The 72,089-nt window shown below is 41.8% G+C and overlaps 2 protein-coding genes across 3 annotated transcripts in view; both read left to right on the top strand.

The window, feature by feature from the left end:
- Positions 1 to 3,430, top strand: part of UPF3A (UPF3A, regulator of nonsense mediated mRNA decay) — a 28,991-nt gene extending 25,561 nt beyond the window's left edge. The window contains exon 10 of the mRNA XM_026055477.1: positions 2,062 to 3,430. Coding sequence (XP_025911262.1) covers positions 2,062 to 2,235 — 174 coding nt within the window. The 3' untranslated portion in view covers positions 2,236 to 3,430. The remainder of the gene's footprint in view (positions 1 to 2,061) is intronic.
- Positions 3,431 to 20,436: 17,006 nt separating this feature from the next.
- CHAMP1 (chromosome alignment maintaining phosphoprotein 1) lies at positions 20,437 to 32,474 on the top strand. Of its 2 annotated transcripts, XM_026055296.1 has the most exons (3): positions 20,438 to 20,579; positions 28,827 to 29,037; positions 29,572 to 32,474. In XM_026055296.1, exons 2-3 carry the CDS (start codon positions 28,890 to 28,892, stop codon positions 31,689 to 31,691), a joined length of 2,268 nt encoding a protein of 755 aa, XP_025911081.1. In that variant the 5' UTR covers positions 20,438 to 20,579; positions 28,827 to 28,889; the 3' UTR covers positions 31,692 to 32,474. The 2 variants fall into 2 exon arrangements, with proteins under 2 accessions (XP_025911071.1, XP_025911081.1); XM_026055286.1 differs by having other exon boundaries at positions 20,437 to 20,579; positions 28,827 to 32,474.
- Positions 32,475 to 72,089: the final 39,615 nt, after the last annotated feature.

Genomic DNA, 72,089 nt, shown 5'->3' with positions numbered 1-72,089 from the left:
AACACAGAAAGCCTGGCATGCCCAGCTTGCTGTTTATGCATAGATCAGCAGGGCTGTATGGGTGAGATTTATCTGCATATACACAATAGCTGCTCTCCACATACGCCAGCAGCTCAAGCTGTCAAACAATCAGAAAAATAGCTAGTTCAAAAACAGGAATATGGGAAAAGGAGTTTTTCTCATGCTTGTCATGCTGCACATGAGATCTGATAAAACATCTGCAACGTTGGAACTGGATGGTGTCTCTTAGGGCCTTTTTAAACTTAAGGTCATGCCTTAAGAAGCCTCCTCCTTTTATTTCCTCCCACCTCACTTCCAGTAGCTGGCTGAGCCTCTGCATTAGTCCACACTTTAAGTTCTAGATCTGTTCCCTAAACAAAATAAGCAATAGCAGTAAAGATTTTTGCAGTTTTGTGACTGTTTTTCTTAAAATATTTATCACATAGCTATGAGTTAGGGACTTAGTTTTCCAACTTGCCTATAGAATTAACAGTGTCAGCAGAAGTTTCTGGATGAAACAAGCTTCTTTCTGAACTATGCATGAATTAATTAGAAAATGGGAAATTTCCAGTGGAAGTAACAGTTATGCTGCCTTTCATGTGAGGTACAGTCTGTGATATAAAAAAAAATGATGGACTCTTTATCGTAGTGTTTCCAGTGGGCACTATTCATTAGAGGATCTAGGTTTATGTGGCTAGCATTCACTGGCTGTTTGTGATGAAGAAAGATGTATGTTATGCTGATGCATCTCCTACAACACTACAAAGCACTAACTAGAATGATTTAGTTGTATGGCCTATTAGTGAATCTTGATATCTGGTCTAAAGAAATGGAGAATCAAGTGGGGCAAAAAAGACAAACTAAGATGAAGCAAGAAAGAAAGAGAGAAAAGGCCTGTTGGGGATAAAAAAAAGAATGGAAGAATAAAAGATCAGATTAACTTCAAATTATGAAGACAGCCAGAAATTTTGTAGTTTGATATAGAACAATTTCAGTGCTGTGCCATTGACTTAAAATAGGCCATTAATTTTGTTTTCTAAACTTAACCTTTGATCAAAAAGCTTTGATTTTGGTGAATGAGTTGCTTCATGCTTTAAAAACTGATATTCATGAGAGTAAAAATAAATAGTCTGACTAGGAAAAGACTTCTTAGGCAGAATTTCTAAATAATATTTTTCATTCTCAAAATTTCAAGAATAAAAAGTTCACTCTAGAGATCATCTAGAGATCTAGAGATCATGAAACATCTCCATTTGCAAGTTCTAGGTGTCTTTTCCTTGTAAACTGGCTCTTTCTTCCATTATCTAATGATGAGATCAGCAAGTGTATGACTGGATCGCTCACAAGGCCTGTGTATGTTAAAATCGTACCTTGTTTATTATCAGTGTGTGAATCTCCTGCATTCATACACGATAGGAATATGGAAGACATGATGAAGCTGAGCTATAACTGCAATTTTATTTTGATATGTATAATTAAAATGTGTCTTCCATGTTTAAATTGTGTGAATCATTCATCACTTGAAGTAGCACATACTTGAAGTAGCACACATATCAATAAATCCTCAGTTGAGGATAATTTCCTTGCTATTATCTGCTAAACTGTTCTCTGGCTTGTGTTTTCTTTTTATGCTTGTATTTATTGTTTGTCATTCATCTGCAGAGTTGCAAGTGCACAGGATGTTGTTCTTCCCAGTTGATGTTAGTGAAGGTAGCAACACTGTTCAGGGTTTTACCTGGGCGTGCACATAATATTGTGTTTGATAATTGTCTCTAATATTTCTCCTTCTTCGGATTAAATGTATCATGAAATCTTTAATGTTTACAGCTTTCTTAATTTATTTAAAATGCCTGGCTCCCAAGAATAGAGTTACAAACAAGACAAATATTAAGTACTCGGTCAATTTTCATTACACTTCATTTTTTCCCAGGTCTTATGAAAAGTAAAGCAATGTAACACAAAATCTACTTTCTTCAGAAACTCACATTAATGGCTTTAAAATCCCATGTATGTATCCCACACAGGTTTCTTAGAGGGTTAACCATATCTGCTTCCTTGTAGGATCGTCCAGCCATGCAGTTATACCAGCCAGGAGCTCGCATTCGAACGCATACGGGATCTACAAGTAAAACTTATGACTGCAGTGGGAAGTCCTTTGAAGATGCTCTTGATAAGAAGTATGAGGCAGATAATTCAGCTGGAGGTGGTTCTGAGAAGAGTGAAGATGCAGAATAAAACAAACTGGAGGAAAGACTTATGAATAGGGATGAACTTAAGATTTAACTTTGCCACAAAAATCCATAAACTGTTTCAGAACTCCACAGATTGCACCAATGAAATTATAATAACTGTCTCTTACTTTCTGTAAAATAAAGGAAACAGAGACTGGAGACATAAAGTATCTTACAGCAAAGGAACACAGTTGCTTTTTTACAAAAAGCAGAACAAACACTATTTACCTAATTTAAAAGCAGTCCAATATTTTGTTAGACTTACCTTGAAATAGAAAACTTAACAGTTTTAAAGGAGTACTTATAGAAGACTTTTCAGAAGCTATTTCACCTTTTCAAGTCTATTAAACTGAGAAGAGAAACGAAATGTAGATTTGTGTCAGTTTGAAATCTGAGGCACTTTACCTGTGTTCTGTGCATGACACGAACAACGCAGGACCCCTCCTGCAAACAGCAGCAGGCAGAGCCACCACAGGGAGTCGCAGCTGGACTTGGGGCGACTGGCCCTGGAGGAAGCTGCGGAGCCAGCGGTGTTTGCAGGATCAGGCCCACAGTTTGCACATTTGTGAGAAATGTCTGTTGGTATCTGTACTTCATTGTGTTTACGTTGTTTTTCAATTAACTATAGCATCAGATAAATGTGATTAAAGCTACAAGTATGTTTTTACAGTTTGTCATTTTCGGAGCCACTTTTGCCTTTTATGTTATAATAGATTCTTGTGCGTAAAACAGAAGAAAGCTAACGCAAACGTCAGCATTTAAACACTATATCCGGTTTTATTAAATTAGCTGATTTTTATGTTTTTGACACTGACTTTTAAAAAAAGCGGTTGTACAGTAATGACTTTTTGTATGTTAATGTTTCATATAAGTTGCAGTTGCAGGATTTGGAAAATGTATGATATGTGAAAGTTCTGGAATATAATTTGTTAAAAAAAATAAACATGCACCAATGGCAACTCCAACCTACCATTTTGTAGATCTAGGCCAAATTCTGCCCTCTGATGCAGAGATATATGTATATAGTTACCACTGGTTTCAAGGATAGCTGCGTATTTACTGAAGGGCAAAACATATTCATTTGTCTTTGATGGCTGAGAATTTCTCAGTTGCCTGAAACAGATCTGCTTTGTCAATGAAACTAAATAGTAAGATATTAATTTATTTTTTACATCCTCTTTGAACATTTTATTATTAAACATAACATCTACTTGTTCTAGACTGAAAAAATATTTATTGTATTTTCCCAGATATTAAACATTAAATGGAATAAAAGTAAAAAGATTTTGACTATGATTTTGAGATGTGATCTTCAGCAATTTTTTTATCTAGTACTCTAGAAAAATTAAGTAAGATGCTATGCTACTTGGTATTTTGCAGAGGCAGATAAAAATACAATTGACCGAAGATTTTAATGTCAARCTATTTAAGAGAGAAGCCAACTAAAATTACTTCAAAGCAGAAAGATCCTTAGCTTAAATAAAACAGAATCATTTGGGTTTAGCTCCATCTATGTCAAGTTTATCCTGACTGCAAATAATGGATTTTGGGTTGGCTTATCTTTTGAGTCAGGGGACAGAGGTTGTGTAGTGGTAGTATGGGGTGGGTTTCTTGTAAATGAAAGGGACCTGCTTGGTTTGAGAGGAAGAAGACTTACCAGGAAAGTTCTCCTGCAGTACAGTCAGGCTGGGCAGAAATCTTTGCCAGATCAGGGTCTGCATAAGAGCAAATATTTCCAACCTATTCTATTGCCCAGGGAAAATTGGCAAAGCCTGGCAGACTGGAGGAGGCTTCTTGCTCATGAGAAAGACATGGAAAGCAAGTGATTCTGCACATGTTCACAGACTTTGTACCCTTGAGAGACAGTGAGGCAGGGCTTTGATTTACATATTCCCATTCAATGAGTACGCAGGACATATTCGTATTCAAACATGGGCCTCTACGTGAAGTGCTCTAATCAATGTCTGCACCATGGCCTCTGGCACTGAACCAAAACCCAAGGAGCAGGACGCAGTTACTCCTGCACTAAAGTCCTCCTGTGAGCTGTGAGGACAACGCTGCCATTCTAAGGAGCTAAAGACAAGGCCAGAGCTGTGGTAGCTGTTAAAGAGAGGCGGCCCGGATCTCCTCGTACATCCTTTCACACAGGAAGTGCAAAGCTTGGCCTCGGTCCATTTGATCCGTAACAATTCTGTGTTGCACATTCCCTGCACTTAGGGGGTTACAGGACATGCAAGGTGTCTCCCAGGATAGCAGGGGTTTTGAAGATTCCAACTGAACCTACGCAGAAACCTTCTTCTATCCTACTGGACATTTTGACCATGTCTCTGCCTAATGGCTTGGCTATGCCACTGAATGAGGAACTCTTAGAACAATCATCTTTGTTATTCAGCAGGTGTTGGCATCTATTCCGCCCTCATCCGAAAGAGCTGTCTGAAGGTCTCTAGACACCACCAGCAGGACTGGGGCATTTTTGTAGGCATGAAACAACTGTAACTACAGCAAGGCAGCAGCTGGAGCACTAGCATCCAGCCTTTTCTGGAAAACAGCTGCTACCACATCTGCATCTGCATTTGAGAAAGTTAAGCACCCCCTGAAAAAACACATCTCCGCAGCTTGCCATACAAATTACACCCACAGGCATATTGCCATGAAAATCAGTGAGGAGCCAAGATCTCAGGGTCTGTTCAGCAAGCAGACCAGAGGCAACAGCAGTGACCCAAGAGGAGAGTGCCATGCCTAGAAAAAAAGCAGGTTCAACAATTCCCTCCAAGGCAATGGCTTTCTACAAGCTGAAGAACTGATTACTGCAAGTTAACATCTAACAAAACTTGTAACAAAAGCGTTTCCATGGCCAGGGGAGTGCAGGATAAATGTTTAATAGCATGTACAGGCTGAAGACGCTGTGCTGAGAGCAGCAGGCTCCCTGCTGCGCCAGCCAGGAGCCTGGAAAGTGGTGACTGCTGCCCACAGCCTCGTTGCTAAACGCATCAACCCAAGAAGACATGAAATGCCTCCTGCTTTCAGAGAAAACACCCCTTGCACAGTTCAACATCAAAATCAGCACCCCTCCCTGAGTAACTGAGGAAGGTGTTGCCAGCTCTGTTACCAGCCGGGAGCAAGTAATGTAATGCAAGGGGAAGGAGCAGCTGCCTTCCTGGTGCCCCCGGTCTCAAACGAGAATGAAACTGCCTCAGAAAGTTCAGAAGAGGTTTCTTCAGCTCACTGTCCACCTCTTTCAAATAATGCAGATTCAGTATGATCTGACACCAAGAATATACTCCATTTTATGTGTGTGTGTGTGTGTTGTTTGCATGTTGCTGATAAATGTAACTTTTTGATTAAAGATCCAAGAAACAACTTTTTACAGCAAAAGAGGCAGAATACATTTCCAAGGCCATGTCCATATTTTTTCTGTGCATGGGCTCCCTTGAGGGCCTCCTTTCCTACAAGCGCTTCATGTGCTAGCCCCTTACTAGAACCATGAGAGCGCTGCCTTGCACACTGCTGTGGGGATGCAGAAGGGCCTGAGCCTGCCCCCTTCGCCGGGGGGGGCCAGGTGCAGGAGCCCCCATGCACTTCCACCAGATGACTTGAAGAGCGCAAGTATTTTTCCACACTTCTCTTTCTGATGACACAAACTCAATCAGACATGCAGCCCGTCCTTGTGCAAATTCGGCATGGCGTGAGAGCTTCATTTCCACAATAGTAACTTTGTTTTGCAAATTCAGCTTGGCTGTAAGTTGACACAGCTTCCCTGAGAAATGGGAATTGTGTCTAGTCACATCACAGCTGACTTTGTTGCCATCTGTTTTCTTGCTTTTAAAATATAATGCTCTAAATTTAATAAAAATCTTCACCAGCTTGAAAGCTTCATGCCACTTCTGCTGGCATGTTTCTTGACTTACTGAGACCTGAGGTCATCACCATTTTGGGGTATGGATGTCATCTTGTCTGTCAAACTGGGAGCAGGATCTAGTCTGCCATGAACTGTTGTTTTAGGGGAAACTGAAGTGGAACTTAAATATTCAGTAAATAATCTGCATTCGTGTGTGCAGCAGTTTTAATGAGAAGCTTACTCAGTTCCAAAACATCATTTCGATAAATTCAAATTCAGTTTTTAAATACATCCTGCTGCTTATTTCCATTTAAAAACAAATGTCTGTAAGTGTTTTCAGAGCCTCTTTGTGGGTCTATGAATTATGTCACTAAATCACAGAATGGTAGGTATAAATATGGTAGGGCAACATTCCTCTTCATTCTACATGTAATTTCTCTGTGAGCCTTTTCATCTGCAGTTAGACCTGATGGACCCACACAAAGATGTGACTTGTCAACAGGACAGAAAACACTGACTATGCACAAAATTATATTCATCACCAAAATCAAACATGCTTAAAAAAGGATAAAAATCTAAACCCACCTACATTTTCTTTTTCCATTAACCTGATATAACACAGACTGCTAAAAACCAGCTGGGTATATGACTTGCAAGTTGGTGGTGCTGTTTGAGTTGTAAATGATGAGAGGAAAAACTTCAGATTCTCGAGTAGTTGTTATTTATTTATAATTCTGGTTCCTTTTAAAAAAAAGAAAGTATGAAAAAAATGGGAAACCTACTGAGCTTTATCTAATAATTCCAAGCAACTTAAAAAAATGTGCTCTGTCTTCTCTGCATCTGCTAGGGTTTTTGATTGAAGTTCATTAAATTCTTGAAAACTGAGAATGTCATCATCGTCTTATCAAGAGCTTATTTATCTTTGAACAGTTTAACTCTCTCCCAAACATCTTCACTGCTGCATAACTAAAAAGTAAATATTTTCAAGACATACTTCATGATTTACAATTCATTAGGCCCTGTTCTGATCTCACTGAACACGTTCCATTTACATAACTCATTTACAACTATGTAAATACCATCAGAGATTCATTACTGTTACATAAACAAATATTGTAATATTCTGGTTAAAATTGACAAAAGCATAGGAGATATCTGACTGTAATTGTCAGGGCAGTGCTCTTTCTCTGTCGAATTCCAACATGCTTCCAGCTAGCAGACTCGATTAGGAAAATGAAATGCTCTTTGAAAGGGCAAGGACTAACTTCAGAGATAATAAATGCTGGTTCAAAGATGACCTTTTGTCTCATGCTCAAGTCAGGATCTGCAACTGCCCCCCAGCACGTGAGGGGAGCAGGGGATATAAAAAGATGCAATCCTGGGAAACTCTTTTTGCCTTTTAAAAATGTTTAGATATTTTAATTTCAAATATGAATGTTCTGAAAAACTTCTGTAGGAATTTTCTTCTTGGTTATTAGGACCTCACTTGTCAGCTCTTGTGAACAGAGAAATAAATGTAACACTAGAAAGATTCAACTGGACAAGCAGAGGGCTTGGATTACCCAAAGCATGAATGACCTGATCTGTTACTGCTGATCTGTAATCCAGGTCTCTGTTTTGTACTAGTTTCTATCTCTGGTTACTACTGAAGTATTGGTGGCTCTACTAAATAAGATGGAAAAGTTCCACCTCACATTGTTTCTTACAGTGAACTTGAAGGAAGATAGGTATTGATACCTGAGCAGTATTTATGACATTACCTGCTGGAACTTCTTGCATGTTTTTGACAGCTGTCGAAAGTCATCAGCATCTAGAAATGACAGTATGTGTATAATCACATTCTCAGGCATTCGGACTAGGAAATCATAACGCCCCTGACATAAGTTAACTGTGTACTCCAGCATGTTGTTGCCAAAGATATTCTGCACTTGCTCTGTGGAATAAGAAAAGAAAAAGGGAGAGAAAAATAAATACAAAAAAATCCACACATAATCTGATTATTTTAAAGCATGATTATGAAAGTAATAACATTGGGCTAGGAATATGCGAATACTTTGATGTCAGGAGGAAAAAGGGTGGGAGACAAAATTAAGATGAGATAATAGATTGGGCAATTTCTACATACATTGATGAGAAAGAAGCAGCATGATTTGGTGTTAGTCTAGATGCTGGCTGTAACTAGAATTGCAGAGAGTTTGGGAATGACTGTGATACAAACTGCATATGTAGCTTTGACACACAGGCTGGAAGGAGAGCAACTGTCTGGACTGGTTATGCTGGGGACCCTACAGTTCCCACACACATCCTTCAAGTAGCCCTAAGACAGCCTTGCAAAAAGGACCTGCAACCACAAAAGCCTTTGAATATAGGAGACATATAATTTCATTTCTTTTTATAACTTGCACATTGTTTGAGAAAGAACATGGGTTAATGAATAACCTGACTATTGTGGAATTCTGAAATAAATGCAATATTGGGGGGCTGGTGGGAGGAAAGAGCTCAAAGTCCCCGTTCTGCCACATTCCCAGCTGATGATGGGGCAATTTTCAGAGGGCAATGCAGGAGCAAACATAAAGCTGAAGGCTCAAAGAGAGAGTTCAAAAGAACCATGAGCAGCAGCCCAGCAGCAAGCGCCAGGGCTGGTTTCAGTGATGCTGGGAAGGCTCTCCTGAGTCCTGGGTGAAATCCTGCTGTGAATTAGGGAGAGATGGTATTAGGGATTAAATGTCTTAACAGCATCTAACTGCCTCCTGTATGAATTGAAGGAGGACAATAAAGTTTACAGCAATAAAATGCAGCCAGCATGCTCAATATTGATGATTTATAGACACAAATGACAATGTTAAAATCAGCCTTGACACTGAGCCTATTTTGATGTGGAAGATCTTATAGTTTCTCACTTGCTGTTATTTGGAATAGCTTGGCCATCTTCTGGCTACACTTTTTGTAGGTAACATATCCAAACATGTGCTACAGAGGATAGGGCAGGAACTGGCTTATCAAACTGATCTTCCAAACCAATTCAAGATGTCCAGTTTGAAACCTGAGTGAAGACAGGAACTTAGTCATCGGGAACAGATGTGGGAGCCAAAACTGCCTTAACCAAACCAGCACTTCCCAAGTGGCTTTGTCTAGACTTATTTTTCTAGAAATGACTGCATTATGGGATAAACTAGGGAACTGAATAAGTATCACCTTGAGCTGAAACTTAGGACTCTCACCGCCATAAAGCAAAATCTCTGACATCTCTTATTCACTGTTAAACGGACACAGGCACTGCTAACAGGTAATCTGTTATACTGATAGGTAATCTGATAGATGTGGTGCACCAGACTCTTTAATTCTGTAAACTTTGTTTGCTAATGTAAATACAGCTTTGTATGCTTTGTGTGCTGCTCCAGCCTCTGGTAAGTTGTTGACAATGGAGCGGCACTCACAGAGCACAAGCCCTCCATCCCATTTCGCTTTTGCAGGGACTTCCAAAGGCCCTGAGGGGTATGTGGGCAGCTATCATTTTCTGTGGTGTAAGGGGAGAGAAGTGAATTGCAATGCAAATACTTCCCCCCCCCCAACTTGTCACAGCATCCTGGGAGGGATAAGTGTACTTGAGGGATCTGTTGTCTCAAGACTGCACTTTCCTAAGGTACAACCTGTTCTCAGCTGTGCTCATGGTCACCCTCCTGGCAGTATCACATAAATTCTTGCTGTGATATTGCCCAGGAGATCCAGGCAAGATTTCGCTTTTGATTTGAAGCTCATTGTTCAAAGCAGAACAGAACAGAACAGAAAATCTAAGGTGCACTCAGTGCTGCATTGCCTTGTGTCGCAGACGTGCGGAGTACCACAGTGTGGGCTCGCTTGCTCTCATCCACGTGGGTGATCAGGGAGATCTCAACTCCCAGTTCTGGCTCTGGACCCAGTGCACAGGTTCCTTGACCCTCTGCAGTGTAAAGATATGAATGTGTTGTCCTTGGTCAATCCATTTGCACAGCCCAAATTGTATTTTTCTTGCCCTTTTACTGCATAATAACTACATGATAAACACCCCACTGTTGTTAGGAGAAGAGCGAGGTCGTAAGAAAGAGCTGGAGGACAGGGAGACGTGAGAAGCTCATCGGGGGCCTTTGCCCTTTGGTTTGGGAGCTGCTCTCAAGAGCAGGCCCGTGCCAGGGTCCTTGCCCAAGCTGTGCCTTGCGCAGTCTGTGCACCTCCCCGAGCCAGACCCGCTGGCTTGACCTCCTCGCCTGACCTGGGACCTGCTCGTCACGACAGACCTGCTGGCACCCACGGCTCCTGGCTCCCCTTCCCTCGAGAAGCAGCCAGCTCCTGCTGCTCCTGCAATTGCTAATAAAGATAGAGAACTCACTTTCCTGACAGTAATTTTAGTTTAATTAAGAGTTGGGCATTCTACCTCCCCTCCACTGAAAAGTTACAATTCAAGATGATCTATCAAAATGAAATTAAATACTAAAGAGAGATAATGTAGTCCTCAATGGAGGGCAAACTTCCAAAATAATTAAAAAAGGAATATAAAATGTGACTGGCTTAGGAATGTCAGATGAAAAATACAAATACTTCTCTAGCTAAATAAACTCAGTGTTGGTTCCTTAATTTATAACACTATCCCACAATGCAAACATTAAAGATGACAGTGTATTGAAAACTTTTAAGGTCCTTATTCAAATGTCAAACACCTAAGAAGAAAACACTTTGAAATGTATGACATAGGGTACAAACGCTTTCAATGGGTATTTAAGACATACTTTAAACGACTCATGATTTATCCATAGCTACAGTATTGTATTGGGTAACAGGTTTACTGCTCTATTCATTACCACCACTACCGTATAAAAAGAACAAAAAAGCAATTCTACAAAGTAACTTAGACGCCTAAAAGAAGGAATGAAATGAAATAAAATAGCTTCCTTGTATTATACTCCATGTCTTCTAATTGATCTCTGTTGTCGAGATTTTCACCAAAAGAGAAAATTCACAGGCGAATATGCATAATTTTAATATTTTTCTTAGACAAGAAGAATAATCTGGAACTGCAAACTATATGCAAGCATCTCTCACACTAATATTAACTGATGAGGGAGACTCACAAAAGTTTAGCATGATTTCAGAAATGAGCTATGGATTTAGGGAACAAACTTCCTTAACAAGTTAGAAAAAAAAGCTTGACTGTTCAATACAAAAGTAAGAGGGTTCATAGGACTTATTTAATAGGGCTGACACAACTTCTCTCACATTATTTATCTTCTGTTTGCTAATGCAATACTTGCTCTGTAACTGCTCATCCAGGAAAAATTCCTTATGGGATTTCTTCACCTCATTTGGGGAAACCTTTTCTTGATCACGTCGAAAGGAAATCTTTCAAGTCCTCCMGATCACCTGCAGAAATCAACAGCAAGCAGAAAGAATATGAAATAAGTTAACTTAGTTTGGCCAAGAACAAATGTGGTAAATGGGGTACACCTAATTTACTGGGAGTTTTAAAACATTTGATTCAGTGCTAAATGGAAATTATTAGATAAACTATAGATGCTGAAGATTAAAACAAGAACTGTGATGCAGTAAAAGAACTGGCAAATGGGAGAAAGACAAAAAACTTAGGATGAAAGGAGAAACACCATGGAGACAGGTTATTAGCTGATTTTGGATTGATAGAATGACTGAGGCAGGAGTCAGCTAATGACACTTGGAGTAATAAACCCAGCATAAAATGGAAGTACCATGCTTAGAGACAACTAGCAAGAGGGCTCTTAACTGAAGTCTTAGATGGAAAAGGCAGACTGGTTTTTACGTTAGCCAGGGGAAAATTACAAGACTCAACATGATGTGGTTCTGGAGAAGCTGGACACCATTCTGGAGTGTGTCAGGCATGGCAGGTCCTGGAGACCCAAGGGAAGCCTTCCCTTGTAAGAAGGGGAGAGAGAGAGGTTTTTTGTGGGGGTATTGTTCAATGATGCACTGTTGTTCAAACTAGAAAAGCAAAGGTGCAAAAAGGACCTTTAAACAACAGCAGAACAGAGGTATCATAAAACTTCATTCTCAAAAAAGAAACGTAAATTTATGCTTTCTCTGAAGAATTGTTTCACCTTCAGAATCTTGCTCAGCATGCAGTAAAAAGCAATCAATATAAATTACAGGATTTAAATTATTCTACTTTTCAAAATATCTTTTGGCATTCCTATGAAGTCAAAGCTGTTTGACAGCTTTCCAGGCTGCTGTGCAGAGTTTCAACACCAACAGAGATTTTAATTTCCAGAAGCATAGCAATGCAATATAGTATTTTAGCTTGCTGATGCCAGCATCAGTGAATGCTAGAGAATACATCCACGTCTGGGCTTATCCTGCGTCCTTACCTCTGAGCTGCTGACAGTGAAGTGGTGGAAGTCCTTGCTGGGGGCAGGAGACTGGCAGTGGAGTTCGTGAAGGGTCTCATGCAGAAGGGACACCATGATGCTTGTTCCTCCTAACCTGTGAACAGCAAAACTAGCCCCCATTTACCAAGACTGTTTGTATGGACTCCGTGCTCCAACTCAGCTTATTCCCCATGGTCTTATAACAATGACAATGTCTATGTACCTGTGCCAACCTGCTTAACGGGAAGGATTAAGTGTCAAAACCTTCTTGCAGGTGCACAATGCTTTCAGAAGAGTTGTGGCTAGGCTACAGTCACAGCTATAACCTCAGTGTAGCACAGTTATACCCAAGGTAAATTTTGTGGTTATCCTACAGTGACTTCTGGGCTAATATGGCTAGATGGCTCCCTGTGCCAGCCTGCCGGTTAACACCATAGTGACTGCTGCAAAGACCTGCTCCAAAGTGCTCTGCTGAAGATAAAGATGGAAATTGTCCACAAAGTTACTTTATTTTGTATAGCATGGTTGGCTTGTGTTTTTGTCAGATTTCTCTAGTTGTTGAGGGTCGTCAGAAATAAAATCCTCTAGACTAATATCAAGATTTTGAAAGCGGGGGAAGGGAGAAAAATGAAAACCAGGAATGCTTCTTAATATGACAGAATGATCTGATTTTTATGCAGATGAATAAGGCCTTGATCCTCCAGCCAGGTGAACTTAAGTACCAGTGTCTGCTCACCCCAGGCCTCTAGTTTACAGAGCTTAGTCAGGGCCTGCTTATTCAAGCAGAGGTTTCTGCCTACAGAATGCTTTTAGAGAAAGGGAATGTCATTCAGTTAATTCAATTTCTAATAGCTAACAAAAAAAGAAGGTACAGTGTGTCTAGTACTGGGAGCTCAAGGGTCTGAACTGAGAGGCGCAGCCAGACAAGGCCTGTGGAGTCTCCTTCATTCAAAGTTCACTGCCCAGGTGGGAAATCCTGATGCTTGAAGGTGACTGAGCTCCCTACTCTGGTGCTGCTTCCCCTTTGACCTTCCAGTCCTGGCACGACGTGCTTTCTTGTATAGCAAGTAGGTGTATACTATTTTATATTGGTTGTATGCCAAAAGATCCCTTTTTTAGAGATGGATTGCTGCTGGGAATATACAAAGGAGATTTATGAGAGGAAAAAAGCTTGCTCCAAAATGCCACGTGGGGGAAAGATACACATAAGAAGTTTTAAACAGGTATTTCCAAATTCACAGGAGTTTTTGCGTGCTAGCTTATTTTATTTTTATAGCTCATTTTCTAAATTTTCTGTAATGTAGTCTAAAGAGTGACAAAAATATCATTACTCAAATTAAGAATTATGTTTGTTTATTATGGAAACTTATTCTGATCCAGGTATTTAAGGAGATGGCTGTAAGTTGCAGTATTTTCTTGACTGAAGGCATTGTACGAAGCTCCATGTGACAAATGACTTCTCTGAATTTTACTGACAGAAAACATGATGGTTTAAATATGTTTCTAAGAGATCAATATGAAACTGAGTTCTACTGAACTCCTTTCCAAGGCTAAGGCAGCTCTGCGTAGCGCTCTGCATGGTTTATGGTATCCAGGGGTGAATCAAAACTCCCTTAGAAACCTTTCATAAAAGACAAATTTCTGAATGTTTGTATTAAATATGCTTTCCAAAGCTGATTGAGAATTCACCAGAACAATCATTCTTAGAAGAATTATTTTTACACTCAGCTATAGTGCAATGAGGTTAATTTAATGGGCAAAAAGTCTTTTACTTCTCTTATACATTAATTTTGATCTCAGAGGTTTCAGCTATTATAAAATGGCATAACTCGAATGAAATGCAATTTGTCACTGTACTAACAGAACCAGTCATTTGCAAAAATGACTTAACAGTTGGGAACATGGCCAGCAGGCAAACATATTTGCATAGCAACGTAAAATAGCCAGACAACTATATAAAGCAGGAAGCATGGTCAAAATTATTCTAAATAGTCCTAGAAAGGTTAGGTTTGTGCACGTGTCAGTGAAGGAGAAATGAATAAAGTGAGATACCTTTACTTCCTTGACTATTGGTTTGGGGTTTGGGCAAAACTAATAAGAATAAAAAAGGAATAAGCATTATTTTGAGAGTCCTTTGCTTACCGAATTAATCCAGGTCAGATACTGAATTGAATTTTTAATATGCTCTCTCTAAAATATATTGGTCTTGAAGATTTTCACCATTTCCATGCTGTGAATTTGGATGTCAGATATGATTTTGCTTTCTTTATTGTCTATTATTAATGAGACCTATTAGTCAGGTAAACACTTTGCAAAGACACAGCAGCCTAGTTTAAAGTATTCATAACTTTCTTTCAAGATAACCTGAACCACAAAAATAGCTTAACTCTGCTGTCTATAGCCTGTCTAGAGAATGTAACACCAGTAGTTTCTGTAAAAAGCAGCAAAAGAGAAATGAATGAACTAAACATGGATCTCGGCTCCACCAGGCACGCACTAACCTGCTGTTCTATTCCTATGACAGAAAAGGACTCAGCAAACCCTGCACAGCCTGAATTTAAGGAACAGGGGGCATCCAGCACCTGGCGTTGGTGGTATGAGTTCAACAGGCATCGTGCTGAGAATAATGCTGAGGATCTTTAAAACACAGAAATCAGCTTGTGCCAGGGCTGTAGAAGTACTGATGACAGCTGACATACAGCATTTCTGACAATCTTCCTTCCTCACCATGCGAAGAGTTAGCCACTGAGGTTTTGTGCCAGGCTGGTGTGAATTTCCAAAGCTGTTTTTGACAGTCAAGCACTAGAGGGCGGCGATTACTAGCATTTTAGCAACTAAGGACAGAAAATGGCAATAGGAGATCAGACCAGGGTGCATCTAATCTCCTCTCTGACAAGCGACATCAGATGGCTAAGGCTGAGCAGGACAAGCATAAGGCAAAATTTCCCATTCTTTTAGATTACAGCAATTTCCGGTTCAGAGACTTCCTGAAACAAGGTAGTATATTTGTATTTAATAGCACCTTGATTCATTATTTTGCATGAATTAACATAATCACTTTTAGTATTTGAAGAAAATTCTAGCAATTGTAACATCCTGTTGCAAAGGGTCTTCTTAAATGGTGTGTGAAAATAGCCACCCTCTTTTGTTTTGACCAGTTAGCCTCCTGCTCATTCACTTGATGTCCCCTTGTTCTTACACTGGAAGAAAGAGTAGTCACTGTGTCTTCTTCCCTGTTACCAGTTACCAGTGTGCCAGTTACTCCATGTCTCAGTCAACTGTTTTCCAAACTGAAGAGTTCAGGCCTGCCAATTTATTCCTTGTATGGAAACTGTATCTGTATCTCTGACCACCCTTGCTGCCCTTCTCTGCGCAACTTTCTCACTACTACTGCTATTAAATCCTGTCTCAGATGGGGGAGCTGGAGTCACATATGATATTACATGGCTTACCACAGATTTACAAGAAACATAATGACAGTCTCTATTTTGTTCCCTACTCCTTCCCTAAAATGTACACACATCCAATTTGCTTTTTGACTAATTCTGAGCACTCAGCTGACATTTTCATAGAAGCATCCACTAAAATTCTAAGTTATTTTTCCTGAAGAGGATCACTGTATCAAAACCCAATGTTAAAGCTAGGACTAATTTTTCCTATCTACACTGGACTTCATCTGTGATTTTATCATTCGCTCAGTATCATGATGCCATCCTACAACTCTTCAAACTGGCTTTCATTTGTACTGCCCTGAATAATTTAATGCTGTCAACAAACTTTGTCATCTCACTATCCATCCCCTGTTCCAAATCATTTAGGAACATAGTGCATTCAGAAATAGTCCATTGAATAGTCCATTGAATAGTCCATTTCAGAAAACTGGCCATTTATTCCTCATTAAACTCTTTTTTTTAGGTATCTTTGTGAGGACTTTCCCTATTATCTTATACCAACTTAGCTTCTTTAATAAGCCTTTGATGAGAGACCTTATTCAATATAATTTGTAAACCTAAGTGGACTATCTAACTGAATCTCTCTTTTTCATCTGCTTTCTGATTCCTTCACAGATATCTATCTTCCTTTTACAAAAGATATATTGACTCTTTCCTGTTATCCCACTCATGCCTGTACTTTTATTCTCCATTATAGTTTTTTATTAATCTGCTTGGTAGATGTCCACATCAGATTATTGTTCTGAAATCTCCTAGACCCCAGTGGAATTCTTTCTCAAAATTGGTGTCAGACAATCTAGCTGGCATTTTCCTGATTCCAGATTAACTTTTAACTTACAGATCACACCACCCAGTTAATATTTCAGCTATTTCAGTCTTTTTTTAAAGTTCTTGAGTGAGTATGATCTGGTTCTGGCAATTTGTTGCTTTTTGTTGATACATTCCACAGCCTTTTCTATTGACACTTGAACTGGAAACCGATCTTTCAAAGACGGTCCTTCAAAAGTGCTTCCTTAAGCTCCTCATGGGAATAAAGATGCAAAAAATATATATATATTTTTGACTATGACCTTACTTTTTCTAGTTGCTTCCAAACTATTTATTGGCCATACTCTGTGACAGGCTTCCTACTACTGATGATATTAGAAAAGGATTTTCTTTCTTTTTTTTTTTATGTTGTTTCTCAGAAACCTTTTTTGGCTTAATCTTTCTGTCCAAAATAAATTTGTGCCATATTACATTAGCATGTACACACTTAGTAGTTGATATGCTGAATATTGTTTATATTATCTGTATACATTGCCCATATGGAAGCCTATAAACAGATGTGTCATCAGAATGTTACATTTGTATTTATGAAAGCTATGACAAAATTAGTTCAACACTGCTCAAAACAAGTTATAGTAAGAACCAGAAAACAGTTGAAATTTCTTGAAAAGACAATATCTTTGATGCTGAACCACAAATCAGTGGAGGCTAGGGGAGTATTTTGGATAAGTATCACAATATTCTTACTCTGTTCATTTACTTCCCTGTAACCATTCACTATTTGCCACTGTTGCAGAGTTCTTATGATAGGTTTTTGTAAAATGAAATCTATCTAAGAAGAATGGAGAAAAGGAATCATCAAAAAATTATGAAAGAAAAAGGACATGAGTTGTGACAGTAACAACTACTGTTCTGTGGAGATTCTTTTGAAATGGTAATATTTTTGTAGCATATGAGAGTATTGAATGAATCAATGAAAGGCAGCTACAGCCTGCCCTTGATTTTATTACGTTTCAGAAGGACTTCAACAGTATTAACAGAAATACTACAAATTTACAGAACCCTTCTGAAAACACCCAGAACCTTTAGATATGCTAAACGTACTGCAATCTCCAGTCAGGAGTTAACTGACCAGCCTGATGTTCCTCTGTCATGCTGTTTACCCCACTACTGATTTTGTTATGCAATGAACCTTCATTCAGTTCCTCAAATTACAGTTTAAGCCCAGAGATCTGACCTTGCTGATGATATCTGACCCCAAGATACATTGGCCAAAATATACAGCAAAAGACTGATTATTTATTTAGAAGTGCCAAACAAAGGTCTCATAGTCAGGAGATAAAAAACAAAGGCAGTAAAAATGAATACAGCCTTAGATAATCCTACTGTTTTAGGACCACTGAGACCTGCAGATAAGTTTAATTTCTGGCAGGATCTTTCTTGCCTCATCTGGTACCTACCTGCACCTATGATATAATAACTTGAGCAGGCTGGGGAAGTGATTTTTTTAGAATATGTAAGCCTAACGATAACAGCATCAATGCCAAATTGAATCTATAGTAACAATGCACTAAATTATTCCTGATGGGAGTCATGGGAGTATAAGATTATCTAACAGGAGTTTTAGCTGTGGCTACCTGAACTAAGGATTTACGTTAAAATGTCAGCCAAAATAAATAACACTGAGGTCTTGGAAAAGGCAGATCTGAACACAGCTACACAACTAATACAAAGGAGAAAGCTGACTTGTCTTGGCCAGGTTTTGAGAGGGCCAACCATCTACCTCTGCTTTAGTAACGTCGTAACGAATGAAAGTTCGACACAAAAGGACCCTTCCTATCATTATAATGACTGCAGTAAAAACCATAGACACTGAACACGCACAGCAAACAGGTCCAGCATAGTCCACCATGGTCCAGTACTGGTGGTAAACATTTACCTGATGGTCTGAAAAGTGTATTGTATTGTATTGTACAAATTGTATTTGTATTGACAAAGGATTCATGACCTTTCTGGATAAAACACAAGTAATTTTTCAAGTGACCCTGAAAATGGTTAATAGGGATTGACAACTAGAAGCAACCATTTATAATCTAGGAAGAAATCTCTTGGGAGATGTTGGATCAGAGAAAGCCCATAAAGACATGTTAGTATATTAAAAGAAGTCATATCAAACACACATTAAGCAAGTTAATTTAGAAAAAGCCTCTTCTGTTGTAAGCTGTAAATTAGTTTACCTGATTTTACATCTTTAGCCTATATAAAGGAAAGGACTGGGGTTGCACTGGGGTTTCTGCCTGACCTCCAGTGACCAACCCAGAAGGAGCGGGTGTCCCGTGCCATATTCACGTGCCCTGTGGAGAGGTCTCAGATACCCACGGGCACTTCAAACAGCACTCAGTGTCTATGTTTAGGCAACTGAACTGAGCCCGTCATCCATATGGTCAGTAAAGCCTAGAAGCTATGCAGATCACCCTGAAGTAGGTACCTGCACTCAATCAGCTGAATAGCTTGCTAGATCTCCACTGATGATCATGGGACTTTAGACAATGTAAACACCTAGATAAGGTATCTTAATCTAAAGCTGAACCCTATCCCAGGACGCGGTTCAGAGGAACAGCCGCGTTAGTTATGCTTGGAGAAAGGGCGATTCTTGTGTTTTGTCTCTTCTCCTTTCACACAGTGTTTCCCACTCTGGGTGTCTCCCCGCCTCCCCCTCCTTGAGTGCGATAAAGACACCAAGTTTTTGACGTTGGTCTGTGGTGCCCAGCGGGGCTTTCTCGCACAGACTGCCTTGATGGCAAAGCTGGTACCTTCCCGAGCCGCTCTCTCGTGAAGCAATGAACTGTGCGGAGAGCGCACGGATCTGCATGCCCGAAGGGAAACCGCTTAAAACACGCCTAAAATAGAGCGGTGCTTTCCACAGAGCTGGGGACTCGCGGCTTCGCCTCTCGCAAGAAAGCAGCCTGTTACGTCCCAGGCGCCAGGGGCCCGGTCCCGACGCAGAAACCCCTTCGCTGAGCGTTAACGGACGACTCCGCTCTTCCGCGGGCATCCGCCGGTGCCCGTGGAGATGAAGGGGGCAAAGCCAGCCTCGGAGGCACCCCTGGACTGCCAGCCCGGCGCAACCACCGGGATTTACCCCGAAAACGGGAGCCAGGCGTGCCGCCGCGCCCCGAGGGGGTGCTTACTTCCCTCCCTCCCTCACCCCTAGGGACAGCCCGTCCCCAAATCCGCCGCCCCGCTCCCGGGCGCCGCGGGGCCTAACGATGCGCCGCCGCAGGAAGCCGCCGCCGCCTCCTCCCTCCCCAGCCGCCTCCCAACGGCCGCGGCGGCGGCGCTCCCCACCCCCGCAGCGCCCCCTGCCAGCGGGGCGGCGCCGTGGGGGGCGGGGGGGAGGGGGAGCTGCCGCCGCGCCCCTCCTCCACCTCCTCCTCCTCCCCGTCGCGCGTAGCGGCAGCCACACGTGACCAGCCCCGCGCGCCGCGCTCTCAACGGGCTTGGCGGGGGCGCGCGCCGCCGCGCGCGCACCCCCGATCCCCTCCCGCAGCGCGCGTGCTCCCGGCAGGGAGAGGGAGGGGCGGGGCGGGGCCGCGCCGAGCGGCGGCGCTTCCGGTTGGGCAGCGGGAGAGCGGGCGGGCCTGAGGGAGCGATAAAGCGGCCGCTATTTGGTGGCGCGCCTCCCCTCGGAGCCCCCCCTTTCCCTTTCCCCTCCCCCTCCCCTCCCTTCCCCCTTCTCCCTTCTCCTCGCCTCCCCCCCTCCCCCCCCTCCTCCTCCCCGCCCCGCCGCGCGGCCCGAGTCCGCCAGCGCTCCCAGCCCGGCCTGCCGCCGTCACCGCCATTGGAGGGGGAGCGCCGAGGGGGTGCGCCGAGCCCCTCCCCCGGCCCGGCGCCCGGCGGCCATCGAGGAGGTGCCTCAACGGTGAGTGCGGGCCGGGGCGGAGGGGGGGGGGTCCCCTCTCCCCACCGCCCCCGCCACAAGCGTACGCATACACCGGCCGGCCGGGGCCTGGCGAACCCTGCTCCCCTCCCCCTGGGCACCGGGCCTGGGCCTTCCCCTCGTCCGGCCCCCGCCGGGGCGGGCGCGGGGGCGTCGCGGGGGGTGGGCTGGGGGAGCGGGCGGCCGGGGCGGCCGTTGCGCGGGGGGCGCGCGAGGGGGCTGCGCTTGCGGGCGGCGGTTGGTGCCGGCGCTGGGTGTGTGGCGCGGGGGAACAAAACAGGCGAGGCGTAAGTGGCGGCTCCGTGCGTGGGGAGGGAGGGAAGGAGGGAGCGGAGGTGGCTGGGGAAAATACCTGGAGCTCGGCGGTACAGGAATGAATGGGCGAGTTGCGTGACTCCCTGCCGGTAAGAGCTGCCCGGGCGAGGGAAGCGGTAGCCTCTGAAGCCGCAAGCGGCAGCGCCGGGAGGGCCGGGGAGGAGGGAGAAGCTGACTTCTCCGGGAGATGCTCTCCCCAAGCCCCCCGAGAGGAAAGTTAAAGAAGCGGAAAGAGCGGAAAGAAAGGTGAAGCACGYTGTGAACTCTGCTTTCCTCACGGTGAAATGTTGCAAGAAGCCTTGGGGGGGAAAAAAATAGTTTTTTACGGGACATTGCTGTTACCGGACTGTCCATTTCATTCGTGACAGAAGTAACTGCGGGAGATTGTATCATCCCGTGAGATCAGTGAGAGGGATGCAAACTAAACGGTCAAAAAATGTCACTCGATTGCATCCTTACATTATTAGGGAGGGCTGAAGCAAGTCTAACGGTGGTGGCGTTTTAGAGCTGATTTCTGAAATAAAGGAGGCTCATTTGCATTATGTGCACTTTTTGTAGCCCAGGGAAGGGCTGGCAGCAGTAGCCTGTAGTAGCTGGTGCAGGTGTTATGAGGATTTGATACTTGAGACTGTGCAGAGTGGAGTTGCATTAGTTGATGAGATAAGATAACAATTCAGCACTGTTAAAGTAAGAGGGGTAGCTGGAAGCTTGACTTATAGTGAGKTTTTTTTTAAGTTGAGAATATCTAAACTTTGGATTCCATTTTTCTTTTCAATAAGCTATCTTTGAACCTAATTTGCTTGAAGCTGGTTTGCTTTCAGAATAATTTAAATAGAGTTCTTAGCCTGATGTCACCAATAAAATTAATTGATATAGTATTAACTCATAGTTCATGACTAGATTGTGTACTATGGTTGGTCCAGTAGCTTTTTATTAGCTCAAGTTCAACACTGCAGAAATATGGTTTCCAGAGCCATTTTGGGAAGCTGTCTATGTACTATTGTGAAGTTAGAAAGCCCCATCAGAAGTACATAGACATAATTTTTCTACCCTGAACCTGACATAGATATGTTGACATTACTTCGTAGTATAAACCATTGTTATATCTTGTATTAAAAACTGATCTTGCTGTGTGGATTTGTCATTCTCTTAGCGAAGATGGAAATCTTGCAGGATAGCTGAACTGCTGTGTCCTTCATGTTTCTAAGTCATCTACATCTGGGCCAAGTATTGTCACTGTTCAACTTTCCTCTGACTTGAATCTTTCCTGGAAACATGGAAATGCATAAAACAGCTGTCTCATGCCTGAATCTAGTGCCCAACATTTCCTCATAGTACATCTTGCAGTCTCAGTTACTGGTTAGGTCAAAGGTTTTGTAGCTTTTTTAGGCATGTAATTTTAAAGACATGGTTCAACAGTCCCTGCTGATGGAAGTTTGCACATATAGGCTGGCTGGCAGTTGTCAGTTCAGCTGTGAGTACACAGTCAGATTCCTGTGGACACTGCTGGATTAGCAAGAGCAGAGTAATGTCATTCTTGTCTGCAGTGGGTTCACAATGCATTGCAACTCACCCTCTCTCTGCTGTTTGCACTGTGAAGTGCCAGCTCTACTGCATTGTGGGGATGTTTATGTGCAGCTTCTTTTGGGAGCTAAACTTCTGTTTCTTTTGTCAGCCACAACACAAGGATGTAGCTTCAAGAGAAGCATCATGTTGCCACCAGGCTGCCATTTACTTTTTGGCACTGCAAGAACAACATGTCATTTTCCCTTTTGCTTAAATACAGCAATAGTCTGGATCTATTCCTGCTAGTAGTCATAAAAGCAACGGTGCAGCTGTATCCAGCTTTCTTGTGCTAAGAACAAACTTTACTGTTTACCGTGGACCATGTTCAGTGACAAGGGGTATGGCTGAATTGTTTGCCTACAAGAAACTTTCAGGGCTAATGAAAATGAACAGCCATCTGTCCTGTGCAGTGACTGTACTTGTGAGAGAAGAGTTGTGATGCATGGCACTCTGTACAGGTGGAAGGATTATTGTTGGAAGGAGAACATTCCTAGAAGTACATGCTGACATCATCCCTCACTTGATGAAGATAATGGCCAATAGAGTGATGTCATGAACACAGTAGGAGGTTGCTGGAAACCTCTGCTTCCTATTGGTATGTTGCCTGTCATTGCAAGGTTGGACAGATGGCAGCACAGCTTAGGAGAGCCATCACTTTTAAGCCTCAGCTCACATTACCTGTGGACATAGGGAATCACAGGAAATAAAGGAGTTCCTACTTGAGGGCTTTACCAGCTGTGCTGGCATCACTGATGTGTTACATATCCTCATTCTCTGCTTATGTCTCACCAGACTTGATTCTGTATCAAGAGGAAAAGGGAGATTATAGGTCCTTCTGCCAGGGAGAACCAGGACAGTCAGATTTCGAAAGATGATATGACAGACTACTTGTTGCTGAATTCTGAAATTGTACATGTCATATTAAAAACAACCTGTATTTTCCTGTGGTCACAGGCAATCTAGATCTGTAACTTAGAGTCCTTTGCTTCCCTCTGGCACTGCCTCAGAGGTCCCAGAAATGACAACCACACCTTATCCTCTGTAGAGGGAAACTGCAAAAATTTATTAAACATTGCAAAACTGAGTATAGAATGTGTGTATTAAAAATAATCTGAAATGATTAATAGATGTGTAGCTAAGAAATTGGAATGGGATTGAAAAGTGGAGGTATCATGTTATGTGCCAGAGTCATTTTGTTGTGCCATCCGATACCTGGATTCTTGCTGATATACAATACCTCCTGCATTTTTTTTATGCCACTGGGAGGTGTTTTCGAGGGGCTGTAGAAAGTGTGGCTAGTTCTTCAAGGGGACCCTCATGGATGATGGGATGCAGAAGCTAGGAACTGTCTCTGAAAAGAGACATAATTACTGATTAGGTAGATATCAGAAGGTCTGTCTGCTGTGTGCATTAGCTCAGGCAACTTCTATTGCTCAATCTAACTTGAGCTCAACAGAGATTGCTGATACTGTTTTACTGCACTCTGTGGTTGCTCTGTGATATATGTAGCCAACTTCAGAACTGCATATGTTCCATTTGAACTCTCTCATTGCTTCTGACTTGTTGGGTACTTTTCTTTCCCCCAAGTCATGGCCTCAGCCTCACGGATGCTGAACCCAAGCAAGAAAAGTAGTGATTATTGTTCTTTCCTCAGATAGATATGGGTCCTCATTACCAATCCTTTTCATTGCCATTTTTCTGTTCTTCCTTTGGTGGAGAAGGTTATGGTCAAAACTACAGCATAGGAGATAGGATCTGGTAAGGATCTTTGACGTGCCTGTGGAGAGAGATGAAGGTGGTAGGAATCGTTGCAAGCTCTAGAAGTGTGAAAGAAGGGGAATGGGGAGAGGTGAGTGATGGAGCACCAGCTGAGACTGGTGGTACTGCTGCTGAGATCTCTCCAAGCAGTTCTTACATTGAGGGATGGACACTGATCCATATCACTTGAAGTCAGCAAAAATCTTTAGTCAAGCTAAGAGATGAGTTTGTGCTGAGGCTGTTACTGTACTTGATACTTGTGGGTACAGTGAGCTTATAGACAAAAGCACTTAACTGTTCAGGTTCAATAGAAATCCTCATGTCTCAGGAAAAGCTTGAATGAGTCTTGGCTGCTGTACTTGAAAGTTTAATATTGCAAACTCCAGAATCTTAGTGGAGGTTTCCTATGTGATAAGTACTTAGTCTGGAAGAGGAGACAGGATGCAGACACAGGACAGACATTAATGCTGGGCTTCAAGCTGCTGCTTCAATTATGCTGTATTCTCAGAATAGGTGGTTGGTTCTGTTTGGGTGTATCTGTGTTTGTTTTCTCAGTATTGCAGCCATGAAGAGCTAGGAAAGTTGGAGGGGATGCAGAAATACTGATTAAGGAATCAAGTACACGTATGTAGTCTAAATGTGGCCTGAAACAGCTACAGTCACTGGGACAGGACAAGTCCTGTAACTAAGGGTTTTGATGGGGACAATACTAAATCGCCCTGTTACAAAACAGGTAGGCCCTGGCAGAATGTCCGAAACAAGCAAAGCGGCCTGGGGCTTATGAAACAGTTGTCTGTATCTAGACTGCTGGCAGCATGTTTGTCAATTCTAGGAGTCTTCAGCAGGTTTAAAAGATGTTCTAGTTTGTCTGCCTTCCCCTGTGTTTCACAGGGGACCTGTCTCCCATGATAACTTGATCTTCATCCTGAAAATCCTATTTTTCCTTGGAAAAGGTTAATTGCCCTCAGAAAGGGTGCCCATAAAATCAGAACTATGTTTGGGTTTAGTATTCAGTCAAGTTCTTAGTTTGCAAAGGGACACCCTTACCCATTTTATAGCACCAGTTATTGTCCTTATCCTTTATATGGGTCTGACTTGGACCAGTACAGGGATAAGTCCCTTTGGTGTCTACAAGGAAGAAGGAACATGGTTGATCCTGTTGAGCTTTTCCAAAAAGGAGCTGCTTAGCACAGATTACATCACAATTCGTGGAGGTCCGAAGTCGTGGGAACCCAGTTAGCATAATTTTCTAGCCTAGCTGGCTGTGCTGGCTTGGGCATGTCTAGAAAACAATAACATGCTGTTCTTCAAACTTCCGCTCAACTAGGCAAGGCAGGAGCTGAGAAAGGATACAGTGCAAGGCAAGTTCTGATGCAAGAGTTCAAGGTAAAGAGAAATATGAATCAAGCAGTTACCTGTGCGATAAGCCTGAGTAGAGAGGAGGAGAGTAATGAGAAGTATGTAGAGACAATGGCATTTGAATACAAAGTGAGAAGGTAACATGAGGGATTGACAAGAAAATCTTACAGACTAGCTGTTCAGATACCTGTCAAGTGAATAAGCAAAATTTAAAGTTTATTCCTTCAAAAGTGTTTCAAAAAAATTTAAATCAGCAGCATGAATTAAGAGTGGTTCAGCACTGTGTGGCTTCATTATTGTTCTTGCAATGAATACGCTAGAATAGATTTACTGTTCCAGAGAGTCATGGCCTAAAGTGCTACAGTACTTAAAAGATGTCATGATTTGTGGTATGCTTAAATTTAGTAGTGATTTCAGCAGAAGGGGCAGTTTCTTCAGTGACTGCCAGCTTCAGTGTGCTGAAGTTACAAAATCAAAAGTGGTGAGTGATGGCAGTATAAGGGAAAGTACCCAAAACTCTTGAATGTTATTTCTTATGCCAAAGGTTTGAATGTCAGCCTTTGAACATCTTCTGGAGATGAAAATGCAGAAGTGTCTAACTTTTGCATTTCCAGAAACACCTTCTGGTGACAAAGCCTAGCAGCAATTTTGACAATTTGTAGAAGGGAGTTAAGGACCTGATTTTCTCCCTTTTCCATTTGGAAAGAAAATGGAAATTTCCATTGTAAAATAGGATAGGACTAAACAAAAGGAGAGAATGGGAGATTGGGTCAAGTGTAGGGAGAGGAGTGAATAACAGAAAACTGAAAGAGTAAGAGCTAGGTGTTGTGTAAAGAAGAGGAAAACAATAAAAAGAGTGGGAGAGATTTTTGTCTAGTGAATTTTGTAGTAAGCTGTGATAAATTCAGTTTGTAAAAGCCTTTTTTTGGTTCTCTAGGGGAAAGAAAGACTAGAGTAGAGAATTCAGGATTGCAACCAATTTTGAAAGTGACAAAATCCCTTCTGGTTCTGAAAAGGTGATTAGTGCAGTCTGCCCTTATCATCCTAATTGTGTTGTGCTGTGATTTGGTTAAAATGGATTCTTTTTCTTTATCTCTTATCATCAGTTCAAGTTCTTGGTTTTCAAATTCAAATCTGTCCCCTGCCTGCCTCCAAATACCCAACCAAAAACCAAATTTTAATTCTAAGGGCTTTTATGTCTTCTGGAGTGTAGGGCATCTACAAAGGCTTGCTTTGGGTTTTCAGTTGAATTTCTTTGCTCTTGCAGAAATGTAGGCCACTGAGGTCTCCTGTTGCCTTGTTTTGATCCTTTCCTGTGATATAAAGTTTGTTATAAGATGTTGAGAAGCGTTTTGTGGTCCGCGCTGAGCATGGTATGGACTACATTTGGTGAATCTTTTGCAAGTAAATGTCTTTTGTACAGTTGCTGATAGAGCTGGGAGACTGATGTAGGACCAAAAGATCCCTCCAGTTGTGTATTTGTAGAACAGTACAATTTCTTCTCAAATATCAATACATGTATAGATAGTATGCAGTTGGATATTGTTCTTTTTTTACCTATATGTAAAGGAGGATTTTTCAAGCTCTGTCCATGGTTCCATCATGCTTCCTGATTGGAGCTGCACCCATTTCTTTGAAAATCTACCTATTCCTGTGGCTTAATGTAAAATGCCTATGTATGGTGTGTGCAAAGAAGTTGTTCCATGAGCAACTGAACTAATGAACCTTAATTTCTTATGGATTTGTGCTCTGTACTGCTCAGCCCATTTCCCTTTCCTGTTTCTTCTTGTATCCACATCACCCTTTAGCAGCATTGCTAGTCTACTTTCATTCTCTTGCTGCTCTGATCCAAAAGCAACTTGCTTCTGTTCCTGATTTTCATGAAACTTGCAGAAATTCAACTTGAGACTGTATGCTTAGTCCAATTTGATTGGCATTCATGGTAGGGCAATGTGTTTGTGTAAGCCTCAATTTCATAAGAAACCAGGGAAAAATACTTTTGGAATAGATTCAGAAAACTTGTTTTGGATGCATATTTTTAGATTAGCTATTAGTCTAATATATTTTTAGACAGGAAAAATAACATTACATTGACACAAAAACATTGACTGTAAGTTTGTTTTGAAAGTGTCCTAAGAGAACCCCAAAATTAGGTTGGTATCTTAAGAGTGACAGTCATATAACAACTGTTTAATTTGAATCTACAAGGGAAAAAAAGTCAGCATTTTACATAAATATTGAGAAATGTCCAAATATTCCTTTTTAGCATAGAGATACCTCCCACATGTAGATGAAAATGACTTACAGAATATGGTTAGACTTGGTGTTCTGTTTATTGTATCAATTAATGTGAGTAACTCATATTGGAATTAATGGAATCTAGCCAGAGTATTAAAAATTGTTTGCATTTCAGATGCAATGCCTTTTTGAGGTTTTATTATAAAAATTTTATTTTGAAAAAGCTTTCATCCCTCTGGGGTGAGACAAAAGAAAATTTGCTTTGTATGCAGAGGGCTGTCAACTACACAAAAACTGGATAAAGTCACTGCTGTTTTTTGAAATAGTATTTTTGGTGTTCTTAGAGCAGCAGATAAAATGATGTAAGGGAAAATGTTTTCATAATGGATAGTCTTCATGAGCAGCAGCTTTTGTTTTCATGTACAGTAATTAGTGCAAGGAAAATAGTGTTTAACAGAGGAAAACAGAGCCTAGCTTTCAGGATGCTGTATTCTCCTTAGAAAAATTTTACGTGGCTTTGTCAAAAATAGCTAATTTGTTTTGAAATTTTATGATGAAGTTTTATTTCAGTGGCAGTGTTTCTAAGTACTTTTTGATTTCAGTTTAAATGCATAATGTAAGTAAAAACTTCAAATTTGGGAAGAAAGAACAACTGAGAAAGCAAGTCATGTTTATCAAATGGAGCGTAAATTTAGCTCTTCATTGCCTAAGTTCTTTTCTTATGGTTTGTTTGCAGATTTTTGCATTGCTATAAAGGCCTACTGTTACATACAAGCTTTGTTTTTCAGGCTGTACTGATGTAAAATAACTTGGAAAATTTGGAGGCACCTATATTTGGATTTCTTTATGAATGAGTTAGTACCCATACAAAAATTATGTTTTCTAAAATGGAGGGGAAAAAAAAAAAGCACATGAAGTTGTTTAAGAATGATGGAAGAGTTAAAATTAACATTGAGAGCTAACTATACAGATTTTTTTTGTCCTTTATTGCAGGAACTCTGAGGCTTGCTCTTTAAAAGGTGCAGTGCTGTGAAAACTGTTATACACCATAGAAAAATGGACATGTTGCAGATACTGCGTAAAACCACAGAGCGCTTAGAATGTGATCACTGCAGTTTCAGAGGAACAGACTATGAAAACATACAGATTCATATGGGTACCATACACCCAGAGTATTGTGATGAAATGGATGCTGCTGGTTTAGGTAAACTCATATTTTATCAAAAAAGTGCAAAATTGTTTCACTGCCACAAATGTTTCTTTACCAGCAAGATGTATTGCAATGTGTATTATCACATCACAGCACAACATGCAGCACCTGAGAAATGGAATGAGGAGCAGAAGGAACAGGTAGAGAGAGGGTCAGATTCCTCCAAAAAAAGTGTCAATTTGGAGCCACAGAAACCTACCCTTTCCCCTGAGTTAGTCAAACCTGCCCTTTCTCCTGAGCTCCCCAAATCTGAACCTGTTGTTTCCCCCAAGCTTCAGAAATCATCCATGTCCCCAGAGCCACAGAAGTCAGCCCAGGCCGTGTCCTCAGACCCAGAGAAGTCAGCCCAGGCCATGTCCCCAGACCCAGAAAAGTCAGCCCAGGCCATGTCTGCAGATCCAGAGAAGTTAGTATCTGCTGTGTCCCCAGACTCAGAGAAGTCTGCCCAGGTTGTGTCCCCGGACCCACAGAAGTCATCCCCTTCTGTGTCCCCAGACCCACAGAAGTCATCCCCTTCTGTGTCCCCAGACCCTCAGAAACCGGCCCCTGCTGTATCACCAGAGCCCCGTCGGCATTCCCCTGCTGTATCCCCAGAGCCTTGTTGGCATTCCCCTGCTGTGTCTCCGGAGCCCCGCAGATATTCCCCAGCTGTGTCTCCGGAGCCAAAGAAACCTACTCCAGCTGTATCTCCTGAACCACGAAGGTATGCCCCACCTGTGTCTCCTGAGCCCCGGAGGCATCCTCCTCAGATGCGTAGGCCTGCTCCTGCTTCTTCTCCTGAAACCCGGAGGCCTGCTCCTGCAGTTTCACCAGAATCGTGGAGACCAGGTCCTACAGTTTCCCCTGAGCCTTGGAGATCTACACCTCATGAGATCCAGAAATCTTCCACTGCTTCTCCCTGGGCTTCAAAATCTGGCATGTCGGTGTCCATAGAACCCCGGAGGTCTGCCCCTGAGCCCCGAAGGCCTGGCCCGGTTGTGTCGCCAGAGTCTAGGAGGCTTGTTGCTGACTCATGGAAATCTACTTCCTTTTCTGAATCCCAGAAGTCTACTCTTGTTTCTTCTGAGCCATGGAAACCCATCTCATCTGTTTACCCTGAAGGCTGGAAACCTGTTCTTTCCCCTGATACATGGAAGCATTCTCCCCCTGTTTCTCCTGAGCTTCGRAAGTCTAGTCACACTGTTTCCTCTGACACTTGGAAGCCTTCTTTCTTTCCTGAGGTCCGTAAACCTGCTGCTTCAATATCTCCTGAATCGTGGAAACTCTCTGAGTCCCGGAAATCTATGTTTTTTTCTGAAACTCAGAAAGCCACCCCTGCTGCTTCCTCTGAGGTTCAGAAACGGGCCCACTTCCCTGAACCTCGGAAAAGAGCTCTGTTTCCAGAGTCACGTAAATCTAATCCTACTGTTTCTGCTGATGTCCAAAAACGTGCTGTCTTTTCTGAGCCCCAGAATCAGGTGTCTACTTCTGCTGTTTCTACTGAAGTCCAAAAACATGCCCAATTTTCTGAAGCCCAGAAGTCAGCTCCTGTTTCTCCTGAAGTCCAGAAGCATGCCCTATTTTCTGAAGCCCAAAAACTTGGTCCTGTTTCCCCTGAAGTTCAGGAACATAGTTCCTTTCCAGAATCCCAGAAATCTGCTTCTCCTGAGATCCAGAAACATGCCCTCTTCACTGAGTCCCAGAAACCTACTCCTATTTCTCCTGAGTCCCCAAAACAAGCTCTTTTTACTGACTCCCAGAAATCTGCTGTTTCTCCTGATGTTCAAAAACATGCTGTATTTTCTGAGATGCAGAAATCTGCTGCTTCGTTATCTGCTGATGTCCAGAGACATACTGAACCTACTGTACCTGCTGAAATCCAGAAAAGCATCCTATTTTCTGAGTCTCACAAATCTGTTCCAGGTTTTTCCTCTGAGCCCCAGACACCTAGTGAGTCTGGTGAGAGTGACTTTCTTTCTCACAGTTTAGATGATCAAAAACCACTGGATGATTTATTTTCACAGGAGGAACAATCAATATTAGCCAAAGATTCACCAGAAGACATGTTATATTCATGCCCCAAAAAGAAGCCCAAGAAGGAAAACCAGGAGAACTCAGATTCTGAACTAAATAGCAGTGAGTATGGAAAAAGAGAGATGGACTCAATGGAGATAAAGGAGCAAGAATCCAACAGTGACCAAGAGCAATATGATATGGAGTCATCTGATTACAGCAAAGAGAGTAAAATGGATGCCACTACTCCCATTCAGCCACAGTGTGTGTTGCAGTTTACTGAAGAGAAAGAGGCTTTTATCTCGGAGGAAGAAATAGCAAAATATATGAAGCGCGGCAAGGGAAAGTATTATTGCAAAATTTGTTGCTGTCGTGCAATGAAAAAAGGTGCTGTCTTGCATCATTTGGTTAACAAGCATAATGTTCAAAGCCCATACAAATGTAAAATATGCGGCAAAGCTTTTCTCTTGGAATCTCTTCTTAAAAACCATGTTGCTGCTCATGGTCAAAGTTTGTTGAAGTGTCCACGTTGTAATTTTGAATCAAATTTTCCCCGAGGCTTTAAGAAACATTTAACCCATTGCCAAAGCCGTCATAGTGATGATACAACTAAAAAACATTTGGACAGTCTTGAACCACTTGAAGAACAAATTTAATCTGTTTTTCCCTTATGCTAGAAAATCTTAATTTACGGAAGTGTTCAAAAGTGTTGCTGTATGTTAACCAAGTAGTTTAGCTGATCTGACAAGTCAGAAGATGCATGGTTTATTGTACTATGTTTAACTTGTCTTATAGCTGTATTAATGAAATGATTTACTTTTCAAAAGTAATTTTAAATACATGTTCATGTCTCTGTATTACCCATCAGTAAAGTCATATTTTATTTTTCAGATATACTATGTTTCTGAAACCAAAATGGATAAAAATTAGTTTTGTAAAGATTTGTAAAACATACAGGCAATTAAGGACCAGAGTGGCAAGCAATCCATATATTCCTGTGAAGACTGAACTTGATTTGTTAAATATCTTATTTTTCAAAATGTTTTTATCAAACTCTCAAAATTGAAATTCTCATCAAATTGGATGTGAATGAGCCAGGCTTGAGAAACTGCCAATCTTTCTGAAATAATTCTGCCCTAAGGTTGTAACTGAGTGTATAGCCATTTATTGGAAATTTATTGCACTCAATTCTTTGGCTTACTTGTCTCAGATTTAGGAGCATCAAGGTACTTATTTTGTGATTCTGTATTTTGGCCATGTTTTAAGCATGTACTAATATACATTAAATTGATGGATTAACATCAGACTATGTATAGCTTAACATTTTCTCTCGATAATTCGGATGTTTGTTATGTCAGAAAAAAACCTAAATTTATTGTATCTGGTGAAATGTTATGCTTTAATCTTTTAACAATAAAACACCAAACCTGGGCATCGGCCATTGTTCTTTTCTTCCAAATTGAGAACAAAACCTTTAATGTTCCATTAAGTCATAGTCTTTCAAATATTGCTGGATAGCAAAATGCAATGCAAAATAACTGTGGAGTTCTGCTGTAAATACTACAACTTAGTCATCAGCATATGAAAGCAAGGTTAGTCTAAATTCTGTCTATTTCAGAAAAGCATATTAGACATAAATAGGGGGAAACATGGAAAACTGGAATGTGTACATTGTTATTTAGCTTTTTTGTTATTTAAGTATTAGCTGTTCAAAAAAATTGTTTCATAATTCAACAAGAGCATGGATTATATGTGGAGGTAGTACAAGGGAAGTTTCATTCTCCTCAGGGCTAAATTAAGTGTAGACTTAAGCTGTTGTAAATATTGGCTTTGAGTATGAATGTGATAATGTACAAAAGCTCCTTCAAACTGGGAAATTTTCAGACTTAAAATCCTACCTAAGAGCCTCAGATTGATTTGATTGAAGCCTGGATCTAATATCTTTTGTGGTTTTAAGAGGAATTCTGGAATGAAGGGAGAAAACTTTTAAAGCACTTGCCTGCCTTCTCAATGTTGCCTACTAAGACCAAGCTTTCTTGCATGGTCCTCTTAGACAGGACCAAAACCACTCTGTGCTGTTCTAACTCCAGTGCCATTTCCTTTTGTGTACTCAAGACTAGAATTTGCTTGTGTGCATTTTTTTTAAACTAGGACTGACTAGATAAATCTAAAGTGAGAGTTTTTTGGTCTGGTGCTTGACTATTAAGCCCCGCCAGTGTCATCTTGCTTAGTATAAAAGCTGCTTTTTTCCTCTACTGTTATTTTATCAGTCTTGGTGCAGCCGTTTGATTACAAGGATGCCTGATACTATTTGAAAAAAAGGAAGAAATCAAGGAAGAACTTGTTTGTCTTGGAAGTAGTGTCACCTTTACAGTCTGATTTCTCATTATTGACAGATTCTGGTTTCTCACTTCTTTGCACCTGCTRATGCCTTTGATTTCTGGGAATTCATTGTCAAGGCTTCATGCTGCTCCTCTACATTTTTTTTTTGCCAGCTGACTCCACTTGTACCTGATTTAATCCACTGGTACCTTTAATCTTAATTAACAGCTGTCAAAGTGTACTTTATAACTCTCAGAGATAAACTTTGCAAGTCCCCTTGATGTTGGGACATTGAATCTCTTTAAATACAGGTATGATGGGCTCTCTTCAGTTTCTCCTAGTACAGAACTTTGCAAAAGCCTTATGGAAATTGAAGGGCACTTCTGGCATATATTTTGTTGTCCAAACTAAGTATTCTTTCACCATGCCTTATGCAATAATAATACTAGTTTGAGATCCTTAAGAGGTGTAGGAAGGATCTGCTGGAATTTCAACTTAACTCATTTCTCTAAGCAGCTGTAGGGCATCACTAGACAGATCAGATTGGGGGCTTTATTGTTTCCCTTTCAGACAACCTCTAGTTATAGATGCAGAAGAGATGATGAATGCTCTGAGTACAAACAATAATCATTCTTTTCTGTGACAGGAAAGAAATGCAAGTGAATTACTTCAAGATTTACCAGTGAAAGAATTTGTTTAAAATATGCCTATTGCTATATTTCAGTCCTTCAGGATATACTCTGTGAAATAATGGCAGCTGAAATTGTTATAGTAAACAAATACAATTTCTGTAAACTGCAGGCCTCTGTATTAAGTTGCTGGGGCATTTTATCAAAGCTCTCAGTGTAGAGTGCTGCTATCTTTACTCATGCCTGTTCTTTAGCATAAGGACCCTTTGTGGTCAATGCTGCTTTCATAGTTCTGAGTTCAGTTTTGTTTTGGAGGTGGAGGTTGGTTGACAAACAACATCAGCAGCATGGGAGATAGTAACTGGGACAAACACAAAGAAAGATTATGTATGGTAAAAATACTACAGATGCAGTTCCTTCCCTTTTTTTCTGAACCCTGGGGGCTGCTCCTGCCTAAGAGAAATACAATTACATACCTTAGATATAAAGAAAATAACTTTTTTCCAAAAGGCTATTTATAATCTATGTTGAGAAATGTGGTAGACAAAAAATTTTAAATACACTGCTACATATGCACTGTATACAGTCATTCATAGGTGACATACAGCTGCAAAGCCATTACCTTAGTAGAAATAAGATGAGAAGCCTCTTTGGAACCAGTGGGTTAGGGCTAGGGTTTAGAGACAGAAAAGTGTGCAGCTCCAGTTGAAGTGGGGTTGATAGGGATCTGGTTTAAGCTTTCTGTAAGAGAGAAGAGTAAAATTAAACTTGATTTTTTTATGAATTTTCATAAATATCACTCATTGGGTTTTGTATGATGCTTAATGTTAATTTTGGGATTGGATATAGCAGTTCATATGTTTTTAAAATTCATTTCCTTCTCTTTGTATATCAGTATAATACTTCATCTCAATTTTAGAAACAAAATCTTGTAGAAAAAGTAATTGTCAAAGGTCTGCCACTGGATTCGTAGTTTTGTACCTTGGAGTTCTGTATCACATCAGGACTGTTCTGTGAGGTTGAATAGCTTACCGTAACATCTTACTGACATGAGTACACTGAGGTCACCACAACCATTGCTGTGCTCATATTTATGTAGTTTTAAAAGAGAAAGGGGAGGGGAAGGAGTTGAATTGTTTCCTACCATACAGAACCTGCTGTTATGACCTGTCCTGTTCCCATTAGGTAAACTGTGATCAAATAATTGCCTTTTTGAAGTATAAGCATATAAAAACATTTTTATTGTTCACTGTCCATGGGGAATGAGAAAGGTCTTTCAAGAAAAAACTGTCAGAGCTAAATAAATCCATTTAAATCTTTGAGAATGCAAAATTTAAGAAACTGAGTATCTGAACAGCATGTACGTGAAGGTGCAGGATGTCACCTGAATTCTAACCTTTCTGTATAAGCTTTGTAATAGACTTTAAAAACATGATTATAGACTTCTTAAAAATAGATTTTATATATATATAAACCTTTTGCAGTGCATGTATAATACCTTGCATTTTCCTTTCCATGTAGGTTTATGTGAAGTAGGGTGTTGTTTTTTTTTAATGCCAGTTTCTAAGGTCAAGAGAGAAGTAAAAAATTTCTTTAATAGCACAAATTGCTTTAGCTGCCACTTGGAGGTTGTATCAGTCATCTCTAAAGGTCACAAATATACGATATATAAATAACACCGAAAAATTATATATAAAATAGATATCTGTAATTCCTCAATGTTATTTTGTAAAACTTCTAGAATTTTAGAATGAGTTGCTACATACTGTTTGTATAAACTTCAATGCATTCTGTGGCTTACTACTCTATATATGTATTGAGAAAGAGTCAAGTTAGTTAAAAGCCAACGGGAGTAATCTATCCATGACAGCACAGAAATTTGTGAAAATTAGTTTTCTCTGCTACCTAAGTATTAGTAAACATTTTTTCTTGTARTGACAAATAATATATGTTAATGAAAGACAGCATTGTGAAATTATTTCCTGACTTTGAAGTATATAGTCAGTATATACTTGGATAAAAGACTACTAATAATCAACTTTAAGATTCTTTGTATTTTTAATAGTGTTATTTTTTATAGATTATATGTATGAGTGAGAAAATTCTCTTGTAAGTAACTTTTTGGCAAAATGTCAGTGAAAACAGTGGTTCTTTTTATACCATCTCAGTCTTTGGGGAGGAATCTGTTTTGTGTATGCTTGGAAGAACACAGAATGGAATCCTTTTCATGCAAAATGCTTTATGGAAAGTACAAAATGGAAAGTAAGAATAAAGAAACTTCAGAGAATGGCATTATTCTTTCTTTGTTGTTTTTCAGCTAAATTAGCTGTGAGCATATGTGCAATATAACCTTATCTTCATTTTTTGTATTGCAAAAAGGGTTAAATAACTGTATTGAATGTCCGGTCGTGTTTTTAAAGTGCATTTTCGCAAGCTTTTAATAAAAAACAGTATTCTATAGAGAACTCAGGTATTTTTTAGCAAAGGACATTTCTGTTGCAGATTACAACTTTTCCTTTGATATCTGTGAAGAAATTTTTGCAAGAATTGTTACTTCAGTAATAAACATTCCTTCTCTAATCATGCTCCAGAGTATCTAAATGGATGTCTAGATATATCTCTACATTGTTGAAGCTCTAAAACAAAGAAATCATCTGGAATGTAACCACTTGAGTGTGAACATTTATGAAATGTTAATGGTACTGGATGAGCAAATTAAACTGTGGAAAAAATAGCTGTTTATCAAAAACTGGAGACCCTTTAAGAGTCGATAGTAATGTTTTAAGGCAAGAATTGCGTGTAGTTCACAATATTCTGTTCTGAGAAAGAGCCTCTAAAAGAATTAAAGAATCTAATTTTAGTTCATTTAGGAGAAGCCAGATCAAAGTAACTCTGCCTTATTTTTATTGTCTGATACACTTAACAGGATCTTTTTTTTTTTTGAGCTGTACAATCAAAAAACATTAGGTCTTGTTTCTAGTCTTTCTACACCAGAGAAGTATTGCTATCCCCACTTCATAACAGACTGATCTTTCCATTTCATGATCAGATCAGGGCAATGTACCTGCAGGCTTTCTCTGAAAAGGATACTCCTGGACTGTCCTTCGCCCTGGCTGTACGTTCTCACCACTTCTCCTGTGTCCACTTAGCTGTCATGCAGCCTTTTGGTGACTCAGATCAGCTTGCTGATTCTGCTGGAAATTTACTGTTTTTTTCCTTGCATTGCAGAGTTAGTTTCACAGCAATCAGTTGATCTGATTTGTCTGGCAGCTGCAAGTGCTGATGTGAAAGAAATGAGGGTTGGGGGGGGGGGGGGGGGGGGGGGGACGACGACATTTCCTCTGAAGGTATAGGGCCAAGGCCACAAGGGAGGGTGAGCTGATGGGCTTGAGGTAAGTTTTAAAGTGCACCCCGAGTCACAGACATATTGGCAAACTTGCTCAGCAGGTATGTCCCAGTGTCCTAACTCAGTCACAATGTTTTCTCATGTCTGCTTCTTACCTGTCAGTTGTCATACTCAGTGTCTGTTGACTTGGTCTTTTTTTTCAGTGCCTCTCACCTTTTTTAGTCTATATCTCACTGAATGCTCCAGGCAAGATTCTTTTTATCCCTCGTGAAAGAGTAATGAAACCATAAATGGTTCCCTAAGAAAAATGGATCAAATGTGTATTGTGTGCTTAGTGTCTCATTAGTTGAGCCTGAAGCCTTGCTTCAGTGGCTGGGACTTGCTGTTTTGTTTAACCTGCAGAGTAAATCTAACTGTACCTAGACAATCCTTGACAGCAATTGAGATTTGTATAGGTATTAGAAACTGATTTTTTGATGCCCTGTCTCAGATACGTGTACCAGTATTGACTCTTCACAGTGCACAACCTTCTGAAACCCAAAACCTCGAAGTTCAGAGTTTAAGCGAAACTCAGTGGAAAAGCAGGCATGATTCCCAACTGCTTCCTCCAGTGCTGCAAGAGAAAACTTAGGAATAGTTGTTCTTTTCTTTGTATGATGAGAGGAATGAACATTCAGCATTTAAATTTATTCCTTATTTTCCCTCCATGCACAGTGGTAGAATTTGATGCATACTGAAAAAAAGCAACCATTCTGAGTCATCTCCAAACCTAAATGAAGCCTCCTGTCTTTTGAAAGTAAAAAGAAAAATAAATACTTAAAACCTAATGGAGAAAATGAAATCCAAGCATTTAGAACAAAAATACCTGTCATAGGTACCTGTCGTTGTGACTTTGTAGCAGGCTAGGAGTTTATCAGTTACAGTGTGTATGGTATGTACTTCTAGTTAGTAGCCATCAGTGCTCACAGTAACAAAAGCATTCTGATAACAAATGAAAACTCCTTAAACCTAGAYCTTATATATCATTTCTTATTGTCTGTAAAACAGTAAAGATTGGAAATCTTATTTTTTATTATCACTTAACTTCTGTTCCTAAGATAATTACAGATAATGGAAAACAGGGGGTCCAGGTGGTGGTCTTCTCAATCCTGCCACTGAAGTGGAAAGGCTTGCAGAGAAATGCATGGATCATGTTGGTTGACACCTGGTTGCAAATTTGGTGGTGTGGACAAGGATTTGGCTTTTACAACCCTAGGATCCTGTTTGAGGATCAAGGACTGCTAGGGAGATGGAATGGGTATTTGGCTTTTCTGAGTCTGTGACCCTGCGTGAAGAATGAGAGCTACTGGGGAGAGGTGGAATCCACCTGACAAAGTAGGGCAAGAGCATCTTTGCCCAGTAGGCTGGCTGACCTGGTGAGGAGAGCTTTGAACTAGAAACAACATGGGAGGGAGATTACAACCTGCAGTTAAATGAGGAAAACACTGGACAGGAGTGGAAAGTGAAGGTGCAGGGTTGTGGGATCAAGAGACCCCTCAGGAAGAATAAAATGGTGAAAGGAGGCCCACTTCAAGTGTTTGTGCACAAATGCATGCAGTTTGGCAAATAAGCAGGAGGAACTAGAGCTGTGTGTGTGGAATAATTGAGTTGTGGTGGGACAGCTCMTACAACTGGAGTGCTGCAATGAATGTCTACAGGCTATCCAGGAAAGATAGGCAAGGGAAGATGAAGGAAGAGGAGGTTGCCCTCTATGTGAAAAAGCAGCTCAGATGTATGGTACTTCTATAGGATGGATGACAGGCTGGTTGAGAGCCTGCAGGTCAGTGTGAGAGGACCTGCCAGTTAGGGTGACATGGTGAGAGTTTGTTACAGACCACGTGATCAGGGTGAGAAAGTGTATGAAGCCTTCTCTAAGCCACTTGAGAAAGTCTCTGTATCACAGACCTTGATTCTTCCGGGGGACTTCAATCTCCCTGACAACTGCTAGAAGGGCAACACAGCAGGTTTAAGGTAATCCGGGAGGTTTCTGATGGGTGTCAGGGATAGCTTCCTGATGCAGGTAGTGGATGGGCCAGCCAGGGGTGACCCACAGCTGGGTCCACTGATTGGAGATTTGATAATCAATGGTAGCCTTAGCTGTAGTAATCATGAAATAATGAGGTTCAAGATCCTGAGGGGAGTGAGGAAGGCAAATATCAGAGTACAGGCCTTAGATTCCAAGAGACCAGACTTTGGCTTATTCAGGGAACTTGTAGGTGGGATCCCATGGGGCAGTTCTGAAAGATAAAGAAGCTGAGGAAAGCTGGCAAGTCTTTAAGGACAACCTGCCAAGAATGGTCTAACCTGATAGGAAGACAAGCAGATGTATCAGGAGACTGGCTTGGCTCAATGGAGCATCCATGACAGAGCTCCAGTGCCAAAAGGCAGTATGCAAGAGATGAAAGAAGGGACAAGCTACATAGGAGGGATTTAGAAACATTGCCCAGACACGTAGGGATGGGGTCAGGAAAGCCAAAGCTCACCTAGAGCTGACACTTGCAAGGGACATCAGCGCAATAGGAAGAACTTCTACTGTCACATTAGTAGAAAAAAGGCTGAACAAGGAAAATATGGGACTTGATGAACAGAATCGGTGAAAGGGTTCAAGGAGTAGAAGGACTACCAGGAGTGGGTGAGGGTCAGGTCAGGAATTACTTGAGAGAACTCAACTCATACAAGCCCATGGGATGCTATGGGTGGCATCCAAGGGTGCTGCATGAATTGGCTGATATTCTCGCAAGGCTATTCTCTATAATCTTTAAAAGGTCATGGAGACCGGAGAGGTCCTCAATGACTGGAGAAAGGAAAATGTTGCACCAGTCTTCAAGAAAGGCCAGAAGCATGATCTGGGGAACTACAGGCTTCTCAGCCTCACTTTAATCTCTGAGAGAAAATCATGGAGTGAGTCCTCTTGGAGAACCTTTCTGGGCACGTGAAGGAAAAGCAAGTGGAACAGTCAGCATGGTTTTACCAAGGGTAAATGGTGCCTGACCGACCTGGTTGATTGCCTTCTTTGATAAAATGACTGGATTTGTGAATGAGGTGCAGAGTAGTGGATGTCATTCACTTTGACATTAGAAATGCTTTTGACACTGTTTCCCACAAAATTCTTGTACCAAAGTTAGGATATTATTGTTTGGATGGGTGGACAACTAGATGTGTAAAAAAAATGGTTGGAAGACTGAGCTCAGAGGGTTGGTTAATTGGTTGTACTCTACCTGGAGGCTGATAACAAGTGGGATAACACAGGGGTCCATCCCTGGACCTGTCCCATTTAACATCTTCATAATAACCTGGAGGAGGTGATGGAGTGCATGCTCATCAAGTTCACAGATTATACAAAACCGGGGGAACCAGTCAATATGCTCCAGGGCAGGACTGCCATTCACACAGACGTGGACAGCTGGGAAGAATGGGCCGACAGGAACCTCATGAAATTCAACAAGGACAAATGGAAAGCCCTGCAAGAGGGAAGGAAGATCTCCTTGCAGTGATACTGGCTGGAGACCGACTGGCTAGGGAGCAACTCTGCGGAAAAGGGCCTGGGGGTTCTGGTGGGCAGCGAGTTGAGGATGAGCCAGCAGTGTGCCCTGGCAGCAAAGACAGCCAACAGCATCCTGGGCTGTAAGAACAGAAGCATCACCAGTAGATGGAGGGAAGTGATCATCCCCCTCTGCTCAGCACTTATTAGACCACATCTAGATACTGTGTCCAGTTTTGGGCCCCTCAATCCAAGAAAGATGTCAATAAGCAGGCGTGAGTTCAGTGGAGGGCCCCTGAGAAGGTCAGGGGGCTGGATCACTTGCCCTGTGAGGAGAGCCTGAGGGAATGGGCCTTATTCAGTCAGGGTAAGAGATGGCCTTGGAGGACCTCACAGCTGCCTGCCAGCAGTTACGAGAAGGTTATCAGAAGACAAAGCCAGGCTCTTCACAGTGGTGCATGGCAGGAAAACAAGAAACAGCAGGCATAAATTGAAACAAAAGAGGTTCAGACTGGATTTAAGGCCAAACTTTCTCAGCAGTCAGGCAGTGGGACAGGCTGCCAGTGAGGTTGTGCAGGCCCCGACTTTGGAGGTTTTCAAGACCTGACTGGACAAAGCCCTGAGCAGCCTGGTCTGGCCTTGCTGGTGGCCCCGCTTTGAGCAGGAGGTTGAACCTGAGACCTCCAGAAGCCACTTCCAGTCTGATTTATTCTGTGATTCTGTGAAAACTTTTCTCCCATTCCAGCTCTCTAAACATGGTAAAGGGCTCAACAACCTCACAGGCATTGCTGCAACTTCACTGGCTGCAACAAGCACATTTTATAATAGCTGCCTAGAGAAGATGATGTAACATCACCCTAAAAGGTGTAGAGATCTGTCTATCACCAGCTGACATCACAGGTTTAGTTTAGATGTGAAACTGAATCAGTACAAGAGAGTTGCTTGTGAAGGATTTTCCAGATGGGCAATGGTAAAATAATTAATATCTTCATTGTCTACTGCTGTCATCATGTCTTTACTAGTAAGAATAATAAGTTAAAATGTGAAATCAGAATTTCTCTGGTCCTGATAAACAAACTTAATTGTTATGGCTCTGGTAAGAATGATAAAAACAGATGTTAGTTGAAGATAGGTACTTAATTTGTCCCTGGCATTCTATAAACATTGATACTTTTGGAAAACTAAAATGTGGGGGAATGTACATAAAAGAAAGTGTAAAGCTTATTTACTTCTTTTTCCTTCCACAGAGTTGTCAAATATGTAACATGAAATGCTCAGCAATGCAGCTCTGAGTTAGCCCAGTGACATCCTGTGCTATTTTGTTAAGGAGAGCAAGCAAATTGATAATCACCAAACGGAGTTTAGATGAATCAGCTCTGTAGTGGAAGCGGTGTCTCAACATGTCAATAACACACATATTGATACTATAGCCTCACAGATGCAACAGAAAGTTATACCTAAAAAGCATATGCACACCGAAGAGACCAATGAAATGACCTCTCTGCTGTAGGTTTGGCTTACGGGGTTACTGCTCTTAGCTGCCTGACTCCCCTCTTGCCTGTGTGGTTCCCTAAATTCTTCTTGTTGCGTAGTCCACTTGTTTGATTTCTAAGGCAGAAACTGCTCTGTAAAAAAACCTTTACTGTAAATCATTTCTCTTAAACTAAAATCATTTTCAGGTGTCTGGGTTTATGGTTAAATAAAGCATCCCATTATGGTGCAGAGGGGGTGTTAACATCCAGAGGAGGCAGAAGTCAAGTAGAACTCAATGAAAGGTGTTAATTATACACTTCTTAACTAAAGACTATGCRCACCCCTATGTGTAGCTGATATGGACCAAAATATTCCTGCCTGAGTTCCCAAGTTCCTTTTAAGCCTGTGCCATGGAACAGTCTGGGGCTTGTATCAATTGAGCTACTGGCCTGCATCTTAAACAATGCTTTTAATATCGCTATAAGGCGGATCAACACACATTAGGATGTTAAATGTTAATACTTAAAGTTCAAATATTTCACTGCATAAATTCACTGCTACAAAATTATTGTGATGAAATACAGTATTAAAAGGGGAGGGTATAAAACCCCCTTGTTTTCAGACTTTGTTCTGCTCTGTACCCTGGTACACTGTCCGTTCTTCTTCTTTCTCCATGTCTAGAGCAGCATCTTGATTTTGAAGTCAGCATTAGAAATAATTGACAATATGCAGCATTACATTCTTAAAAAAAAATCATTGCAGCTAACTGCAGTTTGGGGTGGACACAAATAAGCCCTTAAACAAACTTTCTGGTGTGCATTAGAACATGAGATAGATATGTGTGGGATAGAAATAGTTATGTGTTTGTAAATAAAATGTGGCATTTACTATTATCATTTATTCAGAGGTAAGAGATTGTTTTGTTATAGCTTTCTTTCATGTTTGACTTCCTGAAGATCTCAGCGCTAAAACAATTTTCAGAAGTGGAATTCAAATAGACTTTACTGTGTAATTTTGTTTGTGCTAATCTCTGTGGTGTTAGCTGCAACTGTAGGTGTGCAAAGTCTTAGAAAAGAATAGTGTGAAAATGCAAACTCATATATTACTAGCTTTGGTGTACATTTTAATGCACACAAGGAATTTTGACTCCCAGTTGAATTGTACTGAACAGATTTTTATAATTAATTGTTTAATTCAAATTCAGTGTGGATGCAGCCACATTTAAAATGAACCTACTGTCCGACATTGCTCTTTGTGTGTTGCTGTATGGTGTGATTCATTTTTTAATTCCTTTATTATAAGCTCCTTTTTGTTTGCTTTGCATCCAGCAACACATTTCTTGGGTAGCTTCACTTTAGTTGCACAGAAGTTTGGCTGAAGGTTAAGTTCATCATCCTGCTCACACAAACGCCAAGTGCGTGACCTGATATTGGGAAGCCTGGCAGGGAGTAGGAAGGGGGCAAGCTACCTTCTGGACCGCAAGTGCAATGAAGGAACCTTGCTAGAGCTCATGCTTTAGCCTTATCATGAAGAAAGGCTTATAAACCGTGAATATGCTCCCTGGATCGCCAGGAAGCTGCGTAGTTGTGGTTCTAATGGCTATACACTGGGCCTTGCGTCTTTGCTTCGATGGCCTGGTGAGTGGTGTGCCCTAAGGAGAGCACCCGTGGGTGAGCACTGCCCAGCCCTGGCCAGGCAGCCTCCGCCGGAGGGGCTGGATGCAGCATGACCGCTGCCATGGGGCCTTCTTTTAATTCAGTTCAGTATTCTTTTTAGTTGAGTTTGGTGACCTCTTTCAAGAAGCGCCGCAGTATTTACTGAGATACAAGTAGAAAGACAGATGGATGGGGAATGATGGCTGCTTTGTCTTTTTGCACACATGGCGACTATTCTGCCACACAAATCTTGATTTTCTGCTAAACTAAGTGCAGTTTTGTCTCATTCTCGCTCACTGCTATCCTGAACCCTTATCGGTAAAATTATCCATTAGAGGGAGCTACAGAGCAATTTATTACTGGTAGATCAGCTTTAGTGTATGGCTTTTAAACATACTAAATGCACGATTGGAATAATAATACATCAATCATAGATGCAAAAATGGGCTCTGAGCTTTTTTCCTCATTATGGTGAATTTGTAGGGCTTGTAGGGCTTTGGCCCTACTAAGACTGATTTCCTCACCACTGTATTGAAACTGCTCAGTTTAAAGGACTTATTTTCTTTGACACTCCTCCCTGTTGTATGGCTAACCCTCTTCCATAACAAGTGTGTTATTTAAAAGGATATTTCAAATATTTATGTAATCTCCAGAAAATAATCACTCTCCTGTTCCCTAGGTCACAACTTGCCTCATCTTCATAAGACAAAAAGCTAAGGAATTATGGAGAAAGCCTGCCCTTCCCAAGCTAGTATTGAAGAGCCAGACTGCAGTGGAAACCAGCTAACACCAGTCTGCTGTGCAGGGGAGCAGTGGCGGGGATAAGCTCTGTAAGTGCAAAGAGGATTTAGGTACTGTGCACAGTAGTTAGGGAGCACAGCAGAGGGGAGGGTATAAAATCTCAGAGCTGTCGCCCACCAGGAACTGAGAGGATAAAGCAGGGCAACCATCACTCCGTACCCATCCTGCAGCACATTTCTCAAGCGTTTGCAATTGGCCCCTGCTGAGGCAGGACAGCAGCTTCACAGGACCTTTGGTCTCACTCAACCCCTTGGTATCAGTCCCCACTCCATCACCAGGAGGTGCAGTTTCCCCCCTCCACATCCCCCTCCCTGCTGCTTTTGTGAAAGACCCCAGAACTGCTGATAGTCCAAAGTGTACAGCCCATCATGAGGCAGCTCGTGTCCAGCGAAAGGTAGTGAGCCGTCCACGCTCACACAGAAATGCACTGGAGGAAATTAGTGGGATGGAAGAGAGGAGCACAAAAGCTAAATTTTCACCCAAACTGCCCCAAACATGAGCAGAGAGGGGGAGCCTCCAAGGACAGGTTCTAATTTGAAAACACAAATCAAGGCCTGGCTGGTGCTGCCCGAGGCACTCTGTGTGCGAGGCAGTGGTAACATAGCCCTTGCTTGCTCCAGTTTAGGATGTTTCCACTTTCAGCGCTTAGCAGTGTTTTCTTGGCTCTTGATCAACAGCAAAATAGTGACTGTGCTCTAAGACGCTGCTGGTGCTGTCAGTGTCTTTAGATGAAACACGCTCATCTACAGTCAAATTTTCCATTGAGATCCTCAGGAATTTTGCCTGAATAAGGCCATGCACAATTTGACTTACCAAACAAAAGCTATTTACAGATCTAAAATACAAATAAACCCTGAAACTTCTGTCTTTCATTATTTTATATCGACTAGCTGTCGTTTGGGCCTGCTCCAGCATTTTTTCTCTTTGCACTCATTACTTGAGGCAATGATGAATCTGGATAAGCCAGATGACCCACTTGGCCTTGACGTGGTTATAATGCAGTTGAAAGTGGGAGGAAACACAAATGTACTGCCTTGGCCATGGGACTATGAAACCTTCCTTCTTTGTTTACGGTAAAAAACCAAACAGCAGTCCATAACTTCCTTGCTTCCAGGTTTCTCCAGTATATATTCCAGTATATATTATGCAGAACATCAGGAGAAAGAAATCAGAAGATTTTCATATTTTGATCTTTTAAAGATGTTCATGAGAAATCCTTTGAAATTTAGCTTTCCATTGAGGAAGCCCAGGTGAAGCTGTAGGGATGTTTTAATGAGATTAAAGACAATAAAGTACAAAAAAAGTCACATTATTTGGAAGCAAATACTACCTTTGGTAACGATCCCCTTCTGCAAGGTAAACTGACAAAATATTTGTGACAAATGATCTTAAGAGGGAGCACTGAAATGGCCTTCATTGTATTGTTGAAGAAGAAAGAAAAAAATTTGAATATATATGCATTCACAACAGAATTGGGATAATTTATCCACTGTGTTTTACGTCAGTACCTTTATGTCCAAATAGCTAAAGTAAAGATTCCAGTTTTGCTGATAAGTAACACAGAAAATTAGATCACTGCCTTTGGCTTGGAGAGCATAGTTTACATTGCTGCACAGCAGCTGCATGATGCATTCTTTAAACTGAATATAAACAAACAGATATAATGCCGGCATAAGGGAATGCTTGGTTAGTGCCAAGGGAAGCCAGTTCCTTCAGCACAATTCCTTGGACTCTCCAAAACCCTCCTCTTCCCTTCAGAGCATCACAGGGCAAAGCAATAGAAGTGGCCCTGGGATGCTGCGGGCATTACTCAGCTCTGAGCAGCTCCTTAATCCCATACTGGTACAGGGGCTCAAGGATTGAGAAATCTGGAAAGACAACACGCACCTTACACTCAAGGAAAAATTTCTGGCCTCTCTACTCATAGCCAGAACTAGGCTGCAGTGCTAGCCCCAAGGGGGACTCTGGGGGCGTAAGATCAGMTCAGCACCCACAGACCCACAGCCCTGCTGAGGGGCTGTGTGTACAGGTGTCCCATGYGCTCAGTCGACCGGCCGACTGCCAAACAGAAAGCAAGTACCAGAGCTTTTGGTCACTTTTGGCTTGGATTGTATCCTAGTCAGATTTCTTGAAACTGGCTATTTTATTGTTTGGATGTAAACTGGTTGCTGATTAGGGGCAAGCAGGTTTATTTAGTTTTTATAAAAAAGATTTTTTTTTGCCAGCTAATTGAACTAAAACTATGTGGTTATAGGATAAAATGCCAAAGTTAGAGTTACCATCTGTCTCATCAAACCACTCTGTTTCTCTTTAAATACCTTTATTGCCAGTGCTGTTTTTAATATCTTTCTGAAATTTATTCCAGTGAGGAGGTACTCTAAAATTAAATGACTTTGTTTCCTATAATCTATAGCAGACAACAATGTGGTGGTGTCTGCAGTGACCTTACGCTGCTATTTCTTTTAAAGCAAATATTGCTGTGGCTTTAATCACTGCAAGCTTAGCTCTGTGCAGAACGGTTGGATGATTTTTCCAGGGATTTACTCAAGGAGGTCTTTGTGTATGTGTTTCTGTAAGAAGAAAATTACAAACATGAATGGCATTCTTTTTCCAGTATCTCCTTTCTGCTACCTGACCACGATTTAATTCCTGCAATATTAATTCTCAGAAAACCTACAAAGAATTCATCTCTCCCCACTACACTTATACACACATACACATGTATGTGCATGCCTTGCTTTTAAGAGCTGTGCCAGGAAATATAAGATAGATACCTGGAGAGTCTCACAATGCACTGGTAGATGCAACCAGGAGAAACTGCGTGTCTGGACATAGCACAAGCTTTTACCCCGTTAATTTGCAACACGGGGCCATTTATCTAAGGCTCCTTCTATGCTTTCAGACATCCTACATGCATTAGGGGATGCTAGCATGAATACTAATTCTTGACTAGTTTGCAGGAGGGTGGTGAGTTAATAGAAATTAATGTTATGTATTGCTATTGGCAAATAGATGAGGTCAGGCAAGCAGTAGGATGAGAAAGGCAAGATGGCTGTGAAACTGGCAACAGGAAAACAAAAAAACAGAATAACCTCTCTTAAAAGCCTGTAGTTTTATTATATATACATTTTCTATATACATTATATACATTATTATACACACTATATACATTATTATAGACATATTATTATATACATTGTATACATTATTATATACATATTATATACATTATTATATATACATTTGTTTGGCTACACATGAGAAGGTACCACTGATTGAATGTTTGCAGTTTTCAAGGCTCAAAGGAACAAAGRAATTCATGTGTATTCAATCATATGAATTCCAGGAAAATTCAAAGGAGATTTAATCTGCTTCTGGAAGAAAAAGTACTTCTTAGCTCTGCATGCTTCAGCTTGGAACAAAACCATCCTTTATTATTCTTAATAAAGAGAACTGCATTGGTACTACTCAACATAGTGAAATGACAACTCCTGGAAAATCTTGCTGCTCTTAGAGCTCAGATAAATACTAGCCTAATGGGAGCGATAAAGAATTAGGCAATAAGATTAGAAAGAGAGATTGTTCCTGAATCAGTCCATTAGGATTAACCAGGCTTTGTTCCATGGCAACTTAGCTAAGAATAATCATGACTGCAAATAGTGCTGTTCCAGTTTCTTGGGAGGAGCCCAGAGTTAAATCTCCGGTCTCCAAACACAATTGTTAATGTATTTGGTTGTTCTTAAAYGTCGCTGTTGCTGTACTGTGGGAATTCATTTAGAGTTGTTATTTTTGCAGTTATATATGATGCACAAGGAGTTCAAAACCCATCAGGCAAGCTGAATTTGTAAGGTCATTACATTTTCAGATTATCCTACCATTTTTGGTGGCACGTGATTTCTGACATGAACAATTCAGGCCTGAGTTACCTGTGGCGTATGAGGCAGGTTTGGAACTCGTGAGAGATATGGTAGGTCCTCACGAAAAAATGTTCTCAGGAATGTGGATCTCTACTGGAAGAGACATTCAAAACACCTTCTCTTTTCATTCATGCTGCAGTACGCATATATACAGGTCCATTTCTGAGTGCACCTGAGCTGAACCTGAGGGAAGAAAGAATTGTGACTGAGCAGTTTGATTACACTGGTTGTGTCAAGAAAGAATCTTAAGAATCTTTTAAGAATCTCAATCATACATCTTTTTATATTACTTTTTTCCTACTGTACATTCCCCCTACCTTGCATTGCAATATATTTTTATTTAAAATACATCCACCTATTTAATCTGTGCTTGGAAACTACTGTGCTTTCAAAATACACCAATCTAAGTTATTTTACGCATTTAATTACAGTGGCATAGTCATTTAAACAATGATGACAAGCATGAATTTAGCAACTTCACTGCAGGCAACATCAAACTTACCCAGGTTCAGGTAGCATTTCTGTCTGTACGCAAAACAACAGGAAAAAAATCTGGTAGGAGAAAAAAGCATATTTACTGGCTTGTGATTTAATTATTTCCAAACTGTCACTTATTTCTCCTAGTACGAGCCAAGGCCCTTGAAGGTAGGTGYTTGTCAGGATGTCATACTTCTTCACAGGTGCCTCTCTTTGTGGGTAGGGTTCTCAACCATCCTCCCTGGAGGACAGAGCAGTGTATTTGGGCCACATTTCTGCCTCTCCTCCCCAGGCACTTGCCGGGGGGAAGGGTGGGGGGTGTCAGTCTCACAAGCCCAGCTGTTCTGAACAGGGAGCCTCAGTCCTTGGGGAGCCTGAAAGTAGGCTACATCTCATTTATCTTTAGCTGCCTGGTCTCAGCTAGCTGCCCAGGTTCCTTCATCTGTTGGCGGAGAATGGCTGGTCCCACCGGGGCCCATTTGGCCCCTCTTGGGGCAGTGTCAGAGGCGGGCGGGCTGCCTCCTCCCTCAAAATTCGGCCCTCCCTCCCTGGCTGTGAAGGGGACGCAGGCATTTAGCCAAGACTGGAACCGAACATGTAAGTGACTAAAAGCTGGGAAATGAATCCCAACCAAAGCGATCTAAAAGCAGTTTTGTCAAAACGAGGCACTGTTTATTCATCCAAAGGGTTGTGGAGTGCCCAACGGGGTGAATGAAGTGAAGCCTGTGCACGTATTTCCCACTAACTTTAGCCTTTTCTATTAAGTTTTGACAAGATACTTCTGATTCAGTGGCTCTCGTTCTTGACTTCAGAGTCACCCTATTTGTTCTGCTTTAGGGGTATTATTTCTCCCAGGGAGGCAGCACCTGGTGTTGTTGATAATTCCCCTTTCACATACACACAAACCTTCTACCTTGCTTCTTTTGCAGGCCAGCATTGTTCAGGTTTTAGTATCCTCTTTTGTCTTAGCTCCAGATTTGAGTTCTCACTAGCTGGAGCCAGGCACGGGGCATTCACCAGCTCATCGCTTCCCTGCTGTTTCCCAAAGGACTCATGGTATTAGCCAAACTCCACCTTTCCTTGCCTTCATTTCCTTTCCCATTTTATTTCCTTCCAGTAACTGTCCTCTGATTTTACTCCATACAGCCAGACCGGATAATGGCACACTTATAAATAAATACAGGATCTTCACAAAATAATATACATACCATCCACATTTACCACATGGTACTCAAACTCTCCAAACATATTTTCATTGGAGGTAATTCTGGAGAGTCTCTTTACTTCTAAAATAGCTGAAGAAAATAGCATGATTTGTGCTTATGGCTGACCATAAGCACAAGACCTTGACACAGTATACATTCAGGAATGCAGGAGTCTACCTTTGAAGACTATGGCKTGGTAGCAAACAACTGTAAATCTTGTGGAGACATGACAGATAGTCTTTCTGGGGTGTGTCTTTTTGAAACTCAAATGCAAGGGTGCTGACACTCACTGATTGCAGTCTTCAGGCTATAGTGGATTATTCATGCAAATTATACCTGCTGCACACGCATACAGTGCATTGGGCACAGGTGTAGCCTATGACAAAGGGCCGATCCCATCTGAGAATTTCCACAGGCAGTTTAGTTAGCTAAAAGGGTGATACATGTACAGTCATGATATTGTAATTTCCACTTGCCATTGAATCTTCTTGTTCTGGTAGAATCGTAATTATATGGCATATTTTTTTCTGTGAGGGCTAGTATACATTGCCTGCCATCTGTGTTTTGATTCTATCCCTTGCCCTGACAATGTGTCCTCATGCATCCACATCCCTCAGGATGCCTGCACAATGAAGTAGTTGAGGCTGAARTGATCCATTTCAAAAGCCCGCTTTAGGAAATATTCATACAGGTAAAGGAGAAAAATGCAGCCTCTCTAGTGTCCTTTGGCTGCAAGCTAAAATGGAGTTCTTTAGAGGGAGAGAAGAACGCATGTTCTGCAGGCCAGTGCTGGTGCATGAAGCAGTGCACTGGGACCGACTGCATGCCCCAAGGGACAGTGTCGCATGCTTCAAACACACAAACCCTAGGTATCTCATGCTCACAGCACCATGCTAAAACAGCGGCATCTGTAACTAAGTACTCTCTGTACCTACCGACTGCTGACTGTGCTTATTCTACTTACCAAGAGCATTTGTTGTTCTTCAGCTTCAAATTTCTTTTATTTTTAAACAAAAATAATCCGCACATCTCCCCAAGTTACAAGAATTTATTCGGTGTTTAATGCTCTTGCCACACTCATAAAAAAACCCTCCTCTTTATGCTTTGCAGGAGAGTGCTGATATTTTTTCCAGGACTGATTTAATCTGTATACATCGAAGTTTGATATCCTGCAGATGTTTGACTAGTTTCTAATAAAGCAGCCATAGTGAGCACCATGGGAATTTAATCATAATCCTCCTGAGGAAAAAATGTTCATCCCAGAGGATATGTCATAGGTCAAATGAAAACTGTCATATCTCCTCCTTGTTTTGAAAACACCTATCATCTCTACTTTTATTTACAGCAAATATATAAAGGCTTTTGTCAGCAATTTGTCCTTTTATTTATATGCTGGTATGGTAACTAATTATTACAAGTTCCACACGCTGCTAATCTTGCCATAATGGAATTTCCAGTATGACAGCTTTCGTCTGTGGACAGAGCAAGCAGAGTCTTGCCTTTTCTCAGCATGGCCTTGAGTCAAAATCAAATTACTGGAATTTGAGAGTCTTAGGGTTCATCTGTACACAGTTTTTGCATCAGTGAAATTAGACAAGTTTAAGTAGAAGCAGTGAGGCCCCCAGCATGGAGGAAACTGCACTCATATGAAAGTGTTTATATCAGCACAGCTTATTTGAATAAATTCAGTGTGCTAAGCCATCCATGTTAGAATAGCTGCACTGGAGTATACTGACCAGCTGCCCTGGACCGACCAGGGCAGTCCCACAGTTTAAACCCCTGTACCAATGTTCCCAGGACAGTTTTTCTGACAATCTTTGTCCCACATTTTAGAAACAGCTTGTGGGGACAAAAATTGGACAGTATGCCTTTCATTGAGGACTTGAGAGTTTCCCTCTACCTCCTTTCAAACCTGGGAATCACAGGCCTGAATTCTGATCCTACAGCTGATTCATAGGGAACAACACAACAGCAAATGTCCCCCTTTCATGTAACCTCATGCCAAACAGCCRGATGCAGAAAACCTGCTCTTTGCCACATATCCCAGAGCAGCAAATATGTGTCTGTGACAGAACCTCACGCGGGAGCTCATCTAGCAGAAACCCCACCACAGGACCAGGCTTAGGGTAGTTGTCCTCTATCACATGTTCTAGTGCATATGACGCGTCTCCTGTATCATGGGATTTTTTTGTTTGTTTGTTCTTTTGTTGTTTTTTTACAGAGCCTGGTCACCACGCACGGATGGTGTAGGTACACAACATGTTAGCATTGGCAATGAAAACAGTTGAAGAACTTCCCACTTCATCCCCCAGGCCAGCTGCTTACCCTTTCCCTCTCGGTAGTGCTGATGCAACTGTTTGCATAGCGGTAGTATAAGCAAGGTCAGAGAAATAATTTGTGTTAAAAAAATAACTTGCAGTCCCCCCACCCCCCAACACACACATACATAATTGCAAAGTGGACACTGACCTGTGATTTTGGGGCAGGGATGCACTGCAGAGGGCAAGACATTTTTTAATATATCATTGCAAAAACAGTTCATAGAGGACTCTGGAAAAAAAAAGAAGTATGAAAGAGCTTCTGTTCAAAAGGGGCAAGGGGGTTAAAACCACAAAAATGTGAAAAACAAGTGTTGAAATAAATAGAGCAAACAACTAAGATGACATTTGAAATTACACAAACCTGTTGTCTTCCACTGCGAGTATAAAGTGTACTTCTTCAATCTGTCCAATCTAATATAAACAGAGARCAGCATGTACATCTAAAACAAACCCTTCCAAAACATTACAGATACCTATCTCTCCCCCAGGGAGGCGATAAGGAAGAGAGCAAACCAGATATGACAGCTCTTAGAGGCATCATTAAACACATGGTTAGAGGCATTCACATTCCACTCTAATGAGTGTGGTAAAAGCATATGAAGGAGAGGGGAGGAGAGGAGAAGAGAGTATGGAGGAGGAGAGTATAGGTGAGGAGAGTATAGGGGAGGAGAGGAGAGGTTGCAGTTAACATGTAATGCACATTTACAGTGAAAGTTAGCTTCTAAAAGTACTTTCTCCATTTTCTTCATTCAAAAGAGAGAACTTGTGCATTCAACATGAAAAAAAACCACAGAGGCAGATTAAAGCTTCATTCTGGATGCTAAATTTAGTGGAACAAATGTGAATTCTTTTATTGTCACTAATATATTTAAAATCAAGTCTTCCTTCAACCTGTTTTTTCTCTCATAACAAGATGTTATGGTTAAAAACCCCACCTCTTTCCAAACATATACAGCAATAAGCCAAAAGACTCCCTGCATGAATTCTTGTTTGAACAAGTCACTTTGGCTTGAACTGAAACTCTTTCAGGGAAATTCTAGAGCCTGTGTTTTGCAGAAGTTTAGACTAACTGATCACAYACATTTTCTTCTTGACTGATAATTRGTGAATCCACATGCTCTTTTTCTTTCTACCCTAAAGTGCTTTATTTGTATCCTATTGGCAAGAAAACTGAGGGATCAAGGTTTGATCCGACTGCTAGTGAAGACAGGAACCAAACTGCTTTCTGATTTTAATGGTATACGTTTAGGCCCTGGTTTGCCCACAGATAACCCCCACTCCAAAAGAGGAGCAAGAACTTCAGGTTCCTGAAAATGAGCAAGCTTCTCTCTGTGACTGGAAACAACATGGACTGTTCTGTGATGCTTGAGTATCTTTTCATTTTGATGTTAAATTAAGCTAACAGATACATAATAGAGCTTCTGCATATTTTAAATACCATTTGGATATGGTCTATGCAATAACAGCTTCTAAAATTACTTTGTTCTAAACAGGAGACGATTTAACATGCATTTGTATTTCATAGCAAGAAAAGATTTCTGAGTAGGATTAGCTAACTAGACAGTGTTTGCATTTGAATTCATTTTCTGCCTTGAGTTTAAATCCTGTTTTAAAAGTGCTGGCTTTTCAAACAACMTTTTTTTGCGTCATTTTCCCTGTAAATGTTGGGAATCTCATGAAATCACCAGTGATTGTGATATTTCCTATGTTTGAGGGTGAAATCTTGAAGGAACAGCTCTTCCTGAGAGATTTTGACTSTGCATAGAAAGACACTGGGAAGCTGTCCCTTCTTTCTTTGGCTTTGCCATGGAGAGCCTCTTCCCTCAATTTCCCTCAAATTCCCTCAAATACATGCTTTGCCCCTGCCTGTCCTCCTCGGGCAGGGACACCTGCGCCAAGGCCAGCGTTTCCTTCCCTGCCTGCTTTTATTTTTCACTCGCTAGCACATGCGCACGGAGTGCCTCTCCCRCCGGCTGAGCTGGGCTGGTAATACCTTACATTCAGCATGCCGTTTTCTTAATATGTGCTTCAGTCTATCTTGGCAACTTTCGTCTGCGGCCTGGAGGGAGATAATTAAAAACACAACAAACAACAGACCTCAGCATTGACCACAGCAGTTCTTAGGAACTACATCATTTCCCCGATACTYGTAGCCCGGTAACCAGAGAGGCACAAGTCAGCTGGCTTTCAGCCAGTGAGCTGGTTCTTCTGCACCTCACTGTAATCATTTCAGGCCATTGCCACAAGTGCCGCTGGTAGATTAAAAAAACAAAGACATGATGAAAATGCTTCGGTCTCTAACTGTATACAGAAGAAAAGCAAACAGCCTATTGCCACTTCGGGGAGTTAAGAAGTTACAGTTCTTGGAGGTGAATGAGACCATTTTCTGGTATTCGTTTCTGCACAGGCACTGCTGAAAACACTGGTGAAGTGCTGTTGATTTCCTTGGGCTCCAGATCAAACCAATATCCCCAAGAGGGCTTCATGCTTGTCTCGGCCAGGCATGYTGGCACTTACTCATGTGAGCTAATGGCCATAAAGTGAGTGGATGAAAATTCTGATAGAATGAAATACCAGATTACCCTGGGGACTAGACACATGCTCCAGTGGGAAGGTGAATGGATGGGTGGATGTACTTGTGTAGATCCTGTCCTCTTCTTCTTCTTGTGTGTTTACTCACACAACAAGCTTGGTGGAATTCAAGTGCATTAATAAAACAGAAAGCTTTCTTGTCGACTTGATATTTAAAAAAATCAGGCACAATTATGTCATTACAAAAATGTATTACATGTCATCAGAATAGCAGTGGGCTGACATTCGTAATGGAGGTGAAGAAAACAATGTATTTATTCTTATTTCAACCACATATAGTGTTGACAACTTTATTTTAAAAGGCACTGCCTGGTAGATTTCAGAAAGTATCTTTATGTTACATTCCAGCCATCACGTACTGTGTATGCAGCACTGTTATTACTGAATAGCTAGTGCTGTTACTTTGATAGTTTTCATGTTTTGGACAAGTGCTTGTATCTCTTCACTCAAAAATTTAGGCTCCTTAACTGCTGCACTGGTAGGCAGTGGAGTCAGTGGAGGTTCACTATTAGACACGAATATGTCAGAGGATGAGTTTCATCTGTGTAAGGCACCTGGTTCTCTTTTAACCAGCAGTCCCACGGGTCTCCAACAGGACAGTCATGGCAACTCCAGTTGCAGAGATGGCTCCAGAGAGAAACAGTTCAGGGATCACACTGGAACACCTTTGCAAATGAAGCTGACTCTCTCTAAGGCTTTAACCTAAAGCTACCAAAGCCAATGGGACTTCTGTCCTTTAGGAAATTTTATCATGAATTCCCAGTACAATATTTCAGATATTAGGCCAAAATCCAGCTGAGTTCATTCCTTTGGGAAATTTGGATTTCTTTCTTTCTGAAAGGCAAAGCATTCCAGTCTTTAGCTGTGCAGAGTAGCAGGCCAAGGATCAAACTTGTCTGTTTCTGACCAGGGTAGTTTGGTGGAGAAGGAAAATGTGATCAGGACTTAACGTTTTGCACATAACACTCTTTTCTGCAGGACTCCTTCTCCCTTCAGTGCAGGTGGATAGAGGGCAGTCCCTGCATGGATACCRCTCAAGATCAACTATGCAATAGTTTCTTTTTCCCTTATAGGGCCTCAGGCCCTATTTGTTGCACATCCATCAAGCCTTGTTTTGAGGAGAGAATTATTTTCTCAGACTTTCTACATGACATATATCAACAACTATCCAAAGGCTCCACAAACTTTCACAAAGGTTTCACAATCTTTACAACCTTTAGGTGAGACAAGAGAGTGGAGTCATCTCCAGTTTATACACAGGAAATGAGACCCATGTCAGAAATGTTTGTGTTGTGTGTGTTAATTGTTTTGGATGTCCAGCTTGAGATACTAAGGACTGAGTATTTGGGAGCATGCAGCATTATTTAGGACTTCTCTAACCACAGCAAGGTAATGCTGACTTCAGTTGCATGTGTTGAAACTTTTCATTTACACAAAGTCAACACCGGTCTCTCAAGATGGGCACCCAGTAATTTGCCTTGCATGGTATAAGAGCCTTGTGGGAAAAATTTCTTTCTCAGATTCTGCGGGGCTGAAAATACAGGAGGGAGAGACTTCCTAGTCTTGGTTCCTCTGCCTGTACTCACAATGGCCAAGAGATGGAAGGAACTGCATTTATCGAGAAGGGCCTACTCAGCCAACCAAGTTCCCAGAGAATAAAGATAAAAGACCCTACCTAATCTTTACTGAGCATGTGCAATATATATATGTTTTCAGACATTTGTAACTTGCATATAGCCAAAGGCACATCTCCTGCCAAACTTTAAATCCTTCCTCCAGAGGATGGTGACATTGCAACCTTTACATATTTTTGAACATGAAAAACAACATTTTGTCCCTTAGTGTTATTCTGCAGTGCCTGACCTCTCAGAGCTGACATAAAAGGAACAAAAATCCCCCCCTTAAGCCCTTGATGCAATCAAATTGAAGTCAGAGAATGGAAAATTTCAGCCCATCTGTTTAAAGTTATAAACATTGAAACTGAGGTATTTTTCTGGCCACAGCTATCAGCCATGCCTACAATAATCAAATGCTCTGGAGAGGAAAAAAACAAAAGAACAAGCAAACAAACTTAAAACCCCTACCTGTAAAGAGGAACACGAAGAAAATATTTTTCCAGAATCAGAAACAAAGGAACTGCTCGCAGCTAAGACTCAAACCTATATAGGTGCATATACTTAGGCAGATGGCTTACACTCAGATGGCATGTGGGTTTGCTGTCACCCTTGGCAAAAGATTACTTTCATCCCCAGTCCATAGCTGTTTGATATGAGCATCTGTGGCTTCATTATGGGCTTAGAGGAGTTAACAGCACAGAGCCTCCAAACCCTCACAAAGGGAAAAAAAGGGCTGGATTTTTTATCATCTATTGCATTTTTTACATTTTTTTTACATTTTTTGCATAGTTGTGGCTACTGCTGCATGACAGGTGATGTGCAGGGGAGTATGCACATTTAAATGCTTTTGTGGCTATCTACTCAGCAGCTTCACCCTAGCAGCCAGCAAACCTCAAAACTCATTTTCATTTGAGAAAGTCTGCCAGAGTGAGCATGATTCTCTAATTAACCACATCCTCAGTGTATCACCATTAGATAACACAACAAAATGTGTTCACAGCTTGCTGCTTCATCACACTACTGTAGTGATTCATTCCTTATCGAGTAGCACTGGGAAAGCACAAAAGCCAGGGCTGAGAGCAGAGATGTGAAGGAGAGCACCGTAAGTGTTTCCATATGAGTCTTTTTTGTGGTGGCTCTCACATCATTTTTACACAGAGCAAGGTTTGCTCTGTGCTGTCCCAAGAAGTCTGCTCTCTGTTTACCTCCCAGGGTATGTGATGTTTGCACTTGGGTCAGCTGCTCAAAGCGTGAGGCAAAATGTGTATTTCTTGAGCTCAGTGGCAGCTGGGAGCTGCCACCTCACATGGTGATTAGTTGGATGCTGTCTGTGTCTGGAGCAATAATCCCCAGCTCCCACTAAGTCCTGCTCCTGGAGACRGGAGAGCTCAGGATGAGTTTCTGCAACCACTTTGATTCAGAATATGACTATTTGTCTAAAAGATGAGAACCTGGGGCATAGTGCCCCACTCTGAGCACTGCACATGACACAAACAATTGCTCTTTGTGGGATGCCCCATCTGACTATGGCCACCTGAATGTTAAGTGTGTCATCCCAACCTGGGGCCTAGGCTCCTCCATAGTCAGGGACAGTTGTAGGTATCTCCAGAAGACATACCATCTGTCTTGTTTTAGACATCCACCTCCACACAGGAAGCCTAAGCAACCATTCTTGAATCAGATTATCTAGTTCTCAGAAGGCTCTACTTGGGCAAGAGGCATCCACTCCTCTATATTAAAAATAAACCTGGAAAAATAACAGCTTTGCTTCTTCCAAGTGGGAGTTTGTTTGGAAATGTTTTATTACTGGAAAGGCATTACTGTTAGTATAACATCTCTTTGTTAACATAAAGAAATAGAAGAGGGGCAAAAGTTGAGCAATATCTTTTAAAATGGCTCAGTCAGAACTTGTATTCCTCTGGACATGTGAAGGAAAATTCGTGGTTTGAAGCGTCGCTGAGTTTTTATTTGGTTGTTTTTTTCCCCAACATCTTCCTCCTTCACCCACATATATGCCTGTCTGCGCTCATCCCATCATGAACGATGGAAGAACGCCTGCACATACTTTCAGGGTCTAACTGTTATCTCTGCCTGTTAATAAATGTGATGGGTGTGTAAATTACTGGCTTTGAGTTATTTCAGGGACTCAGAGTTATTTTTGTTAGAAGCACCATATTTCATATTACAAGTTTGCAACACTGTTTCTTATCACTGTAATACATCATTAGTTTTTCTTCCAAAGAGTGTCCTCTTCTAGGTGGCTTCACTGAAGCTGTCTTTTGCTGCGAGCATGCTCCCTAAAGGGCAAACTGCCACTCAAATGTGCCATGTATTTGACTCCTCTCCCAGGAGGTACGCAGATATTAAGGATTAGACTCAGTGTGCGGAAAGGTGCTGTGAGTTTCCCTCAGGAACTAAAAAAGTATATTTTCTTCTGCCAGTGAGGGTTAGCATTCATTCCAGCAACAAATACAGTTTTTAAGATTTAGCTCTAATAGCAGGATGCCAGTTAAGCCCATATTAAAACATGGCTCAGCTGTTCTTTGTCAGTATTAAGGGCCAGATGGCAAGGCCTTATGTTGACCTGCATCAATGGAAATACTACACTTTGATCTTCAGTACTGGTTAGTCAAGCTCCAGCCCAACGCCTCACCCCCCCAAACTCTTTAACTACCACTGAGCAGGCTGATAAGCTGTGCATTTGAATTCTCAGCCCTGCTTTGTCTCTCTTTATTCCCTTTGCTGAAAGGCTCCTTTTCGCTCCAAAGAATGCCTTTTGGCAAACATGGGCATTTGCAGTCCAATCTGCCCCAGAAACATTTCTGAAGATGGCTGTTTTGTGTTGTACCCAAGTGAACAAAATGCTTAATATCTTGTACCTAAGTGAACAAAATGCTTAATATGTTGTTCTAAGTCCCTCTGATATTAACCATGTGTATAATTTAGGGGAAGTAGGGTTTGGTTGTAATTCTTGCCTCACCAAAAAATTTCTGAGTACTTGTTCCACTAATAATGACCATGATACACACTCTGTCTTCCTGTAGCATTTATTATATTCATTTAGACTGTGCTGAAGACACAGACAAGGATCAGAAACTAAGAGGTGCAGAGCTGACAAGAAACATGGAAGATAGATAGATAGTCTCTAAGCCACAGAGTTGACTATACAGGGTCAGACAGGTAGACAAAGCAGACACTTGGCCTGCTTGCTGGTTGGGAGGATGGCATTACACTAAAATGAACAGTGTTGTTTAAAAGCAATTAGAAGTTACAGATTAAAGTGCCTTTGATAATGGCATGGTAGCTGCAAGTGCCTGCAAGGAAGCCCTACCCTTAGAAAGACAATTGTCAGCTGTGCTCTCCAGCAAAGGGGAAGAGATCTATCAATTCTCTTCAAAGATCTTCACCTTCATTGAAAGTGGCAGATTTTTGCTTTAGTCAGTGTTGGAATCTCTAAGAAGTCCAAGCATCTTGAAAAGGGAGAGAGAATATTTTCTCTTTGGGTCTGTACAGCAAAATTAATACATACAAATAGTATTGCAGCTTTGAAATGTTGTGAGAGTTTCTTTCTTCACATTAACTTCACAAGCAGGGCATTTGTCTAGTGCTTAAGTAGTCTGGCATGCCAGTTTAACTTTCAAGAAAACAATATCCTTAGTACTAGCTGTATCTCTCTCAGGATGTGCTTTTTTTTTTTTTTCTTAAGTATAAGGAAAGCCCATCAAATGTTTGCTCATTATCAAACTTCCTTAAACTTTCTTAAGAAAGGAAGATTTTTTTCCTCCTCTAAAATGTTTGTTCTACTTCTGAGTGTTACTCATTTCTAGCATACTGGCAGGAAATATAGGTAGCAGAGTTTAGTTACAGATTTTCTAAATCTGAGTCACAGGAGGTCTTATGGAAAGAATATAATGTTCTTTAGAAGGAAAGAATATGTTCAGTTTAGGACATTATGCAATGTAAAAATTAGCAAACTAAAAAAGTGGCAGCATATCACCATATTCTTCACACACAAACTCTGGCCAAAAATGCATCAATCTTCTATGAAAACATAGGAAACCTCTAAAGTGTTTCATTATCTTTCCTTTTGCACTGAGCATGACTTATTTTGAATATAGTTCCTCTTAACTTTGGTAACTTTAATCCCATTCTTTCTTATAAAAAGCAGTAAATAACCTGATATGTAGTTGTCTGCTGCACAGTCACACTGAGCTGAACCCTACTGTGAGGGGGAACTGGTTTGAAGATCACTGCATACATACTTTTCTATGTGAAAAGTCTCTCTCTTCTGCAGGTACTTCAGTCTTGGCCTGTTGCCATAACACTTGCTTGTGGCTGTGTTTAGCCATCAGCTGTAGTTCAGTTAAGCAGAGCTAAACAGAGCGCATCATCTTTCCACGAGGGCTCCTCACTGTCTTCTTGCTCTGTCACTGTGGTCTACCAGCTACTCAGGCCCTTTTCTGGGTAGCATCTAAATCAGTGTTTTAAGTACAGTTGATCCCACTCACAGGAACAGTGATAGGTCAGATCAGTGTYGCCCAGTCTGTGATCTGCTCCACAAAACATGAGAAGGTGATCCAGGGAATGACAGCAAAATATATTTTTTAAAATTCTGCATGCAGAATATGAGCAAACAAGAAAAAAACAGACGTAAAGTTAAGAGACAAGCCTTCAGACTTTGGCCCTTTTTTGTGGTTGTTAATGCAAATCTTTGTGGCACTGTGGCCCAAACAGTCTGCTGTGATCCTTTGATTAAAAGTGTTGAGTTATACTGGAAATAGAAGACTCTCAAGATAGCTCTAAGTTTCTATGATTTTTTTCTATGTGCAGAGTAGTTAAACAGCATCTCACAAACCACGTGCATCTCTTCTGTATTGCAAATGTGACCCTTTGCAGCAGCTCCAATGTGATTAGCAACCCAGGGTGGCTGTAGCCCCTGCCTGAGCAATCCTGGGCATGCCATGAAGCAAATGGAAGAGATCGACTGAGACTTTTCCCTCTTTCCCCCTTGAGACTTTTCACTTAGAAAGACATTCCCCACAGACATCTTTAAAGTGACCTCCTGATCCCCCTTACAACCTCTCTTTAAAATCTTTCTTTTGCTATGCCAGCTTGCAGACACCTAGCAGCCGTTATTGTAGGCCAATTACGCTATTACCAGTGACAGTGATGAGTATTGTCTCAGGGTTTGGTCACTATTTCTTGTCTCTTGTCCTGCATTTAGACTGTAAAGGCTTTGGGCAGTCTCCTCCTTTTCTGTGTGTCACTTAGCCCAATAGAGTCTAGTTCACAATGAGGATATTGAGGAGCCAATACAATAGAAATTAAAAGAAAACCCTCTACAAAGAATTAAAATAATGAAGAGTCAAATAACTGAAATAATAAATACCCATATTTAGCATATTATATATATWTTTTAAGCAGTTAGTAACRGAAAAGATTTCTATAGGAATAATTGTTACTATTTTGCCCTTGTGTAGATCTTTTCATTCATAAATCTCTGAGCAGACTAATTAAAGAYTTAGAGACTAACCAAGGACAAATAATTCCCATCTGGAAGGGGTGGGATGCTGAGAGTGAAGCAATCTAATGCCAACAATATCCTCGTCTGACATTATCACTGCAGATCTGGAGTTAAGTTTCCATTTTCAATTGGTTAGCAATCCTGGTATGATGCAGCTGGATTAAATAGATCCTCATCTGCTGCTTAGTACGTGGGCCTGTAGTCACCACCAGATCCTTCTCTGAGTGTTTGCTATGGGCATGTATCAGCAAATCACTGACTTCTGAAATGACTCAGTCACTGGCTAGAAATGCATGTGTGCTGGTCTGTTTAGTTTCAGCAGTAAAGCTGGGATTCAACTTCAGAGCTGAAGTTGGTAATTTTCTCATTTTACCACTCATCAGGTATGGTAAAATAATTCCTTCTTCTAATTTCTTATTGACGGCATTAAGATTTCAGCTTTCCTTTGTGGGATGGCAATCGCCTCTTCCCTGCTCTCTGCAGTAAGCAGCAGAGCAATCAGCGATGGTACTAACCACACACCTTTGGCTTGGAGTCAGGCAGCCAGAGTCCCAGAAGACAGTCTTTTCAGTAGAAAGCAGCAAGCTTTTAAATTTTCACTGCACATTGTTTTATTAAAACTTCTGCAGCTGGTTAAATGACTTTTCAGAGGAAACTTGTCCCATTGCCGTGAACCAAAGGGGAGGGATGAAGGTAATTACGTTCTCCCCGTTCGACAGCAAGTGGTTCCCTGTACCTATTTCAGGGGCCAGCTACCCATGAGCAAACCTCCTGAGCTCTGACTGCTCTTCCCTTTTTACAGCAACCTGAGCTACCTCAGGGCAGCTCTGAGGCAGCCTTGGGTATGTGCCATACACCCACCACAAAGAAGCCAGCCAGCCAAATGGACCAAAGGTGCCACAGGTGTGTTCAGCTGTATTCTTTGGTAGCTGTTTCAGTTGTAATTCCCCTTTTGTTCACCCCGGAGCAGATCATGGCTCAGAGCCTTCTTCCCCTTTTAGGATGGGTGGAAAATCTCCCAGCAGCAAAGTCTGAAGTCATGTTTGGTGCTTCAGGTGAAGGCTAATCGGCTTTGCTCAGCTCCCCGCATGAGAGCCCACGCTGGACTGCACTGTCCTCTCCTCCGACCCTGCTGTGCTGGGTCCCAGCCCATGGCAGGCCCAGGTGGTTGTGGGCTCCCATGGCTGGAGACAGAGAAAAGGGTCAAGGAGGAGAAGTGACAGATGGCAGCTGAAGTCTGATCAAGCTGGGAGGCCTTACCTCAGTGGGATGAACACTGCTAGAAGCTGGCTTTTTTCCTGGCTGTGTTTTTTCTGGCGGTGTTTTAAAACCACCCCTGTGCACAAAAGCAACTAAGGAAATGTGCATAGGGGGACTTCGAGCTTTTCGCTTGAAAAGGTCCACAGCTCTCTGCAATGTTTTCCCCATCTTGTCCCAGCTGTGGGTGTAAAGGGTCAGCTCTGGACCTGAGTAAGGATATTTATGAACGTGAAGCTCGGTGACAGGGCCCCTTGATGCTGCTCTCTTGACTGCCTATAATGCTTTAGCTGAGGGGAATTGCTTCCAGGGGTGATAAATCTTTCTCACCGTGTTTGCTGTGTGAACTTGTCCATGCGGGAAACATAGTGAAACCAAAACGGCTTTTTCTGTGGCCCTCCTGTGTTGACAGAAAGCTGACAAAGCTGTTCTTGCCTTTCCCAGGCTCTCTTCTTTTGACGAAGCCAACATGTTTTGCAAACACTGAATTGGTCAAGATAGATGCTTTCATGAACACTAAAATTCATCCATATAAAGTGCTGGGAGTGGATGAGTAAAAGATGGGTAAGCAGGCCTGTGCGGACTAGTCTATCCCCACATGGTGCTGTTCTTCATGCAGCTCAGAATACAATACTTCTCTTGTCCAAATCCGGGGCAATTTAGCAGAGATGTTTGGTACCTATTGCCAGTAATTATCTTTTCCTTTCTTTTCACTTCTCCTGGTCTGACAAAAAAAGAAAAAAAAAGAAAAGAGATTGACTGGGCTTGAAGGCAGATATCAAGTCCTTTGACAAAGCAACTAGGAACCAGATTTTTGTCATTTCATTCTGAAGTCTCAGTATAAGATGGGGGAAAAGCTAAAGATGAAAAAGCTGAAGAAAAGCTGAAGATTATATTCTTACCACAGGACAGAAGTATCCCAGCTGTTCTGCAGTGAGATTCCTGCAGAAAAGCAAATCCAGCTGTGAAGTTTTTCTTGCCAGCTGGGGGGACTGGAAGTCAAGCTGCTCTGAGTCAAACTTCTCTTTGATTGTCTTAATAGTAGACAGGGGACAAGCTGTTTCTCCTGGCTTTCGTCCTGCTGATTAGCACTGTTCCAAGCATTTCCCATCTTTTCAAGCTATTTTTATCAGGAGGAGGTTTCAMAGAGCACACAGTATCTTGGAGGGAACAACACTTCACGCCGTGTGCCTTGTTCCAAGCAGGAAGCAGTTACGACAGGTTTTCTTAGTTCCGTTTTGATAGCTTTAAAAACCAGTTTGCAGAAGTGGGAACCACCTAGCTCCTTGACTGACAGAAGGTGCATTCGTGCAGGTCAGTGGCCCGCTGGGAGTAGGTGTGCCTGGGCAACCTGCAGCTTTCCACATTTGTGTAGATGGTTATCATCTTCGGAGACTCGCGCTCTCGTAGAAATAAAAACTGGAGGCAACGTTTAGCTCTCAAACTATTAACAAGGTTTTCCTGGGATATCTAGCACAGTATATAGTACACATGGGGAATGAGGGGGTCTTTTCGTTTGGGCTGGGACTCCAGCCTCTGGCCCCTGGGAGACSGCAGAAGTTGTAAGCAGCTCAAAATCTGGTTGCACGGGGCATGGCCTCTTTTAGCGGAGGTATCTCCACGCTGGGGGCAGGTGCTCTCTGTAACAGAGTCAGGCAGGAGTACTTTGTCTTCTTTAATGTCTGCACTAACTGCTTTGCAATCTCGTGGCTGTGCAGATGCATTTTTGCGTGCCGCCCGAGGCRGTAAGGTGTAGGCATGGTTGTAACTGAAGAGGGAAACCCCTGAGTGACGCAGGGACAGTTTTGCAGGAAGGACATTAGGGGCCTGCCAAAGGATTGCTAAAATGGGAGTCAAATATTAACTCATCTTACAGCAAAAAAAAAAAAAAAAAAAGCTATGCTATTTCCTTAAACACGCAGTTTTTGGTGCCTGTTGAGGAGGCTGCCCGTAGCGCGGGAGGGCAGCGAGGCTTTCCGGCTGGGGTCCTCTCTGTGGGGCGGGAGGGGAGGGCCGCAGCGCCTTTTGTGCAAGGGGAGCCTGTTGCCATTCAGGAGGAGCGCCACCGACAGCCAAAAGGGAGGCCTGGGGCTCCTGGGCCTTTGCGGCAGGCAGCGTTCAGCTGCTTAAATAAGCAGGGGAGCTCAGCGAGGCAGCTGGGAGCCGCCTGGAGCACGGCCCCACACCAGCGTTTGCCCGCCCCTCCTGCGTTTTGCCGTTTTAATCCGGCAAATCCAGCAGTCCCTGCTGACACTCTGGCTGCCTGCGGAGTGGAGGAATTTATCTGGGAACTAAGCCTATGCCCGCAGGGCCTGCGAGCCGGAGGCCTGCCGGGCCAGGCCGGGCTGGGCCAGGCCGGTGCTGCCATGGTGACGCCRGAGACCTTGCCGCCATGTCGCACTCGCTTGGGAAGCGCGCAGCCCCGGCCCCCGCTGCCCCCCAGCACGGCGGTGCGCCTCGCTGGGCCGAGCTGGAGGCGCTTTAGAGAGYGATAAAGAAACTGCGCCCCTGCTCTGAGGGGTGTCCCTCGGCGAGGAGGAGGTCCCGAGCGGGACACCGTGGCTGCACAGTCACTTTTCGTCTCGTCTTTGTGTCACCACGTATTTATGTGCCACTGTCAGTACAGAGGGTGTTTCACAGGCAAAAAGGTGACAGACCCCTGTGTAAAGACCTTCTTTAAGTTACATATAACAACAGCGCTAAGCGCCAATAAACACAATAGGGGAGCTCAGGGAAGGACGAGCGATGAAAACCCGGGGAACAGCTTTACTGTTATGTCCCTCTTTTGGCAGCCACTCTGAAATGTGTGCGGAGGAGACCAGTACATGAAATCAGGGCCAGAGGAGAGGAAGCGCCGTCGGCCCGAGGGAGCAGGTCCCCGCTGATCCCCGGTAAGCCCCAGCCAGGGCGAGCGCGCCCCGGTGCTGGTGATGCCTCCACAGGCTGCATGGCTTCCTCCTTCTTTCTGCGTCCCCATCTCAGTGGTGTTTGCCCATCCCCTGTCTTTTTACAGCTAGAAAATACAGGGCCCTCCGGTTGTGTAGGAGCCACCGTAAAGCTTTGACAGCTGAGGAATGCTTCTTAATGAAAGGGATTTTGTTGCTTTCCTTTTCCTAGCTTCTCTCCTCAGAGGAGCTGTGCAGTTAACTTGATTAGCCTTTGAATGTGAAAAGAAGCTGTCAGCTCAGTTGTTTGCTCATGTAGAAAAAGTTCCTGTGCTTATTCGGAGTAAAGCGACAGCACGACGGATAAAGCTCTTCCAGTCTGACTCAGGATTTAGGAGCTTTCTGTAGAGGACGTTTGTGTGGTTTTCCTCTTCATTGTACTATTAAAATTGCTGCCAGATTCTCCAGCRCGTTTGTAGAGTGGTGGGAAATTGAAGAGCCATAAATAATCCTCCAAGAAGCTGTCTCCCAGCATGTGGCTGCAAATCTATAGTATGGCTTCTTGTATTGCCATGGAAATTAAGAAAGCACTACCAGCTTAAATGCCACCGAGAAGGAAACAATGTAAGGAATGTCAAAACATAGCAGGACAAAAACTTTCCTTTCTGAATTTCCAGTGAGAGAGCCGGGTTCTGACAAGAGTTAAATAGACCAACAGATATGCAATCTGCATGTCTCTGAAGGCCCCACTGGTACAGAGAAGTAATATCTTTAGCTCCTGCAGTGCATTGAAACTTTCTAACCTGACCCTTGCAAAAGAAGTTTCCCACAGAAATGCTAGTTAAACATTAATGCAGTACCTTTGTTTGTGGCATGGGTATAGTATTCCCCAGGAGAGGGACAAGCACAGCTGAATGATCATGAACTTGTGTTTCTCTCACCTTTCACAGATCCAGTGTTAAATTCTGGCTTAAGGTTTCTTTATTTACCAGACTGTGTGAGAGAGTCTCTGATACTGCTTACATAGTGATTTTAGCAACTGGTGTAGCTGACTGTGTAATTCACTGGTGAAAGGTGTGGTTAGACAACAAAGGCTAAGCCTATTTARGAGAGCGTTAATGCTAAAAGTAGCAGTCCCACCTCTCCCTCCTTTCCCTGTCTCTCAAGTATTTGCTATGGCCAATTACTTTGTCCTGACACTGGTGTTTCTCTGATCCCCTGTGAGCTGAGTCACTTCATTAAGATAGTGGGAAACTACCCCACAAAGAAAAAGTGATCCACCTTCTGCTGGATCTGTAGTAGAGAACTGGGTCTGTTCACTGAAGGGTGCTCTGATGATCTGGCATGAGGAAAAGGGTGAGACCATATGTTGGGGAACAGCAGGGATTGGGAAAGAAGGGGGCAGGTCTTCTCTCTCCTTTGGCAACAGTGAGCTCTTGGAGCCGGTAAGCTGCCTTGTCTAACTGCACCCTCATTGCTCATGGCCTGCTACAGCTGCCAAACCCTGGCAGTAAGGGCAAGCCTCAATGCTAGCTCCATCCTTCAGCAGGGCAGAGCAGCTGAGCCAGAACAGGTGGTGGGAGCTACTGCGAGGTGGGTTTTATTCAGCCTCTGGCTTAGGTGAAGCTAAGTGGAAACTAGGACAGAAGAGAAGAAAAGGGAGGGGGAGGGAAAATAGAAATATTTTCTCTAACTCCACAGTTACATTAGCCCCACATCCTGCTTCAGTTGCTAAATCCCCTTCTCTGTGCAGTTGCAATTAACTAATTTGTTCTAAGACACTTCCTGGGAAGTGAAATGAAAAAAACAGAACAAAACACTTGTTACTTTAAGACACTCAGTGTTAAGGTATATATATGCAGGAGAAAACATGGTTTCATATACTGGCTTTGTACATGACAGATCCCAGGCCAGATGTCATGTTGATCAGGCAAGGGCACATGGTCCCAGTTCYACTGGGTTAGAAAAGTGCATGACATGAGATTTATGCTGTTTCCAAGCTGGCTGTAAGAGATGACAGGTCTGAGCATAAAGCTAGAGTGGCACAAACAGATGATACCAGATCTCATATAAAAATGTGCCAGTACAACACTAACCAAATCAAAATTATCTGTGGAAACTTGACTCAGCAGCAAAAGCTTAGCCCAAATCAGCACTTGTTGCAGCACTGTAGCTGCAACATTTTTGACCTAGAAGCCCTCAGGCTGGATTTACTACACTGAAAAATCATGGGCACAGGAAAGAGAAGGCAAATGACTAAGAAAGGCCAGAGCACTCAACACCTCAAAAAAAGTGGCTGATAGGACTAAGCCTGCTGAAAACTACAAAGCCTGCTGAAAACTACAAATTCTGATGGGTCTGGCAGTCTTAAGAACAACCAGGCTCAGTTGTAAGCACTCATCAGAAAACGAGATTAACAGCTTGCCAAGTCCAGTGTCTACATGAAAAGCTGGGAGGAGGGAATATGATAAATTATTTTTCCATATTCTGATTGCATCTAGTTTGGTGACTGACCATCTGTCTACTTTGTTTAGCTTCTTTTTAAGTCTGTGGCATATGTGCTGGCTTTCAAAATCACTTCCAGATGTAAAATCCTTTTAGATAACAATCCACTTTTTCTTCTTTCACATTAGATATTTAGGTGTGATGGTTATCAACAAAGTAATATTTTTACCATTGCCGTTCCCATCATCTGKTTTTTTTTTTTTCAGACGAGGGTGCTGTACTCCAGGATAAGCGACCTGTGCCATTCCTCACAAGTAAGGAGCCCCAGTATGCACACTGATGTTCAAAGCTTATTTCCCACATGCTCCTCTGCACAAAATAACGCCACCTTCAAAATAGTAGTGAACGAGCCTGTTCCTGGGGTAGTGTTCTAGACGTGGGATCCATAGTGGGGAAAGTTATAGGAGAAGACGACCATGTGAGGAAAATAAGTGTTGTCCTTGATAACCAGACTTTTGTAAATAGTTGCCCCAGAGTGCCAGACTTACACAGTCACAGGGACTGTGTTCACTGGAAGATTTAAATAAGCAAAACACTAAATCCACATGGAATGCCATGACTTTGAATGTCTAAAATTCCTCTCTTGAGGATTTCTGGACAACAAATACGCAGTGCTCTTTAACTGACAATGAAAATGCTTTGAATCCAGCTCTGAAATGAATGCATTTCTAAAGACGCTTCATCTCCTCTCATGTCCCTTTACTTTCTGGCTCAGAGTTTTACAACATGCTGTAACCATCCTTTCTGCAGACCTCATCATAAGCAGTATCTTCTGCCTGCTGGCATTCAAGTCATTACTGAGATGAAGGATCACAAATATTTCCATTTCTTTCAAAAGAAAGTTAAGAATCCCTGCATAAAATTACCAGTAATGAAAAATCTTCCCTGAAAACAGGTCCCGTTGATTCAAGTTACCTGGAAGTAGGATATTTTGAATCACAGTTCGGAAAAAAAGAAAGGAAAAGAATAATTTTGAATTGTACTGAAACAGAAACATTTCAGAACTGGCTGGTGAAATCAAAGGGTTTGAGAAAAATAACTTCAGGATAAATGAAACRTAGTTTGACCTAAAATACAATGTTTTTCTACTTTGAGCATTTTTATTCATATTTAATTTACTAGAAAGTAAATCTGAAGGAATTATCAAAACAGCTGAAATGTATTTCATTTTGAAAAAAGCAGAAGTGAAACAATTCATTTCCTTGAAAAAGCTTTTTATTTTTTTCTGAATAGACAATTCAAACTCAGCATCAATTCACAAAATGTTTCAGTATTACTGTAGCTACATGAGTTAGTAAAAGAAGTTTCTGCCAGAAATAATTCTCTTGGCTGTTCATGTAAATTGCTTTCCAGGTGGGAAGAAGAGGAGAGAGGGTAGAAGGGGGATGCAAATAGTCCAAAAGTAGATAGTACTGGCAGGCCCTGTTATCCACCTTCTCTGGTGAGGGTCCTTAGGGGCCCAGGCCTTGGTTTTGGCAGGACTCTTAGGGAAAATGAATCTGCCTGGGGCTCCCAGCCTGTRTGGTGCACAGATGGAGGTGTCCTGAGCCGATGCAAGAAAGTCAAAACCTCTTGTTCTGAAAAGTCTTTAATCTGGTGGGAAAGAGACCTCCATATGGATACTGAAGTAAGCAGAAATTCTYACTTAAAGTATAACCAATTTAGATGTCTTGTATCTATTGATTTAAGRAATAGCAATCAGAACACTGATTTTTTCTGTGATCCACCTGCTGTTTATCAGTGGCACCTGAGATGCAGCCCTGACTCAGGACAAACTCCAGAGAGCAGAACCTCCCCTCCTGTTTCTTCTCGGTCAGCTCCTGATGCACCAGCCTCTCTCCACTGACAGTGGAGGGACTGAGGGTCTTGAGTCAGTGCTCTGCACGATTCTGCTAGGACAATGTAACTACTGCCTTGGTACTGCACCCAAAGTACAGCTCTGATGAAACCCTTCAACTTCACCCCAAATTTCCAGACCACTTTGCATTTGATTTTCAATCCATGCTTTAGCCTGTTTCTGCCTCTTATGTTTTTGATTTTCCTAAAAGTCATATTTGCTCTCTTTGCAAGGCCATTGCCAAAGAGCTATTTGATGCTGCTAATACAGGGAGGCAAAAACATTCCTCCCCCCCAAAAAAAAAGAGATTCCCCCATTCTTAAGGGCAGAATATCTCATCTCTAAAACCTTATCTGCCCATGAACTGAATAGCCTTGAAGAGTGTTAACCATCTTAATGTGGAAATGCTTATTTCTGGAAAGAAGAACTTGTCTTCAGAGGCACCTTCATGCTAATATGATGGAAACCATAAGGGTGTGTGTGGTATAAATGAACCAGTAATAATAAAGCCTTACCTCCCTACAYGATTCAGCGGAACCCTTCCAGTCTGAGTGTTTTGGCACTGTGTCATTATTTAAAAGGGCATATTACTGCTTGTTTGCTTGCTCTCCAGATATACTGTGTATTCTGTGGATTAAAAGAAAGAACTATTTTGGCATAGGACAAAGCAAAGAGACAACAACTTTAAAGCACAGATATTAAGCACAGAAATCCTTCTGGTGGCAATGACACCAAGCAGTAGGAGGCTAGTGTTCAGCTAAACTAGTCTTCTGGTACATCAGGTTCTGGCTAGCGAGGTTCCATTGTAGTCATTTAAAAGTAAACATATTTAAGCAGTTAGGATGTTTTCATTCTGTTTTGTTCTGATTTGGCTGCTGTCCTTGTGCTTATTGCTGTCTGAGCACATTTAGGGGACTGACCCTTTCGATTACATGTACTGTAACACAATTATTGTTTCATCAGGTCATTCTTCTGTGTGGTCATTTTTGCTGAGTATGGCATTGGAAGCATTTGCCAGTCTCAGGAGAGGCAAAGCTTCACTTGTGTTGGGGAGAAGACAGAAGTCCTCAAAGGCAGGAAAGGTTGGGCTAGATGGAAAATGTGTTAGCATTAACATAAGCAAGATGCAAATTTAAGGCACAGAAATTGTACTTGCAAAACATGTCTGTGTG

This window comes from Apteryx rowi, unplaced genomic scaffold (genome assembly GCF_003343035.1).
Source record: "Apteryx rowi isolate R43461 unplaced genomic scaffold, aptRow1 scaffold_123, whole genome shotgun sequence".
NCBI lineage: Eukaryota > Metazoa > Chordata > Aves > Apterygiformes > Apterygidae > Apteryx > Apteryx rowi.
Note: the sequence above shows the minus strand (reverse complement) of the source record. Positions and strands in the feature narration are given on the sequence as shown.